The following is a 70,600-nucleotide window of genomic DNA, read 5'->3' as shown; positions in this document are numbered from 1 at the left end:
TTTTCTAGGGAATAACAAATTTATAGTGGTTAGTCAACCATTTTAAGGAGTATTATGAAGTTTTACTAAATTAATTGACGAAACAATTTAAACGATGCCCATGTACCATTAAAGAGTATTTAATAAACATTAATAAAAATGTAGAATATGTTTAAATTTTTAAAACAACACGAAAAATCATAGGCTTCAGTATATAGAGCATTTACCGAAATATTAAATATTTTCGTAGGGGTTAACCCATAGATTTTGAGAAAAATTCAAAAAAATGAAAATGCTATGTTAATGCATAGTTGCATCCTTCACTAACATATGATGAAGGTCAAAGAGGTTTGAAACCTTTGTTGTCTCCGTTTTTCTGGGGAATAGCGATTTTATAGTGGTTTGTCAACCAATTTATGGAGTATTATGAAGTTTTACTAAATTAATTGACAAAAAATTTAAACGATACCCATAAACAATTAAAGAGAGTTTAATATACATTAATACAAAAGTAGAATATGTTTAGAAATTTTAAAACAACACTAAAGGTCTTAGGCTTCAGTATATAAATCATTTACCGAAAATTTAAATATTTTTGTAGGGGTTTGTTAACCCAAAGATTTTGAGAAAAATTCAAAAAATAAAAATTATATTTTAATGCATAGTTGCATCATTCACTAACATATGATGAAATTAAAGAGGTTTGCAACCTTTGTTGTCTCTGTTTTTCTAGGGAAAAGCGAATTTATAGTGGTTAGTCAACCAATTTAGGGAGTATTATGAAGTTTTACTAAATTAGTTGATAAAAATTTTAAACGATGCCCAAGTACCATTAAAGAGAGTTTAATATACATTAATACAAATGTAGAATGTGTTTAAAAATTTTATAACTACACTAAAAATAATTGGCTTCAGTATATAGAGCATTTACCAAAAAATTAAATATTTTCGTAGGAGTTAGTTAACCTATAGATTTTGAAAAAAATTCAAAAAATAAAAATTATATTTTAATGCATAGTTGCATCTTTTACTAACGTATGATGAAGGTCAAAGAGTTTTGGAACCTTTGTTGTCTTCGTTTTCTGGGGAATAGCGATTTTATAGTGGTTTGTCAACCAATTTATGGAGTATTATGAAGTTTAACTAAATTAATTGACAAAAAATTTAAACGATACCCATAAACAATTAAAGAGAGTTTAATATACATTAATACAAAAGTAAAATATGTTTAGAAATTTTAAAACAACACTAAAGGTCATAGGCTTCAGTATATAGATCATTTACCGAAAAATTAAATAATTTCGTAGGGGTTAACCCATAGATTTTGAGAAAAATTAAAAAAAAATGAAAATTTTATTTTAATGCATAGTTGCATCTTTCACTAACATATAATGAAGGTCAAAGTGGTTTGGAACCTTTGTTGTCTCCATTTTTCTAGGGAATAGCGATTTTATAGTGGTTAGTCAACCAATCTAGGCAGTATTATGAAGTTTTACTAAATTTTTTGACAAAAACTTTAAACGATACCCATGAAAAATTAAAGACAGTTTAATATACATTAATACAAAAGTAGAATGTGTTTAGAAATTTTTAAACAACACTAAAGGTCGTAGGCTTCAGTATATAGATCATTTCCCGAAAAATTAAATATTTTCGTAGGGGTTAACCCATAGATTTTGAGAAAAAATCAAAAAAATGAAAATTCTATTCACTAACATGTGATGATGGTCAAAGAGGTTTGGAACCTTTGTTGTCTCTGTTTTTCTAGGGAAGAGCGATTTTATAGTGGTTAGTCAACCAATTTAGGGAGTATTATGAAGTTTTACTAAATTAATTGACAAAAAATTTAAACGATGCCCAAGTACCTTTAAAGAGAGTTTAATATACATTAATACAAATGTAGAATGTGTTTAAATTTTTTATAACTACACTAAAAATAATTGGCTTCAGAATATAGAGAAATTACCGAAAAATTAAATATTTTCGTAGGAGTTAGTTAACCTATAGATTTTGAGAAAAATTCAAAAAAATAAAAATTATATTTTAATGCATAGTTGCATCTTTCACTAACGTATGATGAAGGTCAAAGAGGTTTGGAACCTTTGTTGTCTCCGTTTTTCTGGGGAATAGCGATTTTATAGTGGTTTGTCAACCAATTTGTGGAGTATTATGAAGTTTTACTAAATTTTTTTTTTTTGCTAAGAAGTTTTACTAAATTAATTGACAAAAAATTTAAACGATACCCATAAACAATTAAAGAGAGTTTAATATACATAAATACAAAAGTTGAATATGTTTAGAAATTTTAAAACAACACTAAAGGTCATAGGCTTCAGTATATAGATTATTTACCGAAAAGTTAAATATTTTCGTAGGGGTTAACCCAAAGATTTTGAGAAAAATTCAAAAAAATAAAAATTCTACTTTGATGCATAGTTGCATCCTTCACTAACATATTATGAATGTTAAAGAGGTTTGGAACCTTTGTTGTCTCTTTTTTTCTAGGGAATAGCGAATTTATAGTGGTTAGTCAACTAATTTAGGGAGTATTATGAAGTTTTACTAAATTAATTGACGAAAAAATTTAATCGATGCCCATGTACCATTAAAGAGTATTTAATAAACATTAATAAAAACTAGGGGTTGGTCCGCCCTACGGGCGGGTTCTTTATCTTCGATTGCACCTAGTTATTGTATGTGCAGTTGTATTTGTTTGTTTTTGAACAATATTATTATGTTTTAAGATATGTGGTGAATAATATTTTGAATTTGTTGATTGGATGAATTGGGAAGGGTGGTATCACCATCCTCGGTTAGTTGTTTGAGCCTGAATTTTTTTGTTTTATTTCTTTATATCGCTCAATCTCTTCTGAGATCATAAACATTTTTTTTTAATATCGTAAGTGTGTATCATGCCTTAGTATTTTTTGTTTCCATGCCTTGGTTTTTTTGTTGCCCCGCTAACATTGTACGTTTACTTGCAGAAAATATGATTTAATAAATCGATGATGACGTGTGTACTTGATCGTCTAGTCTTCGCGATCATTTGATGACAAATTCATAAAAAGCAACTTTGATTTTCAACATTTAAAGAACCACTACAAGAAAACACAAGTTTTACGAGGGCAGTTTTCCTCGTTACTTCGTCGTAAAAGCAGTGTTACGACGAATTAGCGAGGAAACGCGTTTCGTCGTTATACGTTTGTCGTAACGCATATATCCTCGCTAATTCGTCGTAAGTTAGCGAGGAAATAATTTCGTCGTAAAAGCGAAGGAGGATATTTCGTCGTAAAGACCACGTAAAGATTCCACGTAAGGACGTCGCTAAGTTTCCTCGTAAATACCACGAAAAGCTTTCCTCGTAAAACCTACGTAAATAAATACTCGTAAAATTAACGTAAATACCTTGAGAGCTTTCCACGTAAAGAAAACGTAAAAACCTTGATAGATTTCCACGTTATTTCCATGTAAATGTTTCCTCGTAAAAACCACGTTAAGCTTCCACGTAAAGAAGCCGCAAAATTAGCTACGAATTTACTTCGTTTCATTATTTTATAGAAATATAAAAAATTATAATTATAAATATAATTATAAATATAATTTAAATTATTAATAAAATTAAAATTCTAAAAAAATCAAAACCAAAATATTTTATATAGAAATAAGTTTTGAATTCATAATACAATAACCGAAATTAAAAAGAACTAAGGGTGGTCGTTAATTAATCGCCTCGTAGAATTCATCACTCCTCGCCTGAACATCCGCCTCGGCATGTGAGTCGTCGGTCGGTGACTGGCCTGGGATAGGATTTTGTTGTCGCATGGTCCTCAACAAAGTCGCCCATTCCGGATTTGTGGCCGCTACAACGTCCAAGAAGCCCTCGAGTCCACCCATACGAGATCGGAGCTGAGTAGACTCTATACGCAGCTGAGTAGACTCTCTACGCAGCTCTTCGGACTCCCTACGCAGCTGAGAGACTTCCTCATCCCGTCGCTGAACATAAGACGATGTCGCTCTCGGAACATCGTTGACGGAACCAATCCCCAACGTCCGTCCCTTTTTTTTAGGGACAACCTTAAAAACAAAAAATAAATTTTGTTAGTAAAAATTTAAAGTTAAATTAAATGAATATTTAAAAAAATTAAAATTTTAGAAAATTTACCTCCTCGTAAAGCTTATCCACTTCAGGTGTGGATAAGGTGACGGGTAATCCATCGGTGGACTGTTGGGTCAGCTGGGTCTGGCGTTCTTCAACCCGAGCAGCCAAATCGTTGTAGATTTGCTCGGACTTGCCATCTATAAATCGGCCCGCCTTGTTCTTGTGGGTCCTCTCGTAAAGTTGCATAAGAGACGGGAATTCTCCCGTCTCTTTGGCCTAAAAAAACATTTAAGAAAGTTGTTAATTAGAATATATATAAAAATATACTAAAAATTTAATATAATTAAATTTTTAATTACCATTTCCAAACGGACACCGGCGTGGGGTTTTTGGCCCGTAGTGTGAAGCATCGGCCCGTTCCCGTGCTCATCGACTGTGTTACGGGAGTTAGAGCAAGACTGGGCGATTCTAATGGAATCAGGAAGACGCCAATATCGGATGAGGCCATCCCAGACATCCGTGGTGAGCTCAGCGGGTTTGCCACGCTCATACCCCTTCACGATCCAGTCACCCTTCCAGTTGGAGACCGTGTCCAACAAGCGAACTTTCGCCTTCGCTTCAAACTTCTTTCTCACCCTCTCAGTGATCCCCAAGGCCCAATTATATTTTTGCTGTTGGAAAAAATAATTTATAATTAGTTTTTTAGAAAAAAATATATATATAAATAATAAAAAAATTTAAAGATATATATTTAATTAATAGAACTTACAGCGTAAATTTTGAACCACGTCTTTCTGACGTAGTGGGGCGTCATTTTCCAGTTCGGATGTGCCATGGAGAAGTAACCTTTTATCGTATCGGTTACGTCCGATGCAAGACATCCGTCAATCCCCCACCTGAAAAATACAAATTTAAAATATAAATTATTTTTTAAAGTTATAAAAGAATTTAAAAAGAATAAAAAAATAATGAAACATACCATAAAGTTCCGTCCGGTCGGTCGGGGTCGATGACTGGTAAACCTTCTCTGCCTGGCAGACGGAGAATGTCCTCTACGGTGTACTGCGAGTAAGGAGCACTCGGAGGCACCATCAAATCGGGATGAATCTCGCCCGCGGGCATCGGAGGTGCCGGCATCGTAGGAGGCACAGGAGGAGGAGGAGGCATCTGGGGAGGCACGTGAAGAACCGATGGTGCACTAGAAGAAGGAGATCCAATGACTCTCTGAGTGTACTGAGTCTCGGGGACAGTCTCCTGACCCGAAGAACCGGGAGCTGAAGAAGACGACGGGTCTAAACGACTACCCGGCTCACCGAACATCTCTCTGTAATGGGCAGTAAGTCTACCTTTTCGAACCTGAGAAAAAAATTTAATTTTTTAAATTTTCGTGAACATATACTTCCCAACATTATCCACCTAATCAACACTAAATAACATAAGATCCGTAAACCTATCTAAATTCCCTATACTAACCACCTAATCTATCCTAAACTAATCAAACTAGAGAGGAATTAGAGAGACTTACCATTGCTACGAATTAGGGAGGAAGTGGAGAGGAAGTAGAGAGAGGAAAGACGGAGCGAGCTCGCTCGGGATATATATAAGATTACTTGTCCTCGTAAATTCCTCGTAAACTTACGAGGAATTACAGAGGCCCGCGTTTTCAGTTACGACGAAATAGCGACGAAATACAAAGGCCCGCGTTTTCGTTAACGACGTTTTTACGACGAAAAGGGTTACGTGGAATTAACGAGTTAACCAGTTACGAGGAATTAGCGAGCCTTTATTTTCTATAAATACCCACAACTTTCCTTCTCAAACCACACACACAAACTCACAAAACACACCCTATCTCAAATCACACTCCTCACCAAAATACTTTTCAAATTAGAAATATTTGAAAAAAAAAAGAAGAAAAGAAGATATTAGAATTTATGTGGGTGAGACTTAAGTCTCGCCACATATAATTCCAGTATCTTTCTTTTTTTCTTTTTTTCTAGTTTTTATACTATGAGGAAGTAGCAAGTCCCGCTTTTCACCAATTTAGAAAATTTGGAAAAAAAAAGAAGAGAAGAAGATATTTGGAACTCATGTGGTCGAGACTTACGTAAGTCTCGCCAAATGTGATTCAAGCATCTTTCTTCTCTTCTTTTTTTTAGTATTTTTAATATTTTCGTCGTAATATCGTCGTTAGTTTACGACTCTTTTACGACGATTTTGGCTTACGTGGAATTAGCGTGCCCCGCTTTTTTAATTTCGTCGTAAAGTCCTCGTGGCCTTACGAGGTGTTTACGACGAAATCATCCTACGTGGAATTAAAGAGTGCCTTCTTCGTCATTTACTTTACGTGGTATTTACGTCAATTTACCTTACGAGGTGTTTACGACGATTCTTTCCTACGTGGAATAAACGAGTGCCTCCTTCGTCATTTACTTTACGTGGCATTTACGTCAATTTACATTACGAGGTCTTTACGACGATTCTGTCCTACGTGGAATAAACGAGGATTACGTCGTACATTCGACGTCAGGTTACGAGGAATTAACGAGCAGTACGTTTAATCCCTAAAATCCGAAACCCCAAACCCCAAAACCCATATTCCTTATCTTCTACTTCATATATTCCAAACCCCATCTTTATTTTCATTCCAAACCACAATTCCCACATTTACTTATTTATAAAACAAACTCCCACAATTTCTTATTCATAAAACAAACTCCCACATTACCTTATTCATAAAACAAACTCTCACATTACCTTATTCATAAAACAAACTACACAAAATCAAATACATCAATCGGATACATCGACATTCTCGTCATCACTAGAAATATCATCATTTTCATTAAACTCGTCTTCTACAGCTTCGTCTGTGGCATCATCGGTAAGATCTTCGTATTCGTGATTATGCGGATCAATGAGAAGGATGTCATCAACTTCTTGTTCAGGTTCCTCGACTTCATTTATCTGTTCTTCTTGCAATGGTGGTTCTTCTCCACTGATGATTCGTCCTCGAGGTGTAACTTTGATCACTGCTAACCAATTTATACCCGAATCTCTCATCCGAGGGTATGGAAGGAAGCTAACTTGGTCTGCTTGTGAAGCTAAGATGAAAGGCTCGAATTTGTTGTACCGACGTCCACCGTTGACATCAACTACACCAAATTTGTTAGACCGAACACCTCTGTTGACGACGGGGTCGAACCATTCACATTTGAAGATGACGCATTTCAGCTTCAGTATCCCTGGAAATTCGACTTCAATAATCTCCGTCAAGATCCCGTAGAAATCTGTTTCCCCTTTCACACATATTCCATAGTTACTGGTCGCCCGCTGTCTACCATACTCATATGTGTGAAAAGTGTAGCCTCGTGTGAAATACATCTGTGATGTGGTGACCTTTACAAGTGGAGATTGAATTACTTCGTGTAACCACTTAGGATAATCTGCATCGTCGTCATAATCAACCTGCAAAAATAAAGAGAACATTAAAATACAAATCATGTATGAAAAAATAGTTTGAGTTATAATACCTGATTCCGCAACCACTTAATGAAGTGCTGATCTTTCCTTTTGTCTACGTCACTTGTGGATATACCAGGAAATGTTTCTTCGACTTGAGAAACAAATAGGCTGTAAAATTAATCACATTTCATAGGAATGAATCTCTTGCAATTATATAATTAATTATATGTGTTTTGAAGTGTCCATATATGTTACCTTTCAAAATAACGCATCAATGGATCCTCGCAATTGAGTAGAATATAGGTGTGTGCACTATGAGCGTCTTGTTCACTCGACCACCAAACCTCTTTAGACTTCCCACCGAGTCGTCCAATCTGGCTAAAGATGTCTGGAACACCAGCAACTGCATATGTTGGCGCAACTCCACCATCATCATATCTTCTTGGAGCTCTTCTACGGGTACGTACTTTTGACGCAAAGTAGTACGATGTGAAGTGAGAAACTTCTTCCGTCAAACTTCCAGCAATTATAGAACCTTCAACTTTGGCGAGGTTCTTTGCTTTTCCCTTCAAATATTTCATGGCTCGCTCATACTGATACATCCATCCGTAATGTACAGGTCCACGAAGCAATGCTTCATATGGGAGGTGGACAGCTAGATGCTCCATGACGTCAAAAAATCCAGGAGGAAATATCTTCTCCAAGTTGCACAATAAGATGGGAATGTTCTCCTGAAGCTGTTCTACAACTTCTTCTTTAAGAGTGCGTGTGCTCAGATCCCTGAAAAATGCTCCAATGCCTTTTATATTCCAAAAACAATTAAACACATTGTTAGTCGTATATTATTTTGCAAACTAGACCGTTATAAAATTATTGTGATATAAAACACTACGAACCTGCAAGTGCTTCATGTACGTTTGTTGGAAGTAGCTCCGCAAATGCAAAGGGCAGTAGTCGTTGCATAAAGACATGACAATCATGACTCTTCATCCCAGAGAACTTTTGACCCTTTTCAACACATCTAGAGAGATTTGAAACATACCCATCGGGGAACTTCACTTCTGATGCCACCCAGTTGAACAACACCGACTTTTTTTCTGAAGACAGTCTGAATATCGGAACGGGAACTTGTCCATTGCTTTTAATATGTAACTCGCTTCTTGAGCAAATATCCGGCAAGTCCAACCTCGATTTTATGTTGTCTTTTGTCTTCCCTGGGACATTCAATATTGTATTCATGATGTTCTCAAAGAAATTCTTCTCTATATGCATCACATCGAGGTTGTGGCGCAGAAGAAGATCCTTCCAATATGGCAACTCCCAAAATATACTCTTCTTGTGCCAGTTGTGATGAACACCGTAAGAATCAGGCATATTACGAGGGACATGCCAATTACCACCCCAACGAACTGTTTCGTTAGCTCCGTAGTAGTCGATTTGTGCTTCAATTTGTTCTCCAGTTAGATATGGTGGAGAAGTGTCTCTCACAACCCTTTTGTGCCTAAACAAATTCTTGTTTCTTCGGTAAGGATGGCCAATGGGAAGAAATCGACGATGACAATCAAACCAACTTGTCTTCCTACCATTCTTCAGTTGAAACGCATCTGTCGTTCCATTACAATATGGACAAGCTAATCTCCCATGTGTAGTCCATCCAGACAACATCCCATATGCAGGAAAGTCACTTATGGTCCACAAAAGCATAGCTCGCATCGTAAAATTCGTCTTCGTTGAACAGTCATACGTCCTCACCCCTGTTGACCACAAATCCTTCAACTCTTTTATCAGTGGTTGTAGGAAAACATCCAGGGACCTTTTTGGATGGTTCGGACCAGGTATCAATATCGTCAAGAATAGCAACTCCCGTTGCATGCACATCTCCGGTGGCAGGTTGTATGGCGTAAGAAAGACTGGCCACAATGAATATTGTCTCCCTGACATTCCGAACGGACTAAATCCATCTGTGCATAATCCGAGATACACATTCCGGCTATTGCTAGCAAAATCCGGATGTACTTTGTTGAAATGTTTCCAGGCTCTTGCATCTGATGGATGAGTCATCTCACCATCCGTCTGAGTATGCTCGGCATGCCATCTCATCTTTGCAGCAGTCTGCTCTGATTGATACAATCTTTTCAATCTGTCTGTAATTGGTAGGTACCACATCCTTTGGTACGGTACCCTATTACGTCCCCGTCCTTGCGGCTTGAATCGTGGCTTCTTGCAGAATCGACATACTTCTAGCTTCTCATCATCTCCCCAATAGATCATGCAGTTGTCGATGCAGACATCTATCATCTCCGAAGGCAACCCAAGACTATAAACTAATTTCTGAATCTCATAATAAGAATCAGCAGACACATTGTCTTCCGGCAAATACTCTTTAAACAAGTCCGCCCATTCGTTCATGCAACTTTCAGGTAGATTGTGATCAGTTTTAATATTCATCATTCTAGCAGCCAACGACAATTTAGAGAGACCTTCTCTACAACCACTGTAAAGTGGTTGATTCGCCGCGTTTAACATTCCGTAAAACTTTTTTGCATCTATATTAGGTTCTTCATCTTCATCATGAGCTACGAATGCATCAGCTACCATATCATGAACCCTATCATAATCTACCATCTCCTCCTGATGGTAACTATGTTCATTATGCAAATGATGATTAACCGGTTCTTCCTGAAAATTGCTATTACTACTACTAGCTTCATTCTGATCATAATTATAACCTTCCCCATGTTGAAACCAGATATAGTAATTTGGCGTGAAACCTCTATTTATTAAATGCTTCCAAACATTTTCACGGTTTGCCAATTTCGAATTGTTGCATTTCCGACAAGGACAGAACATCTTACCACTTTCTTGGGCGAGCGGTGTTGAATCTGCTTGGTGCATAAATGTCTCCAGCCCCGCAAGGTATTCTTTCGTCACTCTCCCGTTAGCATCTCTATGCATATACATCCAATTCCGCAACTCGTAAATAGTCCCAGAGCCAGCCATTTTTTTTCTTTCACGTTTTTTGTTGTTGGTGTGTTTAAAATGATGTTCCAACATCCATATTTATAGAAAATTTCGAATCTGGTAGTTGTAATTTTACTATGAAATTACGACGAAAATTAATTGTATGGCCAAAAAAAAAACGTGAGCCACCTACCAAGTTGGTGGATTCAAAATTTCCTCGTTAAGTACACGTAAAATATTTCGTCGTAAAGCACTCGCGAAATTTACGTGGATTTTACGAGGAAAAACTATTTCCTCGTAAAAGCCACGTCAATTTACATCGTCTTTACGACGAATATTTTTTGTCGTTAACTTACGACGAAATAACGATGCTTTTCTTTCTCAACGTACTTTCCTCGCAAAATCAACGTTTTTTTACGAGGATTATTTTTCCTCGTTAAACTTCCTCGGTAAAGATACGTTTTCTTGTAGTGAACATGTGTTGTTCCACCTTTGACCACGTTCGTAAGAAACAAACCCATTTCACTCAGTTACATCTGAAAAGAATTAATAACCCTAAAAGCTTTTATATCAAAAGACATTCTGGAGTTGGTGCGGCATATACATCTCAGGGTATAAAACTTAGCCCTTTTTAGCAATAGACACTTAGAATAATTAATAATAAAGAAACTGTTTATCTTCTAATAATCATCACAAAGTTTAATTCATGTTTGTGCCAAACTTTGTTCTCAAAAGAGTAGAGATCATTCCAATTAGATATAGACTGTTCTTCAATGTAGCAGCGAGTATGTTTCTTCAGATTCTGCACACAATTCCCATATACATATTTTACATGTAGAAAAAGAGAAAATTATCGAAGCGTTAATAAGGAAGAAATAGAAATTAAAACAGTATACGTTGATCGTCCTGAAGCATTTGCTTTCTAATTTAGGGCTCTTGTGATTCTAAAAATCAGCTTCGTTTGATGCTGACTAAGCAAGTGCAAGCTTGCAAACGTATTCTTCAGACCATGCTTGCAAAAAGCATACAAATACAGCCGCAGGATCAACCTTTGCATTCAAACACAACATTCTCAACTAAGACGGTATATAAAAATGTTGTAAAAAAGAGAACAAAAACTTACTATTGAACATCTTTGCCATATTTGTCATTAGATGCTCACTTCGGTATGCTCAAAACCTTGTGAGCCTAGCCTAATACATTTCATTAAAAGAAGATATGAAAATAATGCGAGAGAGGAGCACGCCGTTACATCATTAGCGATCCAGTAAACAATAGACTAAACCCCAAGAAACAGTAGCATGTGAACATAAACACTTAACCATAACCTGAAAAAATTTTGCAGCTTGAAGATCTCGGGGGTTCTTACGTGAGGAGTTTTCCTTGCCTGAATTAGAATCCAAACAGGAAAAGGTAGATACGCTTTTTAATCTCAGATTTTGAAGCAATAGTTTTGATGGCAAAGAACTCAACACACATTCCATTCACAATTTACAGTCAACAATTATTAAGGTAAACGCTAAAGTGCCTAACAGCTTTTCAAATACAATTTTACCTCTCGAGCTTCGATTAGATGTAAGGCTGATATCTGAGCTTGACCTTCATCTGCTGTATAGAAAGCGAGAAGATAACTTTTGTGTAGATTCTAAGCTATAGCTTCTGCCCATCTCTTATGATCTATCCTGCCCAATAACTGTCTAAATCAATGAAATATAGATGCTCAAAGGTGCGTGAAATAAGAGACTGGATAAGATAGGGCCATATGGGTTCATGAGACTCATAATTTTCCAGTAGCGAACATTGTAGAAAACTATCTTTTAAGGTGTCATGGAAATACATATAGCAGCTTATCGGTAAATTTAATGGACACTGCATTTAACGGACTTATCTTGGTATAGATGAAGATGATGTCCAACAGAAATACATATTAACTTCATAGACTTTTGAAATCAAGGAACTCTATCATCCCATAACCATCATAAACTATTTCTACACAAATAACTAAGTATATAGAAATCAGAAAGGATACAAAAATCAGTAAACCATGGAAATTTAAGGCAGACATACTCACATACCTATTAGACTGAAGCTTACAAAAATAAACCACTTCATCCGATGCACTGAAAAATATACAAAAACCAAATAGAAGAGAGAAAAAGAAGAAGCTTGAGCACATGAGTAGAAATCTTATACAATAAATAAAATAGCTCACATATTGTGTTCAGTATTTGCAAAAGAAATAAACAATAGTAGTAATGTAAGAAGCACCTGGTAGAAAATAGAGGATTGTTTGATAGAGAAAGAGCAAGACTTCTCATTATTTTCGTGTGACCCCTTGGTAGCGTAGCTATGGTCCTACATGTGTCGCTTTCAACTCATCATACCCATGGATCTATTAAAATCAAAAACTTAAAAAGCAATAGATTTACTGATATGTGGAAAAGCGACCAAAAGAGGCATTTTTACCGGCTTTTAATGTTGGTCTTGTCCAAAAATGTGAGAAGAAATTCTGAATCTCCGTCGTCATATCTTGCGGAAACCAAAACACAAATAAAGACTGAAACTATTTTAAACATCTGATCCCAGTTATAACTTTATAAGAAAGAACCTGTGTGGAGATTACTCGATGCCAATATACGAACTGATTGTGAGGGGGTGACTTTTATCTTCGGTGAATGTGTTTATGTGTTTCCGATTTGAAACCATGTTCTGACCTCTAAAACCTCCACGATGTTCAGTGTTCATCTTCGGTAGTGTCCGTTTAGAATATCAACGAAGGTGGACTTCCATGAACCTAATAGCAACGGCGGCCGGCGAGAGGCAGTTGAGACTTGAGAGCTTGAATCGGACAAATTTTAAGAGAAATAGAGGTTGTGAAGAAGAGTGTCAAACGATTAGATTGTTCGAGGGTTTCGTGAGGGTGACCAAGTAGTGGGCTGCTTTGATTGCTTCCCATCATTAACATCTACGGCGTCATGGAAAACAAAACGTTGAGGGTTCCTCAGACGACAATCAAGGCGACACAACAACAATGAAGAAATTTTTTGAACAATTGAATTCATAACGACGTGGAGGAATGATTGGATGAGAATATTTCATCCTATGTGGCACCTCTAATTGAGCTATAAATTAGTCTCTTTTATATAGTAGGATATAGAATGTGTTTAAATTTTTTTAAAACAACACGAAAAATCATAGGCTTCAGTATATAGAGCATTTACCGAAATATTAAATATTTTTGTAGGGGTTAACTATAGATTTTGAGAAAAATTCAAAAAAATAAAATTTTATTTTAATGCATAGTTGCATCTTTCACTAATATATGATGAAGGTCAAAGAGGTTTGGAACCTCTGTTGTCTCCATTTTTCTAGGGAATTGTGATTTTATAGTTGTTAGTCAACCGATTTAGGGAGTATTATGATGTTTTACTAAATTAATTGACAAAAAATTTAAACAATACCCATGTACCATTAAAGAGAGTTTAATAAATATTAATAAAAATGTAGAATGTGTTTAAAATTTTTAAAACAACACGAAAAAATCATAGGCTTCAGTATATATAACATTTACCAAAATTTTAAATATTTTCGTAGGGGTTAACCCATAGATTTTGAGAAAAATTCAAAAAAATGAAAATTTTATTTTAATGCATATTTGCATCCTTCACTAATATATGATGAAGGTTAAAGATGTTTGGAACCTTTGTTGTCTCTGTTTTTCTAAGGAATAACGAATTTATAGTGGTGTGAAAACAATTTAGGAGAGAGAAGATTTGAAAAATTAAATTAATTGACGAAAAATTTAAACGATGCCCATGTACCATTAAAGAGTATTTAACAAACATTAATAAAAATGTAGAATGTGTTTAAATTTTTTAAAACAACACGAGAAAAAAAGATAGGCTTCAGAATAGAGGAGTTGACGGAGAAAATAAAAAGAATTTAAGTAGGGAGAAAAGAAAAAAGAAGGAAGAAAAGAAAAAATAAAAATTTAGAGCAAAGTAGCATAGTTCAGAAAAATGATGAAAATATAAATGTGAAACTTGTTTGTCTCAAAGGTTCACGGGAAGGGATAAAGAGGTAGAAAATAAAGGGACATAATAAGATTTGAGTCAAACAAAATTAGATTGAATTAGAAGTAAGAAAGAAGGAGAATAAAAAACAAGAGAGAATAATAGAAAAATAAAAGAGAAAAAGGAAAGTGAAAAGATTTTAAAACAACAAGAAAGGTTAGAGAAATAAAAAGAAGAGGAAGAAATATAAAATAATTTAAAAAGGAGATAAGAGAGATTGGAAGAGAGAAAAGGAAGGAAAGAAAATTCAAAGAGAGATTAGAAGATGAGAACATAGGAGAAGGAAGGAGGAAAAGAAAAAGTTTGAAGAGAGAGAAGAAGAAGATTGTGATTTATAGAAGAATTTAAAGAATTAAGAAGTTAGGAAAAAGATTAAAAGATTGAAAGGTAGAGTGAAAAGAGAAAAAGATTGAGAATAAAATGTAAAGAGAAAAATGAACCAGTTAGAAAAAGAGAGAAGAAACAGAGAAAGAGGAAAAGAGACAAGAGCAAGAAAAATAGAGATTCGAAAAGGGTAAAATAGAAAGAAGAAAAATAAAAGAAAAAAAGAGAAGGAAGATAGATAAGGGTAATGAGAAGAAAAAAAAGAGAAGAAAGAGAAGAATAACGTTTAAGGAAAGATTAGAAGAACGAATATAATAGAAAAGGAAAGAAGAAGGAGAAAGAGGAAAGGAACAAAAGAAGGAGATAGAGAAAAGAGAAGATGAACTAAATAAAGAGAGAAAAAAATAGAGAGAAGAGAGCGAAAACTAAGGAGACAAGAGAATTAAAATAAAATATAAAGTTTTACCAGAATTAATAAAAAAGAAAGAAAACGAAAAGATGGAGAAAGAAGAGAAAGAAGAAAAGGACAAAAGATAGAGAAGAAAGAGTAAAAAAAAAGATAAGTTAAGGATAGAAAGAAGAAAGAAAAGGAAAGGAAAAGAAGGAGAAAAAGAGCTGAAAAACACATGAGAAGAAAGAGTTTGAAAGAAAGATAGAAGATAAAGACAAAATATTAGGTTAAAGAATAAAGAAAGAAAAAGAGAGAAAAAAAAAGAGCAGAAAGAGAAATTAATGAGAAGAGAAAAACGAGATTAAATGAAGAGAGAAAGAATAGACATGAAAAAAAGTAAGAAAGAAAAAGCAAGAATATAAGGAAAGAGAAAAGAGAGAAAGAGAGAAAGAGATATTTATAGATAAAAAAAGATAAGTGTAGGAAGATAACAAAAGAGAAGAGAAAAAAGAACTAAAATGAAAGAAGAGAAAAGAAGAGGAGAAAAAGAGAAGAAAAGATGAAGAGTGGAAGAGAGAAGGGAAAAATTGGTGAAGAAGAATAATAGAGGAGAAAGAGAAAAGTGGAATCAAAAAAGGGAGGAAATAGGAAAGAGTGTTAAAAGTGTAATTTTGAAGAAAAGAATAGAGAGAGTAAAAGAAGAGAGAGTTTAAATATAAAAAAAGAGATAAGAAACAATGAGTTAAAAAGAAAGAAAAGGAGAACTAATAGAATGAATAGTGAAAGAGAAAACCCAAGAAGAGGAGAAGAAGGAAGAGAAAGAAAGGAGAAAGAGAGAGGATAAAAGAAGAAGAGAGAAAATAGATGAGAGGGAGAGCAGAGTAAGAAGAAGAGAAGAAGAAAAAGAGAGAAAAAAAGTGAATTGAAGAGAAAAATCGAGTGAAGAAAAGATGAAAAGAAAGAGGAACAAAATAGTAAAAAGGGGAAGAAGAGGAGAAGAAAGAGGAAATAAGAGAGTGAAAGAGAAATAAAGAAAAAGAGGAGAATTTAAGAGAGCAATAAAAGTTGACAAAACAAAATAGGAAAGGAGAAAGAGAAATAAACAAGTGGAAGAAAGAGGAGAGAAAAAGAGAGAAAGAAGAAGAAAATAGAGAAAGAAAAAATGGAAAAAAAAAGAAGAAAGAAAGGAAAAAAGAGAAAATGATAGTTTAGAAATTTTTGAAAGGGTTAACGAAGAAAAGAGGAGAAAAAAAGGTGAGAAATAGAAGAAGGAAAGTAGAAAATAGAGAAGGAATAAAAGAAAGAGTTTGGAATTAGAGAGGAAAGTGAGAAAGTAAGACAAAGAAAGAGAGAAAATATACATAAAAAAGAAGAGGAGAAGAAGAGATAATAAATTAGAAAAGAAGAGAAATTAGACAAAAAAAAAGAAGAAAGAAGAATAAAAATACATAAATAGAAAGAGGAAATATATAGAAAAAGGAAAAATTAAGATTTGAGAAAAATCATATATGAAAGAGAACATTAAAAATGATGATGAAAAATAAATAACGAATACGGAAACTTTGTGTCTCTTTTTTCTAAAAAACGAATTTATAGTGGTTTGTCAACCAATTTAGGGAGTATTATGAAGTTTTACTAAATTAATTGACGAAAAATTTAAACGATGCCCATGTACCATTAAAGAGTATTTAACAAACATTAATAAAAATGTAGAATGTGTTTAAATTTTTTAAAACAACACGAAAAATCATAGGCTTCAGTATATAGAGCATTTACTGAAATATTAAATATTTTCGTAGGGGTTAACCATAGATTTTGAGAAAAATTCAAAAAAATAAAAATTTTATTTTAATGCATAGTTGCATCTTTCACTAACATATGATGAAGGATAAAGATGTTTGGAACCTTTGTTGTCTCAATTTTTCAGGGAATTGCGATTTTATAGTTGTTAGTCAACCAATTTAGGGACTATTATGATGTTTTACTAAATTAATTGACAAAAAATTTAAAAAATGCATAGATACCATTAAAGAGAGTTTAATAAACATTAATAAAAATGTAAAATGTGTTTAAAATTTTTAAACCAACACGAAAATTATAGGCTTCAGTATATATAACATTTACCGAAATATTAAATATTTTCGTAGGGGTTAACCCATAGATTTTGAGAAAAATTCAAAAAAATGAAAATTCTATTTTAATGTATAGTTACATCCTTCACTAACATATGATGAACGTCAAAGAGGTCTGGAACATTTGTCGTCTCCGTTTTTCTAGAGAATTGCAATTTTATAGTGGTTAGTCAACTAATTTTGGGAGTATTATGAAGTTTTACTAAATTAATTGACAAAAAATTTAAACGATTCCCATGTACCATTAAAGAGAGATTAATATACATTAATACAAATGTAGAATGTGTTTAGAAATTTTAAAACAACACTAAAGATCATGAGATTCAATATATAGAGCATTTGCCGAAAAAATAAATATTTTCGTAAGGGTTAACCTATAGATTTGGAGAAAAATAAAATAAAATTAAAATTCTATTTTAATGCATAGTTGCATCATTCACTAACATATGATGAAGGTCAAAGAGGCTTAGAACCTTTGTTGTCTCCGTTTTTCTAGGGAATAGCGATTTTATAGTGGTTAGTCAACCAATTTAGGGAGTATTATGAAGTTTTACTAAATTAATTGACAAAAAATTTAAACTATGCCCATGTACCATTAAAGAGAGTTTAATATACATTAATACAAATGTAGAATGTGTTTAGAAATTTTAAAACAACACTAAAGATCATGGGCTTCAGTATATAGAGCATTTACCGAAAAATTAAATATTTTCGTAGGGGTTAACCTATAGATTTTGAGAAAACAAAAATGAAAATTATATTTTAATGCATAGTTGCATCCTTCACTAACATATGATGAAGGTCAAAGAGGTTTGAAACCTCTGCTGTCTCTGTTTTTCTAGGGAATACCGATTTTATAGTGGCTAGTGAACCAATTTAGGGAGTATTATGAAGTTTTACTAAACTAATTGACAAAAATTTTAAACGATGCCCATGTATCATTAAAAAGAGTTTAATATACATTATTACAAATGTAGAATGTTTTTAGAAATTTTAAAACTACAATAAAATCATAGGCTTCAGTATATAGAGCATTTACCGAAATTAAATATTTTCGTAGGGATTAACACATAGATTTTGAGAAAAATTTAAAAAAATGAAAAGTCTATTTTAATGCATAGTTGCATCCTTCACTAACCTATGATGAAGGTCAAAGAGGTTTGGAACCTTTGTTGTGTCCGTTTTTCTAGAGAATAGCGATTTTATAGTGGTTATTCAACCAATTTAGGGAATATTATGAAGTGTTACTAAATTAATTTTCAAAAAAATTTAAACTATGCCCATGTATCATGAAAGAGAGTTTAATATACATTAATACAAATGTAGAATTTGTTTAAAAATTTTAAAACAACACTAAAGATCATGGGGTTCAGTATATAGAGCATTTACTAAAAAATTAAATATTTTTGTAGGGGTTAAACCCATAGATTTTGAGAAAAATTCAAAAAAATGAAAATTATATTTTAATGCGTAGTTTCATCCCTTACTAACATATGATGAAGGACAAAGAGGTTTGGAACCTTTGTTGTCTTTGATTTTCTAGGGAATAGCAATTTTATAGTGGTTAGTCAACCAATTTAGGAAGTATTATGATGTTTTACTAAATTAATTGACAAAAAATTTAAACGATGACCATGTATCATTAAAGAGAGTTTAATATACATTAATACAAATGTAGAATGTGTTTAGAAATTTTAAAACTACAATAAAAATCATAGGTTTCAGTATATAGAGCATTTAGCGAAAAATTAAATATTTTCGTAGGAGTTAACCCATAGATATTGAGAAAATTTAAAAAAAAAATGAAAATTCTATTTTAATGCATACTTGCATCCTTCACTAACATGTTATGAATGTCAAAAAGGTTTGGGACCTTTGTTGTCTCCGTTTATCTAGGGAATAGCGATTTTATAGAGGTTAGTCAACCAATTTAGGGAGTATTATGAAGTTTTACTAAATTAATTGACAATAAATTTAAACGATGGCCCATGTACCATGAAAGAGAGATTAATATACATTAATACAAATGTAGAATGTGTTTAGAAATTTTAAAACAACACTAAAGATCATAGGCTTCAGTATATAGATCATTTACAGAAAAATTAAATATTTTCGTAAAGGTTAACCCATAGATTTTGAGAAAAATTCAAAAATATGAAAATTCTATTTTAATGATAGTTACATCCTTCACTAACATATGATGAACGTTAAAGACATTTGGAACCTTTGTCGTCTCCTGTTTTCTAGAGAATAGCGATTTTATAGTGGTTAGTGAACTGATTTAGGGAGTATTATGAAGTTATACTAAATTAGTTGACAAAAAAATTTAAACGATGACCATGTACCATTAAAGAGAGTTTAATATACATTAATACAATTATAGAATGTGTTTAGAAATTTTAAAACTACAATAAAAATCATTGGCTTTAGTATATAGAGCATTTACCAAAAAATTAAATATTTTCGTAGGGGGTTAACCCATAGATTTTGAGAAAATTTCAAAAAGAATGAAAATTTTATTTTAATGCATAGTTGCATCCTTCACTAACATATAATGAAGGTCAAAGAGGTTTGGAACATTTGTTGTCTTTGTTTTTCTAGGGAATAGTGATTTTATAGTGGTTAGTCAACCAATTTAGAGAGTATTATGAACTTTTACTAAATTAATTGACAAAAAATTTAAACGATGACCTTGTACCAATAAAGAGAGTTCAATATACTTTAATACAAATGTAGAATGTCTTTAGAAATTTTAAAACTACAATAAAAATCATAGGCTTCAGTATATAGAGCATTTACCGAAAAATTAAATATTTTCGTAGGGGTTAAACCGATAGATTTTGAGAAAAAATAAAAAAAATGAAATTTCTATTTTAATGCTTAGTTTCATCCTTCAGTAACATATGATGAAGGGCAAAGAGGTTTGGAACCTTTGTTGTCTCTGTTTTTCTTGGGAATAGCGATTTTATAGTGGTTAGTCAACCAATTTAGGGAGTATAATGAAGTTTTACTAAACTAATTGACAAAAAAATTTAAACGATGACCATGTACCATTAAAGAGAGTTTAATATACTTTAATACAAATGTAGAATGTGTTTAGAAATTTTAAAACTACAATAAAAATCATAGGCTTCAGTATATAGAGCATTTACCGAAAAATTAAATATTTTTGTAGGGGTTGTTAACCCATAGATTTTGAGAAAATTAAAAAAAAAATGAAAACTCTATTTTAATGCATACTTGCATCCTTCACTAACATGTGATGAAGGTCAAAAAGGTTTGAGACCTTTGTTGTCTCTGTTTTTTTAGGGAACATCGATTTTATAGTGGTTAGTCAACCAATTTAGAAAGTATTATGAAGTTTTACTAAATTAATTGACAAAAAATTTAAACGATACTCATGAACAATTAAAGAGAGTTTAATATACATTAATAAAAAAGTAGAATGTGTTTAGAAATTTTAAAACAAAACTAAAGATCATAGGCTTTAGTATATAGATCATTTACCGAAAAATTAAATATTTTCGTAGGGGTTAACCAATAGATTTTGAGAAAAATTCAAAAAAAATCAAAATTCTATTTTAATGCATAGTTACATCCTTCACTAACATATGATGAACGTCAATGAGGTTTGGATTCTTTGTCGTCTCCGGTTTTCTAGAGAATAGCGATTTTATAGTGGTTACTCAACTGATTTAGGGAGTATTATGAAGTTATACTAAATTAGTTGACAAAAAAAATTTAAACGATGCCCATGTACCATGTAAGAGAGATTAGTATACATTAATACAAATGTAGAATGTGTTTAGAAATTTTAAAACAACACTAAAGATCATGAGCTTCAGTATATAGAGCATTTGCCGAAAAAATAAATATTTTCGTAGGGGTTAACCTATAGATTTAGAGAAAAAAAAAAAATGAAAATTTTATTTTAATGCATAGTTGCATCCTTCACTAACATATGATGAAGATCAAAGAGGTTTGTAACCTTTTTTTTTCTCTGTTTTTTTAGGGAATAGAGATTTTATAGTGGCTAGTGAACAAATTTAGGGAGTATTAAGTTTTACTAAACTAATTGACAAAAAAAAATTAAAAGATTCCCATGTACCATTAAAGAGAGTTTAATATACATTAATACAAAAGTAGAATGTGTTTAGAAATTTTAAAACTACAATACAAAACATAGGCTTCAGTATATAGAGCATTTACCGAAAAATTAACTATTTTCGTAAGGACCCATAGATTTTGAGAAAAATTCAAAAAATATGAAAATTTTATTTTAATTTATAGTTACATCCTTCACTAACATGTGATGAAGGTCAAAGAGGTTTGAAACCTTTTTTGTCTCCGTTTTTCTAGGGAATAACGATTTTATAGTTGTTAGTCAACCAATTTAGGGAGTGTTATGCAGTTTTACCAAATTAATTGACAAAATATTTAAACGATGCCCATGTATCATTAAAGAGAGTTTAATATATACTAATACAAATGTAGAATGTGTTTAAACAATTTAAAACTACACTAAAAATCATAGACTTCAGTATATAGAGCATTTACCGAAAAATTAAATATTTTCGTAGGTGTTATCCCATTGATTTTGAGAAAAATTCAAAAAAATGAAAATTCTACTTTAATGCATAGTTACATCCTTCACTAACATATGATGAACGTCAAAGAGGTTTGGAACCTTTGTCGTCTCTGTTTTTCTAGAGAATTGCGATTTTATAGTGGTTAGTCAACTAATTAAGGAGTATTATGAAGTTTTACTAAATTAGTTGACAAAAAATTTAAACGACGCCCATGTACCATGAAAGAGAGATTAATATACATTAATACAAATGTAGAATGTGTTTAGAAATTTTAAAACAACACTAAAGATCACGGGCTTCAGTTTATAAAGCATTTACCAAAAAATTAAATATTTTTGTAGGGGCTAGCTGTTAACCCATAGATTTTGAGAAAAATAAAAAAATGAAAATTCTATTTTAATTCATAGTTGCATCATTCTCTAACATATGATGAAGGTCAAAGAGGTTTGGAACCTTTTTTGTCTCCCTTTTTCTAGGGAATAGAGATTTTATAGTTGCTAATGAACCAATTTAGGGAGTATTATGAAGGTTTACTAAATTAATTGACAAAAAATTTAAACGATGACCAAGTACCATTAAATAAGGTTTAATATACATTAATAAATATGTAGAATGTGTTTAGAAATTTTAAAACTACAATAAAAATCATAGGCTTCAGTATATAGAGCATTTACCAAAAAATTAAATATTTTTCGTAGGGGTTAACCCATAGATTTTGAGAAAATTTCAAAAAAAAATGAAAATTCTATTTTAATGCATACTTGCATCCTTCACTAACATGTGATGAAGGTCAAAGAGGTTTGAGACCTTTGTTGTCTCCGTTTATCTAGGGAATAACGATTTTGTAGAGGTTAGTCAGCCAATTTAGGGAGTATTATGAAGTTTTACTAAATTAATTGACAATAAATTTAAATGATGGCCCATGTACCATGAATGAGAGATTAATATACATTAATACAAATGTAGAATGTGTTTAGAAATTTTAAAACAACACTAAAGATCATAGGCTTCAGTATATAGATCTTTTACAGAAAAATAAATATTTTCGTAAGGGTTAACCCATAGATTTTGAGAAAAATTCAAAAAAATGAAAATTCTATTTTAATGCATAGTTACATCCTTCACTAACATATGATGAACGTTAAAGACGTTTGGAACCTTTGTCGTCTCCGGTTTTCTAGAGAATAGCGATTTTATAGTTGTTAGTCAACTGATTTAGAAAGTATTATGAAGTTTTACTAAATTAATTGACAAAAAATTTAAACGATGCCCATAAACAATTAAAGAGATTTTAATATTCATTTTAGAAATTTTAAAACTACACTAAAAATCATAGGCTTCAGTATATAGAGCATTTACCGAAAATTAAATATTTCATCGGGGTGAACCCATAGATTTTGAGAAAAATTCAAAAAAAATGAAAATTCTATTTTAATTTATAGTTACATCCTTCACTAACATGTGATGAAGGTCAAAGAGGTTTGAAACATTTGTTGTCTTCGTTTTTCTAGGGAATAGCGATTTTATAGTTGTTAGTCGACTAATTTAGGGAGTATTATGTAGTTTTACTAAATTAATTGACAAAAAGTTTAAACAATGCCCATGTACCGTTAAAGAGAGTTTAATATATACTAATACAAATGTAGAATGTGTTTAAAAATTTTAAAACTACACTAAAAATCATAGGCTTCAGTATATAGAGCATTTACCGAAAAATTAAATATTTTCGCAGGGGGTTATCCTATTGATTTTGAGAAAAATTCAAAAAAATGAAAATTCGATTTTAATGCATAGTTACATCCTTCACTAACATATGATGAACGTCAAAGAGGTCTGGAACCTTTGTCGTCTCCGTTTTTCTAGAGAATTGCAATTTTATAGTGGTTAGTAAACTAATTTTGGGAGTATTATGAAGTTTTACTAAATTAATTGACAAAAAATTTAAACGATTCCCATGTACCATTAAAGAGAGATTAATATACATAAATACAAATGTAGAATGTGTTTAGAAATTCTAAAACAACACTAGCCGAAAAAATAAATATTTTCGTAGGGGTTAACCTATAGATTTGGAGAAAAATAAAAAAAAATTAAAATTCTATTTTAATGCATAGTTGCATCTTTCACTAACATATTATGAAGGTCAAAGAGGCTTAGAACCTTTGTTGTCTCCGTTTTTCTAGGGAATAGCGATTTTAAAGTGGTTAGTCAACCAATTTGGGAAGTATTATGAAGTTTTACTAAATTAATTGACAAAAATTTAAACTATGCCCATGTACCATTAAAGAGAGTTTAATATACATTAATACAAATGTAGAATGTGTTTAGAAATTTTAAAACAACACTAAAGATCATGGGCTTCAGTATATAGAGCATTTACCGAAAAATTAAATATTTTCGTAGGGGTTAACCCATAGATTTTGAGAAAAATTCAAAAAATATGAAAATTTTATTTTAATTTATAGTTACATCCTTCACTAACATGTGATGAAGGTCAAAGAGGTTTGAAACCTTTTTTGTCTCCGTTTTTCTAGGGAATAACGATTTTATAGTTGTTAGTCAACCAATTTAGGGAGTGTTATGCAGTTTTACCAAATTAATTGACAAAATATTTAAACGATGCCCATGTATCATTAAAGAGAGTTTAATATATACTAATACAAATGTAGAATGTGTTTAAACAATTTAAAACTACACTAAAAATCATAGACTTCAGTATATAGAGCATTTACCGAAAAATTAAATATTTTCGTAGGTGTTATCCCATTGATTTTGAGAAAAATTCAAAAAAATGAAAATTCTACTTTAATGCATAGTTACATCCTTCACTAACATATGATGAACGTCAAAGAGGTTTGGAACCTTTGTCGTCTCTGTTTTTCTAGAGAATTGCGATTTTATAGTGGTTAGTCAACTAATTTAAGGAGTATTATGAAGTTTTACTAAATTAGTTGACAAAAAATTTAAACGACGCCCATGTACCATGAAAGAGAGATTAATATACATTAATACAAATGTAGAATGTGTTTAGAAATTTTAAAACAACACTAAAGATCACGGGCTTCAGTTTATAAAGCATTTACCGAAAAATTAAATATTTTTGTAGGGGCTAGCTGTTAACCCATAGATTTTGAGAAAAATAAAAAAAATGAAAATTCTATTTTAATTCATAGTTGCATCATTCTCTAACTTATGATGAAGGTCAAAGAGGTTTGGAACCTTTTTTGTCTCCCTTTTTCTAGGGAATAGAGATTTTATAGTTGCTAATGAACCAATTTAGGGAGTATTATGAAGGTTTACTAAATTAATTGACAAAAAATTTAAACGATGACCAAGTACCATTAAATAAGGTTTAATATACATTAATAAATATGTAGAATGTGTTTAGAAATTTTAAAACTACAATAAAAATCATAGGCTTCAGTATATAGAGCATTTACCAAAAAATTAAATATTTTTCGTAGGGGTTAACCCATAGATTTTGAGAAAATTTCAAAAAAAAATGAAAATTCTATTTTAATGCATACTTGCATCCTTCACTAACATGTGATGAAGGTCAAAGAGGTTTGAGACCTTTGTTGTCTCCGTTTATCTAGGGAATAACGATTTTGTAGAGGTTAGTCAGCCAATTTAGGGAGTATTATGAAGTTTTACTAAATTAATTGACAATAAATTTAAATGATGGCCCATGTACCATGAACGAGAGATTAATATACATTAATACAAATGTAGAATGTGTTTAGAAATTTTAAAACAACACTAAAGATCATAGGCTTCAGTATATAGATCTTTTACAGAAAAATTAAATATTTTCGTAAGGGTTAACCCATAGATTTTGAGAAAAATTCAAAAAAATGAAAATTCTATTTTAATGCATAGTTACATCCTTCACTAACATATGATGAACGTTAAAGACGTTTGGAACCTTTGTCGTCTCCGGTTTTCTAGAGAATAGCGATTTTATAGTTGTTAGTCAACTGATTTAGAGAGTATTATGAAGTTTTACTAAATTAATTGACAAAAAATTTAAACGATGCCCATAAACAATTAAAGAGATTTTAATATTCATTTTAGAAATTTTAAAACTACACTAAAAATCATAGGCTTCAGTATATAGAGCATTTACCGAAAATTAAATATTTTCATCGGGGTGAACCCATAGATTTTGAGAAAAATTCAAAAAAAATGAAAATTCTATTTTAATTTATAGTTACATCCTTCACTAACATGTGATGAAGGTCAAAGAGGTTTGAAACATTTGTTGTCTTCGTTTTTCTAGGGAATAGCGATTTTATAGTTGTTAGTCGACCAATTTAGGGAGTATTATGTAGTTTTACTAAATTAATTGACAAAAAGTTTAAACAATGCCCATGTACCGTTAAAGAGAGTTTAATATATACTAATACAAATGTAGAATGTGTTTAAAAATTTTAAAACTACACTAAAAATCATAGGCTTCAGTATATAGAGCATTTACCGAAAAATTAAATATTTTCGCAGGGGGTTATCCTATTGATTTTGAGAAAAATTCAAAAAAAATGAAAATTCGATTTTAATGCATAGTTACATCCTTCACTAACATATGATGAACGTCAAAGAGGTCTGGAACCTTTGTCGTCTCCGTTTTTCTAGAGAATTGCAATTTTATAGTGGTTAGTAAACTAATTTTGGGAGTATTATGAAGTTTTACTAAATTAATTGACAAAAATTTAAACGATTCCCATGTACCATTAAAGAGAGATTAATATACATAAATACAAATGTAGAATGTGTTTAGAAATTTTAAAACAACACTAGCCGAAAAAATAAATATTTTCGTAGGGGTTAACCTATAGATTTGGAGAAAAATAAAAAAAAATTAAAATTCTATTTTAATGCATAGTTGCATCTTTCACTAACATATTATGAAGGTCAAAGAGGCTTAGAACCTTTGTTGTCTCCGTTTTTCTAGGGAATAGCGATTTTAAAGTGGTTAGTCAACCAATTTGGGAAGTATTATGAAGTTTTACTAAATTAATTGACAAAAATTTAAACTATGCCCATGTACCATTAAAGAGAGTTTAATATACATTAATACAAATGTAGAATGTGTTTAGAAATTTTAAAACAACACTAAAGATCATGGGCTTCAGTATATAGAGCATTTACCGAAAAATTAAATATTTTCGTAGGGGTTAACCTATAGATTTTGAGAAAACAAAAATGAAAATTATATTTTAATCCATAGTTGCATCCTTCACTAACATATGATGAATGTCAAAGAGGTTTGAAACCTCTGCTGTCTCTGCTTTTCTAGGGAATAGCGATTTTATAGTGGCTAGTGAACCAATTTAGGGAGTATTATGAAGTTTTACTAAACTAATTGACAAAAAATTTAAACGATGCCCATGTATCATTAAAGAGACTTTAATATACATTATTACAAATGTAGAATGTTTTTAGAAATTTTAAAACTACAATAAAATCATAGGCTTCAGGATATAGAGCATTTACCGAAATTAAATATTTTCGTAGGGATTAACACATAGATTTTGAGAAAAATTTAAAAAAATTAAAAGTCTATTTTAATGCATAGTTGCATTCTTCACTAACCTATGATGAAGGTCAAAGAGGTTTGGAACCTTTGTTGTGTCCGTTTTTCTAGAGAATAGCGATTTTATAGTGGTTATTCAACCAATTTAGGGAATATTATGAAGTTTTACTAAATTAATTTTTTTAAAAATTTAAAATATGCCCATGTATCATGAAAGAGAGTTTAATATACATTAATACAAATGTAGAATTTGTTTAGAAATTTTAAAACAACACTAAAGATCATGGGGTTCAGTATATAGAGCATTTACCAAAAAATTAAATATTTTTGTAGGGGTTAAACCCGTAGATTTTGAGAAAAATTCAAAAAAATGAAAATTATATTTTAGTGCATAGTTTCATCCTTTACTAACATATGATGAAAGAGAAAGAGGTTTGGAACCTTTGTTGTCTTTGATTTTCTAGGGAATAGCGATTTTATAGTGGTTAGTCAACCAATTTAGGAAGTATTATAAAGTTTTACTAAATTAATTGACAAAAAATTTAAACGATGACCATGTATCATTAAAGAGAGTTTAATATACATTAATACAAATGTAGAATGTGTTTAAAATTTTAAAACTACAATAAAAATCATAGGTTTCAGTATATAGAGCATTTACCGAAAAATTAAATATTTTCGTAGGAGTTAACCCATAGATATTGAGAAAATTTCAAAAAAAAATGAAAATTCTATTTTAATGCATACTTGCATCCTTCAATAACATGTGATGAATGTCAAAAAGGTTTGGGACCTTTGTTGTCTCCGTTTATCTAGGGAATATCGATTTTATAGAGGTTAGTCAACCAATTTAGGGAGTATTATGAAGTTTTACTAAATTAATTGACAATAAATTTAAACGATAGCCCATGTACCATGAAAGAGAGATTAATATACATTAATACAAATGTAGAATGTGTTTAGAAATTTTAAAACAACACTAAAGATCATAGGCTTCAGTATATAGATCATTTACCGAAAAATTAAATATTTTCGTAAGGGTTAACCCATAGATTTTGAAAAAAATTCAAAAATATGAAAATTCTATTTTATTGCATAGTTACATCCTTCACTGACATATGATGAACGTTAAAGACATTTGGAACCTTTGTCGTCTCCGGTTTTCTAGAGAATAGCGATTTTATAGTGGTTAGTGAACTGATTTAGGGAGTATTATGAAGTTATACTAAATTAGTTGACAAACAAAATTTAAACGATGACCATGTACCATTAAAGATAGTTTAATATACATTAATACAATTATAGAATGTGTTTAGAAATTTTAAAACTACAATAAAAATCATAGGCTTTAGTATATAGAGCATTTACCGAAAAATTAAATATTTCGTAGGGGGTTAACCCATAGATTTTGAGAAAATTTCAAAAAAAATGAAAATTTTATTTTAATGCATAGTTGCATCCTTCACTAACATATAATGAAGGTCAAAGAGGTTTGGAACATTTGTTGTCTTTGTTTTTCTAGGGAATAGTGATTTTATAGTGGTTAGTCAACCAATTTAGAGAGTATTATGAACTTTTACTAAATTAATTGACAAAAAATTTAAACGATGACCTTGTACCATTAAAGAGAGTTTAATATACTTTAATACAAATTTAGAATGTGTTTAGAAATTTTAAAACTACAATAAAAATCATAGGCTTCAGTATATAGAGCATTTACCGAAAAATTAAATATTTTCGTACCCATAGATTTTGAGAAAAAATAAAAAAAATGAAATTTCTATTTTAATGCTTAGTTTCATCCTTCAGTAACATATGATGAAGGACAAAGAGGTTTGGAACCTTTGTTGTCTCTGTTTTTCTAGGGAATAGCGATTTTATAGTGGTTAGTCAACCAATTTAGGGAGTATAATGAAGTTTTACTAAATTAATTGACAAAAAAATTTAAACGATGACCATGTACCATTAAAGATAGTTTAATATACTTTAATACAAATGTAAAATGTGTTTAGAAATTTTAAAACTACAATAAAAATCATAGGCTTCAGTATATAGAGCATTTACCGAAAAATTAAATATTTTCGTAGGGGTTGTTAGCCCATAGATTTTGAGAAAATTTTTAAAAAAATGAAAACTCTATTTTAATGCATACTTGCATCCTTCACTAACATGTGATGAAGGTCAAAAAGGTTTGGGACCTTTGTTGTCTCCGTTTTTCTAGAGAACAGCGATTTTATAGTGGTTAGTCAACCAATTTAGAGAGTATTATGAAGTTTTACTAAATTAATTGACAAAAAATTTAAACGATGCCCATGAACAATTAAAGAGAGTTTAATATACATTAATAAAAAAGTAGAATGTGTTTAGAAATTTTAAAACAAAACTAAAGATCATAGGCTTTAATATATAGATCATTTACCGAAAAATTAAATATTTTCGTAGGGGCAAACCAATAGATTTTGAGAAAAATTCAAAAAAAAATGAAAATTCTATCTTAATGCATAGTTACATCCTTCACTAACATATGATGAACGTCAAAGAGGTTTGGAACCTTTGCCGTCTCCGGTTTTCTAGAGAATAGCGATTTTATAGTGGTTACTCAACTGATTTAGGGAGTATTATGAAGTTATACTAAATTAGTTGACAAAACAAATTTAAACGATGCCCATGTACCATGAAAGAGAGATTAATATACATTAATACAAATGTAGAATGTGTTTAGAAATTTTAAAACAACACTAAAGATCATGAGCTTCAGTATATAGAGCATTTGCCGAAAAAATAAATATTTTCGTAGGGGTGAACCCATAGATTTGGAGAAAAATAAAAAAAATGAAAATTTTATTTTAATGCATGGTTGCATCCTTCACTAACATATGATGAAGATCAAAGAGGTTTGTAACCTTTTTTCTCCGTTTTTTTAGGGAATGGAGATTTTATAGTGGCTAGTGAACCAATTTAGGGAGTATTATGAAGTTTTACTAAACTAATTAACCAAAAAAAAATAAAAGATTCCAATGTACCATTAAAGAGAGTTTAATATACATTAATACAAATGTAGAATGTGTTTAGAAATTTTAAAACTACAATACAAAACATAGGCTTCAGTATATAGAGCATTTACCGAAAAATTAACTATTTTCGTAGGGACCCATAAATTTTGAGAAAAATTCAAAAAAATGGAAATTTTATTTTAATTTATAGTTACATCCTTCACTAACATGTGATGAAGGTCAAAGAGGTTTGAAACCTTTTTTGTCTCCATTATTCTAGGGAATAACGATTTTATAGTTGTTAGTCAACCAATTTAGGGAGTATTATGCAGTTTTACTAAATTAATTGACAAAATATTTAAACGATGTCCATGTACCATTAAAGAGAGTTTAATATATACTAATACAAATGTAGAATGTATTTAAACAATTTAAAACTACACTAAAAATCATAGGCTTCAGTATATAGAGCATTTGCCGAAAAATTAAATATTTTCGTAAGTGTTATCCCATTGATTTTGAGAAAAATTCAAAAAAAATGAAAATTCTACTTTAATGCATAGTTACATCCTTCACTAACATATGATGAACGTCAAAGAGGTTTGGAACCTTTGTCGTCTCTGTTTTTCTAGAGAATTGCGATTTTATAGTGGTTAGTCAACTAATTTAGGGAGTATTATGAAGTTTTACTAAATTAGTTGACAAAAAATTTAAACGATGCCCATGTACCATGAAAGAGAGATTAATATACATTAATACAAATGTAGAATGTGTTTAGAAATTTTAAAACAACACTAAAGATCACGGGCTTCAGTTTATAGAGCATTTACCGAAAAATTAAATATTTTTGTAGGGGCTGTTAACCCATAGATTTTGAGAAAAGTAAAAAAAATGAAAATTCTATTTTAATTCATAGTTGCATCCTTCTCGAACATATGATGAAGGTCAAAGAGGTTTGGAACCTTTTTTGTCTCTGTTTTTCTAGGGAATAGAGATTTTATAGTGGCTAATGAACCAATTTAGGGAGTATTATGAAGTTTTACTAAATTAATTGACAAAAAATTTAAAAGATGTCCATGTACCATTAAAGAGAGTTTAACATACATTAATACAAATGTAGAATGTGTTTAGAAATTTTAAAACTACAATAAAATTCATAGGCTTCAGTATATATAGCATTTACCGAAAAATTAAATATTTTCGTAGGGGTGTTAACCCATAGATTTTGAGAAAAATTCAAAAAAATGAAAATTTTATTTTAATGCATAGTTGCATCCTTCACTAACATATGATGAAGGTCAAAGAGGTTTGGGACCTTTATTGTCTCCGTTTTTCTAGGGAATAGTGATTTTATAGTGGTTGGTCAACCAATTTAGGGAGTATTATGAAGGTTTACTAAATTAATTGATAAAAAATTTAAACGATGACCATGTACCATTAAATAGGGTTTAATATACATTAATACATATGTAGAATGTGTTTAGAAATTTTAAAACAACATTAAAGATCATAGGCTTCAGTATATAGAGCATTTACCGAAAAATTAAACATATTCGTAGGGATTAACCCATAGATTTTGAGAAAAATTCAAAAAAAAGTAAATTTTATTTTAATGCATAGTTGCATCCTTCACTAACATGTGATGAATGTCAGAGAGGTTTGGAACCTTTGTTGTCTCCAATTTTTCTAGAGAATAGCAATTTATTGTGGTATTCAACCAATTTACGGAGTATTATAAAATTTTACTAAATTAATTGACAACACTTTTAAACGATGCCCATGTACCATGAAAGGGAGTTTAATATACATAAATACAAATGTATAACGTTATTAGAAATTTTAAAACAACACGAAAAATCATAGGCTTCAGTATATAGAGGATTTACCTAAAAATTAAATATTTTCGTAGGGTTTAAAAAATAAAAAAAAAATGAAAATTCTATTTTAATGCATAGTTGCATCCTTCACTAACATATGATGAAGGTCAAAGAGGTTTAGAACCTTTGTTGTCTCCGTGTTTCTAGGGAGTAGCAATTTTATAGTGGTTAGTCAACCAATTTAGGGGGTATTATGAAGTTTTACTAAACGAATTGACAAAAAATTTAAACGATGCCCATGTACCACTAAAGAGAGTTTAATATACATTATTACAAATGTAGAATGTGTTTAGAAATTTTAAAACTACAATAAAAATCATAGGCTTTAGTATATAGAGCATTTACCGAAAAAGTAAATATTTTCGTAGGGGTTAACACATAGATTTTAAGAAAAATTCAAAAAATGGAATATTATATTTTAATTCATACTTATATTCTTCACTAACATATGATAAAGGTCAAAGAGGCTTGAAACCTTTGTTGTCTCCGTTTGTCTAGGGAATAGCGATTTTATAGTGGTTAGTCAACCAATGTAGGGAGTATTATGAAGTTTTACTAAATTAATTGACAAAAAAATTAAACGATGCCCATGTACCATTAATGAGAGTTTAATATACATTAATACAAATGTAGAATGTGTTTAAAAATTTTATAACTACACTAAAATCATAGGCTTCAGTATATAGGGCATTTACCGAAAAATTAAATATTTTCGTAGGGGTTAACCCATTGATTTTGAGAAAAAATAAAAAAAAAAGAAAATTTTCGTAGGGGTTAACCCTTTGTTGTCTCCGTTTTTCTAGAGAATAACAATTTATTGTGGTAGTCAACCAATTTAGGGAGTATTATGAAGTTTTACTAAATTAATTGACAAAACATTTAAACGATGCCCATGTACCATGAAAGATATTTTAATATACATTAATACAAATGTAAAATGTATTTAAATTTTTTAAAACAACACGAAAAATCATAGGCTTCAGTATATAGAGGATCTACCAAAAAATTAAATATTTTCGTTGGGATTAACCCATAGAGTTTGAGAAAAATACAAAAAAATGAAAATTCTATTTTAATGCATAATTGCAACATTCACTAACATATGATGAAGGTCAAAGAGGTTTGGAACCTTTGTTGTCTCCGTTTTTCTATAGAATAGCGATTTTATAGTGGTTATTCAACCAATTTAGGGAGTATTATGAAGTTTTACTAAATTAATTGACAAAAAATTTAAACTATGCCCATGTACCATGAAAGAGAGTTTAATATACATTAATACAAATGTAGAATTTGTTTAGATATTTTAAAACAACATTAAAGATCATGGGCTTCAGTATATAAAGCATTTACCAAAAAATTAAATATTTTTGTATGGATTAGTTATCCCATCGATTTTGAGAAAAATAAAAAAAAAATGAAAATTCTATTTTAATGCATAGTTGCATTCTTCACTAACATATGATGAAGGTCAAAGAGGTTTGAAACCTTTGTTGTATCTATTTATCTAGGGAATATCGATTTTATAGTGGCTAGTGAACTAATTTAGGGAGTATTATGAAGTTTTACTAAACTAATTGACAAAAAATTTAAACGATGCCCATGTACCATTAAAGAAAGTTTAATATACATTATTACAAATGTAGAAGGGAAATTGCCACAAATACCACATTCATAGTACCACTTTTCATGTTTACACTAACCACTTTTACACTCTCTTTTAATGAAGGATAAAATACAATTATACCCTTAGGGTTAACTAATCTAGACTTAGGGTTTAGAGTTGAGGGGTGGGGTAGGGTTTTTGGAATGTGAAATTTATAATTCTAAAAAATATATAAATACTTAAAAAATATATAAAAAATTTTAAAAAATAGTTTCAAACATAATTTTAGTTTTTCAAAAAGAAATTTGAAAAAAAAATAAAAAAAATTCGAAAAAATTCAAAATTTTTTTTTTTATAAAAAAGTTCGAATTTGAAAAAGTATAATTCGAAAACATAAAAAAAATTATTTTTTTATTTTTTTTTTATTTTTTTTTTATTTTTTTTTATTTTTTTATTTTTTTATTTAAATAATAATTTATTATATATATAAATAATAAGGGCATAAGAGTCTTTTGCCACTTAATGAAGAAGGTATTTTTGAAAATGTTTCATTAGTGGTGGTAAAAATGAAAAGTGGTACCATGAAAGTGGTAAACATGTAATTTCCCCAATGTAGAATGTGTTTAGAAATTTTAAAACGACAATAACATATGAGGAAAGTCAAAGAGGTTTGGAACCTTTTTTGTCTCCGTTTTTCTAGAGAATAGCGATTTTATATTGGTTAGTCAACCAATTTAGAGAATATTATTGAAGTTTTTTAAAATTAATTTACAAAAAAATTAAACGATGATTATGTACCATTAAAAAGAGTTTAATATACATTAATACAGATGTAGAATATGTTTAAAGATAAAGCCTGACAAATTCATATAAATTTTGCCTTCTTTGAGGTAAGATCAATCGGAGAGAGGTAGTATAATATAAGCACTTCAGGCGCATAGGCAAGGAGATATAATGAAGCGTTATAAGTAAACCAACCATAAAGTTTGGGGACTAAACACAAACTCATAGATTTTTGTTTACCAAAGGGTGGTAGCTAGAGAGCATTCAACCAAGTCTGGGAAGCTTATGTACAGACCATAAAAGCAAAACAGGTTAAGTGGCTACATGACCATATCAAAAGCTTTCGTTGTTTTTGTTTTCAGTGTGTACCACTCGATGGATTGCTGCTGTCTTGGGATGACGAGAACAAGCTGCTAAGCAGCCACGGGATTGAGAATTCAACCCCATCATCACCATCATCATCGCTGTCCTCTTCCTCCTCCTCCTCAGGGTGGTGACTTCCATCGCTATTCTCACTTCCTTCTTGGATGCTTGAAAAAGAAGAAGACTCACTTCCACCACCGTCACCATTTGGTTGTGTTCTTGCAGTCTCCGTCTTTGTCTCGTCCGAAGGTAACTCGTACCTACAAACCGGACAGGAACTATGAAGCTCGAGCCACGGGAGCAAGCATTCGCCGTGAAACTTGTGCTCACAAGGCATCTCTTTGGCTTCCACCCCAATCTCAAATTCATCCAAACAAACCGAACACTGCAGAGTAGGCTCCAGGATTTTGACGCTAGCCAAAGCCTCAACAGCTTCTTTTTGAGCAGGAGGTGTTCCGTATCTGTTGGGATCGTTATCTGTTAAACGCTGAAGCAGGGCTTCGAAGCCAGGACCGATGAAATACTCACTCAAAGAAGCACCAGAGACCACGATCAAGCTTCCTCTCTCTCTGTCACCATCACCATCACCATCAAGTAATGGCATAACGGAAACGGAACGTCTTGCCCTTCTCCTCCTGAGAATCTCTTGGAGCTGAGAATCCACATCGTTTCCAGATTCGGTTTGAGCATCTTCATCAACACTTTGGTTGCTTGTGCGGAGGGAAGATTCATTGATGACTTGCATCAAGATGGGAGCCAAGAGAGAATTGGTAATTGGAGAGTGTTCTTGTTCTTGTTCCTCGGCCATCTCTTCAACAAAGCCACTAGCGCAAAAGGGGCATTTGGTCTCAGCTTCCATTAGTGGATCCACAGTTCGAGAGCACATGTGGCACCAGTATGCAACTGCAGCTTCTTCTTCTTCCATGGTTTGATTGATTGATTCCTCCTGTTCATAATAGCCAAAACAAACACTCTCAGCCTTCAACCAAAATAGTGAATCTCGTTACAAGACGAATCTAACATCAATCGTCAGCTTTAGATATTTTCATGAACGAAGAAGGAGCAGCATCAAACCCTAGAACAAGTCTCCATGAAAAAAAACCATTTTTCAACGAAGAGATGAAGAATCTGCGTGGCAATGAGTCCAATAAAGCATAAAACTATGGAACAAATCAGGCGAGAGAGAGAGAGCGATAAATGACAGAAAGTAAGCACCTAAGAACCCTTGGAATCTTCTTCGTCAAGAGCAGATGGAATCTCTGATTTTTAAAGCTAATAAAACCCAAAGAAAGGGTTTAGGTTTTTGTGGGATTATATAGATAGAGAGAGAGGAAAGGAGGAGAAGGCCGATAGGTTCCAGATCCTTCTTCTTGGATTTCTCCCTGTGTGGGGGTCTTTAATAAGCTGACTGATTAAATCAGAGTGGACTTTCCAATTAATTTAAGAAACAATTACACTCAGGGTCACTTTCCATCTTTTTATATCATAATAAGACACTTATTGCTACACACACACTTTCTTCCAACAACCTATTGATTCCTAACTAAAATACACTAACTGTAACTCTAAACTTTATTGACCTAACTAGAAAATAAGCGGGAATTAACCTCGGCCACACATCTCCCCTCCTATCCAACAGACAAAATTAATTTTAGTACACTTTGACAAGATTTATATTTGTCTTATTTTATAACCATTAGATCTACTATTGTAGCTTTAATATGAATGGTCCAGATTAATCCTATTTTTTAACACATCATCATCTTCATCATCTGTCTTTTTTTGTCCTGATAAATCCAAAAAACCAACCTTCGACCATTATCTCTCTAGATTAATCGGCGGTGAATGGAGTTTCGGTGACTTCCGTTGGAATTTCGCGATAGACAGGGAAATAATGTTACGAATTGTTCTCGTTTTCCCGACATGCCCTTGCTTGAATTACAAAACAATGTCGTCAACGAGTTCTTCACCGTCACAGTCACGGCTGCGGCACCTCCGGTGGTATATCATGTACATGTTAATATTGTATTTAGGTATACACGTGGACATTGTTATCAAGTGTACACGTGAGTATTGTTCTCACAAAGATCCAGTCCATTCATCCAACCCAAAATACTACTACGTACAACTATCTAATATAAAGCAATCAAATTTTTGAAGTCATAAAAATACACATTTATGGCTATATTGCAATCCACGAGTTCTCGATCTCTAGTGTCCATATGTACACTCTTTCTCTATTGTCCATATGTACACACTCTTTCAAATGTCCATATGTACATATTCCCTTGTGTACACTTATTTCATTCACTATACATGTGGTTGGTTTAAACAATATACATCTAATGAAATATGTGATCCAGTTTATAATAATGTTTTAAATGGTTCTCAATGTAGAAAGTATTCAAAAAATAAAAACAAAAATGAATTTGCAATGGAGTAGATTGGTATTGCTATATTATCGGAAAGTATACATTTTTGTGTACATGTGAATATCATTACTTTGGTGTACACATGGATATTGTTCATATGTATCGGCTCCTACACCAACAAACACAACATATACATGTCAACCTATCAACAAGAATATTCATATCTACATTACTTATTATTTACAAATACACGCGTGTACATATGTACAAAATCATGGTTGATCATATGTACACACTTGTTGGTGTACATCCGACCACAGTTTTGTCAAAACACCAAAACTAGCAACAAGCTTCGACCTTTTCCTCCATTCACCGCACCCTCTTCAGTTTGCGCCATCTCTGTAAAACAAACAGACACCAGAAAGAAAACTTAGAGAACTTGGAAATCTAGAATCGCACCCCTAAATCGAAACTCTAATCTACAAATCAAAACCCTAATTGAAGTTTTTCATAAATCTATAACCGCGCCCCCAAATCGAAACCCTAACACCTCACGCCAGGCTCTTACCAAACTCGAAAAATTGAAACCCAGAAATCAAAACTTTAATCCCCAATCCGAAATCCAAATCAATGAAACTGCGAGGAAGGAAAGTATATAACCTTTAGCCTTGTCCTTTGAAGCTCTCCGCTTTCGAGACGACGTCGTCTTCTCCGTCCGAAAATCTTGTTCGCCTGCTTCTCCGTTCTTACACGCGTTCTTCATTCGTCGGCTTCTCAGTTCTCCAATCCTGTTGGTCGTCGTCGGAAAAACGGTCTGGAAAATGTAAAATTAGGTTATCAGACTCGGGAAAAGTTGAAACATATAGAGTTATTTACTTTATCACGGGGCCAATCTCAGATAATTAAGCAAAACACACTACGTCTATGGAATCCACCAATCAGCTTCTCTTATTTTTAAATTTTAAACTCCCGAACCAGAGAAATCAGAAGAATATGTTATATTACAGATATGTCCACGTCTAGTTTGTCTTTTTTGAGGACAAAGATGACTTTAACCAACAAAAAGTGTCCTGGTAGCAACAACTGCTCTTTCTTGTAATAAAAAGTCATAAAGTGTCTATATATGAAAATAACTCTTAATTTAATCTAATTAGATCAGCTGACTGATTTGATTAGATGACTTTTCATATAAAGACTAGATTTCCACCCGTACAACCGTGCGGGTATATATTTTCACATTTATATATGTAGACATTTGTTTTACATAATTATTATATATTTTTAATGTTACTCACATATTTAAATGTTTGTATAATTATGCCAAATATAATAATTTTATAGTTTTCATGCTGTAAATTAAACTCATCACATATATATATATATATATATATGTTGCTTATTATATATTTGTCTTATTGAATTTGCGTTTGATTACTAAACTAAAATTTTTAATGCATGAAACAACATATATGAAAACAATTTTGTATTTAATTTATTTATAATCATGATCCGTGATTAAAACTGCTAGATTTTTTTAGTAATTTCTAATGTTTATTAACTTTATATAATAAATTACTGTATATTAAAAAGTTTAAGATAAGTTAAATTTTTATACATGTATTATATAGTTTACTAATATTAACCCGTTCTTCCAACATATTATATTTTTAGCATAAATATTTTATATTTATGAAAATAAAATATGTTAACTTATCAATTTAAAATAATTTTATCATATTTTGTTCAGTATAACATTTTTATTTTAAAATGATAGATATTATTATAAAATTGATAAAATAGGATATAATTTTATTCTTTTAGTAACATTTCATTACTAATTACAAAATTAGTTGAAAATATTTATATTCAATTTATGACAATTAAGATCTTATTATAATCTTTTTCATGAGATTTGTTAGAATTTTAATTTTTTTTAAAAAAAAATAAAAGATATTATGATTAAAGTAGTTAAAAATATTATGTATATTAGCATTAGTGATATACATTTATTATAAAATTTAAATGATGATCCAAATAAAAATATCACTCATCAAAAAATCATGATTTTTATTTTATTAGAAAACAAATTTGAAAAAATTAAAATAAATATAAATATTTATTTCTAACAAAATCTTTAAAAAATATTAGTAAATGTATTTGTGAAATTAATTAATTTTATTTTATTTAAATTTTCGTTTATAAACCAAAACTATATTCAATTTTAATTTCTAATTATATTTTATGATAATTTAAATTAAAACTAACTAATTTTTGAAAGTAAATTTAAGAAAGATTCTAAGAAGATTTTAAAAAGATTTTGTTAGAACATTTTAAATATATTCATTTGTATTTCAAATAAAAAGATAAATATATTAAAAGATATAATAATGAACTTATGTAAAATATGATATTTTCTAGGAATGGTCCAAACTTAAAAAATTACACATGAAAAGAAGTCATGACTTCTGTTTTAATATATAAGATGACTGCAATAAACTCATGTGTATTTTGGGTTTATTTTTTATTGGCTTCAATCCGCCCGACTTTCTCGTGGGCTTTATTTTTTTGATATAGTTATTGTAGATGGGCTTACACGTTTATTTATTTATCAAGAGCATTACACTTTGCCAACGTTGCGAACTCGGATGGACACAAGAAGACTTCAGTGTTCTTTTATTTTCAGATGTTCCAATAAGTTTTAGAGTTTGTTGTAGAAACTCGAACAATGGGTGGTTCTAGTTTCAAGTCGGAGAGCAAACTCCAGTTATGAAAACTCGACACAAGTTTCCAAAACCATGTCTAAACCTGATCATCTCCCAACATTCTTTCATACCATCTCTGCAACATGCAACCACAATCTTCTTCTTCATGCTCATGTGCGACCCACCAGACTGATGCTGGTTTATCAATATTTTTGGAATCTCAAGATCATCTACTTTACGATTCATATCAAACACACATGGACGAGACATCTCAATGTCAGAATCATCATACTCTCTATCCATTGCAACCAAAACAAATGTATCTCCATTTACACAAAAGAAAAAACCCGGAGAATCAATATGATGCATCAAAGTACACTTTCTGACTCTAATTCTAACCACAGACACCCCCACCCCCAAAAATAAATATTTCCATACAAAATAAATAATGAAAAAAGCAGGTAGGAACTATGCTTACTTGTCGTCTACATGTAGAGTCTCATCTTCTGGGAGGTGGTATATAATCTTCTTATCCTTTATAAATAACATGGAGATTATCTCATGTCTTCGAATCCTCTAACCTCAGCTAATGCGAAGCAGGCACTTCTTTGTTTAGATGCTAAAACAGCACCACCGTTCTTGAATGGAGTTTGCTCATAGTGATGATGAAGATATCACCTGTTGCTTCAACCCTTTCTCTTCCTACAAAGAAATAAAAGTCTTATTATATTGTGATATACGAGACAAGTAAAGGCCACATAAACAAACATGGAAAAATGTTGAAATTAATGGAGAGACTAACATCAATTGCATGCAATGATCTGGATCCGGGGGACTTAATCCGGGAGGCTTCTGCAGCAGATGGTGATCCATTGTACTCAGCTGAATAATGATTCACCTACAGAAGGATGAAAAACTTGGATTGACTGAGTGACTTCTTCAATTCTATCAGCTGAAACTTCCCATTATTAATTACTATGTAGACTGTGTTATGTTAGTATCCTAAGTTATCTATCATTCACTACTAAGCGCTCTTGTTCTTTGCATCGACCATAGAAGGACAAGAAGAATCATATTATCGCTTAATTGATCCCAGACTCGGTACAAAGCATTGCATCCACTAGAGCTAAAACCGTTGAGAACAATAATCAGGATACTCTTTCTACATGGATTGCTTGATAAAAGTAATCAGGCATCAAAGCGGTAAGATTGACTAGATAGATAAACAAGAGTCACCTACCTGTGTTACCTTTGGTGAATTCATATTGGATTGGGCCTCTGCGTCTTCAAAAAGAGAGGTGTAGTAGGCAGGGTCGTAGATAGAACCACCCAAGATCTCTTCAGCCGCACCTGAACACTGCCTGTCTATTATAGCAGGAGTCGGTGGATTCAAGAAGCTGTTCCGCAAATCAGAATCCGTTTCACGAGGAAGCGAAGAAGAAGTGTCGACAATAGAAGCTCCCAGCCTGTAAATCTGAAACCACAAGAGAGAGGAAGAGAGCCTCACAAAGAAGCCAATCATCTCCATGGCCATGGTCAGCCTCACTGAGAATATGTACAAGGTTCCATACGTCTCCACCGATATGCTCCTGCAATAAAATCGAATGTTATTATTGTCAATTTCAAAGGCAATGTCAAGATTGATTCGAAAGAGGGATTACCAAATCTCTTCGGTGAAGAGGATGAACCAGGAGATATCGAGGAGAAGAGCGCAGAAGAGGAGAACGGCGTAGGTGCGGCCGAGGCTTTGGCTGTTGCTTTCGATTGCCACAAGCGCGAACAACGCAATCGCTAAGTTGATCAGTAAGACGCCGTTGTATAATGCTCCTAGTGATCCGATTAGGGCGCAACCAATCTGGAAAAAAACAATCACGAATCGATGAACCCTAGACTCTCGATTTTGAATCAACCAAGAAGAGAGAGAGGGAGGGGTGACCTGGATGTAAATGAGGAAGACGGCGAGAGATTGGAGCTTAACGTAGTCGCGAAGCCAAGGCTGTATTCGATCTCGCAGAGAACCACAAAGCATCATCAATCTCGTCCCTTCATAAAAATAAATATCTACCAAGCTTCTGATATCGTAATGTTCCGGCGAGACAACCGCAGATCAACGGAGAGGGAGAGAGGAGAATCGACGGTGGAGGATTTTCGCGAGAGCTTTGTGTTGGCGGGATCACATCGAATCGAAGAAGATCAAAACAGGTGAAAGTATCTTCTCCCAGCCAGGAGATTAAAATTTTCTTCAAAAGTGAAAAATAAAAATAAAAATCAAAGACACACTGGATTAACGCTGTTTCTTCCTTCCCCCACTCCTTTTTTCTCCTTTCTCACTTTGTTTATTATAAACTCTCCTGATTCAATATCACTTTTTTTAATTACCAACATGGGATCATTGTTCAGATAATAAAAATACTGTATGCTATGCTGTTAGAAAAAAACAATAAAGAAGTCAAATCGGCTTTCACAATGATGAAAAAGCGCACTTGTATGTAGTATAAGCCATGATCAAAGGCATGAGCCGCGTGAGAGTTCAGTCAGCAAGGGTCCGCTGACATATAACTACCTTTTAATTAAAAGAAATTGAGTACACAAACAAACCTTCGTTAATATAGATAACATACAAACTCCATAGAGCTAGACAAATGATTATTTCTAAATGAAGATCAGAGACTTTGCTCGCATGGCAATACTCATTTTAGCATAGTTACTTGTCTCATTTTCTCATCTGTGTGAAGGGCTCCGATGGCATTCCTGCTCTCCCATGTTGCCACCAAAGCCTCTGAGAACCACCTACCTGTATTGTCATTGAGTTTTGTTTTGTGTTTTGCTTCAAATAGAAATATTCTTTGTACCAAATGGAGTTAAAAAGGTCTAATCCTAGCAGCCACAAAAAAAATTGGTATTCGGTTTACATAACATGGAGAAGCATGTCATCGCTCGTTGCCAAAAAAGATATGGCGAAGACAGGAATTTTAGTCCATGCAGAACACTAGGAACTCCCTCAAGTGCCGACATTAGGAGCACGAGTCGACAATGGTTGTCCATACGAGTATCTCCACTGACCACAAGCCTCGCATTTCTCCAGCTTCACCTCGTTTTCAAGCGTGCAGAACTTGCAATACCATAAGTTGTGCTTCATCTCTCTTTCCTTTGGCTTTGCCGCAGTGCATAGCTCGCATATTGGAGCCAACATCTGCTCCAGAATAAACAAGACAGTAAATGAATTCAACGAAATAGATAGCAGGAAGCTTCAATTTTCAATTCGAAAAAAAAAAACAAACAATCTCAGAGGAAATAATATTATTTACAAGACTCACTCACCGGGTTCAATAAGGTGCATTCTGCACACTCCCACATTGCAGGTTCTTCTCTGCCTTGGTTTGCATTGTAACTGGTGGATGGTGAAGTTTCTGATGATTTCATAACACCAGATATTGGTTCATCTTTGGAGGACGACGAAGGACCTTGATCACCAGCTGGGTTGCAACTTCTTTTACTACATCTACTACTTTCAGAAGCTTCTTCCTCTGTTAAATCAATGACATCTGATCCCCAGGAAGATGGAGGGCATGATGAACTGGTAGCATTTGAGCAGCTACTGCTTCTTTTTGCTGACCTTACCGAAACAACAGGTTCCGCACATGCGTCACTATAATTCTCTTGGTCTTCTAAAGCCTCTGCGGACTGGGAACCACACCAGATGTCATCAAGTAAACGCCTTTCAGCAGCCATTGCAGCAGCCTGGATTGGGGTAAGATCTGACATAATGCTGCTATCACCACCAAGGCGTTGAGGTCCTGAGGGTAACAAATTACCCGCACGCACTCTCTTTTCAGCTGCTTTAGCTGCTGTTACGCGAAGAGAAGAGAGGGGAGGCTGACGAGAAAAGCCACCCAAGCGCTTGCCAGGAACATCAAAGCCCTGGCCTGTCCCTGTGATACCCTTTGACATCAACTCCTCACATTCCTGAGACAAAACAAACACATGGACAAAATTAGTAACAAGTAGCCAAAATCTAACTGTCATTTTCTTTTCAAAAAGGCATATGACTATCCCCTACATAAGAATAACAATTCCACCAAATTGATTATATCTAAAATAAAGCACAGTGGTAGGAGATTGCAGCTAGCATGAGCTTAGAACAATGATACTAGCATTCAACAAAGAGACCATCTTACGTTTACAAAAAAAAAAACATCAAACATGAGATTAAGCAAAGGAAAGGACCTTTCGAAGTTCATCCCAAAGCTTATAAAAACTAGCATTGTGAGGACCATGAGCATTGTGGCAAAGCTCGTGGAGCATAGTGTCAAGGATCTCGTGGTAGGATAAGAAATCTCCATCGTGGTTTACCCTCCGAAGCCTCAATTTGACATGAACGCCTCTATTAACATTCACTCCCAATAGCCTTGGATTCGTTGGGCTGCAAGCAATTTCGAAATCAGATGATTAAAAGAGGAAAGAGAGCCCCTTTTTTAATTAAAAAAAATTACCAGAATTCGGAGAGAAGCTTGACACGCCATTTGCGTCGAGTCATAATAGGTTGAACCTGATTCGCCACTTTCTCCAGAATCTTCCTCGCTTCTTCTTCCTTCGGTTTCTTCTTCAACGCCTTTATCTCCCACACCTTGTTCAATTCCCCCAAATTCATCCCCACAAATTCTTCTGGGGACAAAACCTAAGATTCGATTAAAAATTCTAAACTTGTCGGAATCGGAGGAGACCCAGAAGCAGTAAATTCAAATGCGGCTCTTCTGTATATCTCTATTTCTCGTCTCTCTCTCGAATTTTCACGAGTAGAAGAAGAAAAGAGTCTTTGTTGGCGCGGGATCACATCGAATCGAATCGAACAAGAGCAAAACAATAACATTTATATTTTCGCAGAAAATTAAATATCTCTTTAGCCCAAAATTAAATTAAATTATAACCAAGGGGACACACTGTAATAAATGTTTCCTGGAATAATGCCTCTCTCTCTCTCTCTACTCCTTCCCCCTCTTTTATTTTTCCCTTGCTCAGTTTGTTTACACAACTCCCCCAATTCAAAATCATTTTATCATTTTTGCAACATGTGATATATTCTTATATGTATATCAGTTCTAGATTAAATAAGAATAGATATCTATGTTATCATGTTATAAAAACAATAAACAAGCTAAAATCGGTTTTCACAATGATGAAAAAGCGCACTCGTATGTAGGCTATTAGCCGATGACCAAAGGCATGAGCCACGTGGGAGTTTAGTCTGCAAGGGTCCGCTCACATAACTAAGAAATTGAGTACACAAACAAACGTTTTCATTAATGTAGATGAACATACAAACTCGATATAATAGCTACCAGATTAGATCTAAAGTGAATCAGAGACTTTGCTCGCATGCCATACTCATTTTAACATATATATCTTTCGTCTCATTTTCTCATCTGTGTGAAGAGTTCCGATGGCTTTCCTCCTGCTCCTCCCGTGTTCCCACCAAACCCTGAGAACCCACCACCACCGCCTTGCCCTTGGCCAGCGAAACCCCCAAAACCACCACCTGTTGAAAAGACATACAATGGTCCACAGATGTAATAAGAGCATGATTGTGTATGTTTAAGATGTTATATGTATATACCTCCTGATGCTCCAGCAAAACCTCCACTATTAGGAGGAGCAAAGCTTCCAAACCCTCCCGAGCCTGAACCAACTCCACCAAATCCACCACCACCCGATCCTGAACCAAGTCCACCAAATCCACCACCAGCTCCTCCTCCTGGAGCAGCACCGCCGAAACCACCACTACCTGAGGCTAAGCCAGCGAATCCACCAGTTGGACTAGAAGAAGCACCTGCGAATCCCCTACCAGCCGAAGCCATGGCGGCAAATCCACCAGTGGCACTAGACCCAGCAGCAGCAAAACCACCAGATGCTGGTGCAACTGGGAGGCCGCTTCCTGGGTTAGAGCCACCAAATCCGGTAGGAGAACCAAACGTAGCTCCTGGGAGACCAGCACCAATCTGCCTCGACTGCCCAAATGAACCCAGTACCGATCCTAGTGCTTGCTGTCCTACGCCAACCTGCGACGGTTGGCCAAATCCGCCCTGAGTGGGAGTTTGAGAAGGCGTTGTAGAAAACCCGCCAAATCCTGTCGGTTGAGATGGTTGAGGATTTTGAAAACTGAATGATGCAGGTCGGAATAGCTCGCCACTGGGGACTGTCATATTGAACGGATTACTTGTTGCTGTTGTAGCATTACCAAAGGAACCACCAAATGGATTTGATTTGGGAGCAGCCGGGTTTGGAGTTGACCCAAGCCCAAAACCTCCAAAACCACTCATACTAAGTTCAGCCGCAGGGCTAGCCTCTGGAGCTTCTTCGTCCATTTCATCTTCCTGTGTATCTACAGTGTCTTTTTTCTCACCCAATGGACTTGCTGAAGTTGAAAAGGATGTAGGGAAAGAGACAGGTGTTGGCGATGGCTGTTGCGGCTGAGAACTACCAGGCCAACTGAATGAAGGAGGCGCCATACTTACAGGACTAGACTGTGTTGCGGATGAAAATCCAGAAAGGAACCCAGATGTACTGACAGGGGCTGTTACTGTAGTCTCTGAGGTCGAAATTTCACTTTTCACCGGCAGCAGCTCAGTCTGTGATGTTGCTGCCTTTGCTACAGGCTCTGCAGTACTTCCCGTACTTAGAATTGAGGAACTTTGAGTCTCTAGTTTTTTAGGTTCTGAGACTGGCTCTGCAGTGGACACAGCAGACGACGGGGTAGAAACTTGAGGAAACTTAAACGCGCCAGGAGCGGTAGAAGTAATAGGGGGAGTTAAAGATGAAGAGGTTGATGAAAACAAACGATTGCTGTCTGTTGGGGAACTGGTTGCTGAGACCAGACTAGTTGACACTTGTGATGCTGTCGAAGATGGTGGAACAACCGAAGATTGGCCTGTTGAAGATGAGACAATTTCAGGGGATGATGGAGAAGAAGCTGGTAACTTAAAAGAGAAACCAGCTGTAGGGCCAGGTGATGGAGAAGGTGTTGACGTAGCTGCTTGATTGAGATCTAAACTGGCACTGGTCAACGATTTACCAAATGGAACACTGATCCCCGTAGCTGAAACTGTAGATGTCGGTGCGCCTGAAAGTGTTTGTGGGACTGATGCCAAGCTGATGGGAATAGATGTTGGAGCTGAAACTGACGATAACAATGTCATTGACCAAATATTACAGTTATGATAGTTGAATATTATGTTAATCAAACGAAATAGACAGAAGACAAAGAATTTATACCTGAATCTTTCGTAGAGGTTGGCAATGAACGTGATGACGGTGTAGGTAAGGTGGAAACGGAATCAAGTGACGTGCTAGACAAAGGTGAAGAAGAAGCTGATACCGTTGCAGCAGGAAAAGTTAATCTATTACCAGGCATACTGCTATTGGTATTGAAACTAAACTGTGATTGCACAGGTGCACCAGTAGGCCGCTGCACACTTCCAGCAGATCTATCAGGAAACATATTTGCCTTGCCTTCAGGAAGTTTAAATCCTCCAGCCTTCTTTTCTGTCTGTTCAAATACAGTCGGTGTCTTTGTATCCTTACTCTGCGACGGAGCAGATTCCTCAGCATAAGAAGCTATACTGTTCGACTTACTTCCAGACCAATTGAAGCTTGGCTTTGATGCAGATGCTGAAGAGTGGTTAAAGGGACTGTTAGATTGTGGCATAGCTCGCGTTGATTTGAACGGGGTTGATTGAGCTTCAGATGTGTTTTGTTGGAATGATTTCATTATTCCTGCACATAGTGATAACATAGTCAAAGATAACGCATGCAAATGAAACACAAGAACATTGTTCAAGATCAAATTAATGCACTACACATTAAATCTAAGCTCACCCTTATTGGAGGAGACTACAGGTGATGCATGATCCTTCAGGCGAAGCAGTGATTGCTCTTGTGTATCAACCTTAGGCCGTAATCTCTCACTCGACACAATCTGTTGGTTCGTACCCGACTTCTGTTGCTCCTGCAGAAGCATCCTTTTAACAGTTGTTTTCGGAGGCTCAAAAGCAGCCCAGTTCTGCAAAACAGGTCATAAAGTAGAGCAAACCGTGAGGTACACCGTAATAGAAAGTGCATATATTTATTTCATCTAGTACTGAATCAAAGGTTTCTCCCACAATTACCCTGTCTAATGATTCTCTCCTCCTCCTGGCAGTTTCAGGGTCGGAACTTTTCGTACCAGATGACTGGCGTTGTTTTGACTGTGCATTTATACTTGCAGGAATCGAAGAGAGTAATAGGTTTTTAGCTGACGATGCATTGTTGGCTTTTACAGCATCTGGCGAGTTGAATGAAGCATCATAAGGGATCCCGATTGTCTCAAACAACTCCTGCTTCACATTCTTTTTGACAGGTGAATCAATTTTCAAAAAGGTCATTTGTTTTGAGAGACAGTCAGAGAGTTGCTCAGCAGCTGCCAATTGGGAACTCATTGTGTTATGAAGGCTATGAAGGGATTGCACACGTCTGCAGAAATAATCAACCCAATTTTTCAGTGGTGGAAAGGGGAGATTATGGTCAACTTCAACAATTTATTGCGAAGTTCTTTTTATAAGATTTCACAACCACAAAATATACCTTGAAGGAGCAGACCTATTTGGCACACCTCTTCGGGACAGAGGAAGTCCTCCATCATCTTGGTAGCGATCCAGTTCAAGCCGATTAAAGTATCTCTCTAGTTCAATCAGTTGATGAGTCAAATCCTGAATGAGGAAAGTAGAAGATAAATAACAAAACGAGCTTAAAGCAGTAATAGCCAGTTGAGTGAGATATAGCAACTCATAAACAACCTTGTTTAGTTTCACAATATGCTGCCGTTTGGCTTCAAGCTCAGGATTCAGCCTCCGGCGGTTCCAAAGTTGCCAATACTGGTCATCAGAAGTTTGCTTATACATGCCTTCCATGTATGTCTTTTTTGCCAAAACTGAAATCCCCAAATGAAGGAATAATAAGACACAAAATAACAACCTGATGATTTGCAGCCTAGATTGCAGTGGAAGATATGAAACAGTATTAAATATATCCAATGATCAAAGAACAAGAAAACTGTAGCATAGGAACTTCGAGAGCAAATATGAAAAATGCAGAACCCAAATTCATAACGCAAGCTTATACTAATATCATCCTAGAACTTCACGCTATTTCACACCATCACATCCAAATATCAGATGTGAGAATACTGTACTTATCAGTTATCACCACGTATCCCAGTAAAAGGATACATACCTATATAAAAGTAGGTTAATCTATCCGGGTTTTTACCCATCTTCTCAACATCTCGATTTAAGTTCAGATTTGAAGAAAACAAAACAAATCTACCTGCTAACAATACTTTCTAGGTATTACTGGTTGCGCTTAGAAGAAAACAAAACAAATCTACCTGCTAACAATACTTTCGTGCTACATACTGGGATGATAAAATAAATAGATCACCTTGAATTGTTTTGTCCAGAAGATGTTGGATCTCTCCTTGCTGTTCGTGAGTTATGCTCTGGAGACCACCAAAATAAATTAGTTAATAATAAACAGAGAAAGGACCAGGATCAATGACAGTATTTGTATACTTGATGAGGCTGGTTTGGTCAAATATCAAACGAGGAGCAAGTTAAGACGAAGCAATAACCAAATACATGAGCTTTTAAATGCACCTTGCACGTTTGGCACTTGCCAGCAAGAATTTCAAGTCCTTGCTCCAATTCTTCAATATGACCTGTAAGTAATGAGGTGCAAGAATCCTTGAAACCACCTGGTCCTTCAATGGACTGTAAAAGGGTATCCATTTCTCTGGCCATCTCATTTATCTGGCACAAGAAAGAAATAAAGAGGTACGTCAATGATATAACTTCAGTAAGATAAATACTAGAGCACAGCATGAATGTGAAAGCATAAGAGTTCGGAATACTCTTTCCTAACATACATAATAACATGAATAAGATCTTACAGAAAAGAATAGTGAGAAAAGTTTACATTACTGGGTTGCTTTGACATGGCATGCTCAAGTCTCAGAGGTCCAGCATTGAGCGGAGTTTTGTGCTGCTGATGATTAGAGGACTTTTCGAAGGAAGATTTCACTTGTAGTGACAGGTGAGAGGCACGGATAGACGGTAGGGGATCGATTTTTTCTACCCCTTCACCAGCGTCCTGACTTTGGCCTAGCGGAGGAGTTCGAATGCTCAACGCTGATGCTCTAGTAGTCTCAATAGCTTGTACAGGCTTCTCTCTGATGCACGTAGGAGGATTCACATAACCAGTTTCGGTCTGTTCAGGTTGCTTTTGCTGAGTATCTTTCACTGATGGAAACAGACCGGAGCCAAAACTTGGAGGGGAGACGCCTTTCCCACTTGACCATAGCTGCGCTGGTGTATTTTGTGGTGGCGTAACACTAGCGTTCTGCGGGCCGGAAAATGCAAATAAGCCTGGTGTACTCTTTGACCCAAAACTGGTCTGAAAATTCATAGACTTAGACTGCTCCGATATATCTTTCTGAGGTTTATCAGGAACAGGGAAGATATGACCGAATCCTGCAAAATTTTTGGTTTCAAATCCTACGGACGAAGGAGGTTGTACAAAACTTGTTCCGAACTGCCGAGGAATCATGCTTTGTTGACCATCTGCGGCTTGTAATAATTTTCCAGCATAGGGTTCTTGTTTCACGTTGTTGTCCCCAGACACTGAACTTTTTACAGACTCAGTTTCCTTCTTAGAAATTTCTTCCTTTGGGAACCTTTGTTCGGTAGGCAACAGAGAAACTGAATTCTCTAAGTTAAGGTGTTTCTGTTCATTTTGTACCGAAAAATTAAATTTTCGTTGTTGTTCAGACTCTTCCGAAGATTGTCCAGGAAGATCATCTCCAACTGAAGGGGCATAAGCATCTTCTATATCAGAAGAAGAAGCCAAATCAACATCAGATGAATCTGGGAGTCCTGAAACACTGTAGAGTAACACAGTTTTAATGTCTCCTGTAATGTTATCATGGACAATGAGAAACTTATAACCATATGAGAGATAAAGCCTACCTAGCAACATTATACATGACCAGCTTTCCTTCCAAAGTGAGGCATGCGAGAACACAAAATGGAGGGAGTTCTTTCAGTTCATCACCTCCGGAACGGACATTAACGGTCCCCTCAACAGAAACCATATCGACACAGAGTCCCATGATCATGTTGTCGTCTCCATTTTCTGGAAAAAAAGAATGACATTCTTATATCAAACGCGTAATACGAAAAAGCACAAATACAATACAGCGATCTAGACTGCATACCTTGGAGCCCAATCCTTGGCAAAAAGGTCTCTCGGTCAATATCAACAACGGAAACTGCACTTTCATCATCACCAGGTGACCAATTAAGCAAAACAATATGCTCATCTATGCTCTTCCTGTTTGCTGTGATTGCCAGTTTGCTGTATGAAAATAAAGAGAAGTTAGCAATAATATACAATCTTCAACCCTTGAAAATAGTGGTAAGTTACTTTGTCCATGTTTCTTATTGTGATAAGAGGAAATTTCAGGAATAACTAGACTAACTTTATTACGTTACCGGACGAAAATGGTAAATTATCACAAGAACTTGTATAGTATTGAGTAAATGAGCTCAAATCTACTTATAGAAAATGGTAGAAGCGTGTATCAAGTATCACAGTTAGTTCAATTTGAAAAAACACTATCATTCGCGAACCTTCTTGGTAATTTACAGCTTTCCAATTTGGTTACGTATGGAAAAAAAAAAAAAATTCTTAAGACCATATGTTCCATCTTGAGTGCGAAAGATTTAACATATGGTTTGCAGAGGGCAGGAAAATTCCAATAATTATGAGAAGGTAAAGGAAAACAAAATAAAAAGAGAGGCAAAGTTAGCATAAAATACCATTGGTCTACGTAGCTAAAGAGTAAATGAGGTCCAACACCAACCGGAACAAGATCATCCATTGAACATGGAAACAAATCAGAGAATGATAAAGCAACCAGATTAGACGAACCCTGAAAAGAAGAAGCTCAAAAAATCACAAACCAGATAAGTATATATGTAGTTTCATTCCATCTCAAGTAATTGGTTACTCACATCAGTAATCTTCCCGTCTGGACTCCTGATAACCTGAACGAGGTAATTTTCTTCCATGCCATCAATCAGCTGAAAGCATCCGAGCAGAATACAGTTCTGGCGTACCCATTTGATAGAATCAACTGTTACAGAGAATTGTTGGTAAACAGCCAGTCATTGAGAGGGTTTGAATTCAGAGCCATCTATGAAACCTTTTCAATGGTAGTGTGCATAGAATGAGGGAAATTTCAACACAATCACAAGAACAATAAGGACGTAACCAAGATTTAGATGGGAGATACCAATAAACAAGAACTTCCAAGTTCCAACAGGATCATATTGTATGCATAGGAGTAGAGTACGACTCAGTCGATACTCATATACCATACAACAACTATGCCAATTGAACAAAAACGGAAAATACTGATAGGAAATAAGAAGACCAAAACGTGCAACATACCTTTCACAACACAGTCTTCATCAGAGTCACCAATCCATGAGTCAAATGATAGTGCTATGCAACGCTTCTCGTTAAACTTTGACGACAAAATACGCAGGCTATTATCTTGAGCCACAGCAATATAACTCCCTTTCGAACTCCATTCAACTAAGAAAAAAACAAAGTATAAACTCCATAATTACCAATAACATGGTTTATTGTGTTTCTAAAGGAGTAGCTAAAGAAACTAAACAAACCTGCGTCAACACCATCCATAACATGTTTAGGGGGTGCACTATCAGTTCCATGAAAGAGCTTCCCATTGCTAGAAAGAACAAGATAAGAATGTTTATCTTTCCTTGTCCACCGAAAATCCTTAACAAAGCCTGACTCGTCAGGTGAATAAGAAAAAGAAGGCTTTGCATCCTGCACCAAAAGACAAATAAAGTGAGTAAACTACCAATCAACATAGATTCTAAATCCTAGCAAATGGTCATAGACAAAACTATCCAAGTTGTGCCATACAGAACGGGCATAATATTAGTCAAAAAGGGGTTCTAACTAGCATTAGCATGTGGAATGAAGTAGAAGTTAGATTAAGCAAAAATCAAATGAATAAGAGATGATCTTATAACACAGGAAACCAGGATTACAGGCAAACACTATGCCACAAAGACTAAAAGGCAAATACCTTCTAGCTGTGTGCTACAAATACTAAAGAGTTACAGACAACGAAACTATGGTTTCAAAAGCCATTCCCAAGAGAAAAAAAACAGGCATAACATTAATTAAAAAAGGACTTTAACTAAGCATGAACAAGAGAGTGATCATCTAACACCTTAAACCACACAAAGACTAAAGGCTTCAGAGCCATATTACCTTGTTAAGAAGTGAATCCACAGAGAAGAAGTGAATCTCAGCATCGACAGAGGCCGCGAGAATCGAATCATCAGCTGAGAGAGACAGTATACGAACGTCCCCAACAGGAACATCCACAAGAGCTATCTCCTGGATACAAACCCTACTTCCTTTCCCGTCACTGTTCTTGGAAGCAGCAATCACTTCCTTAGTCCTTCCCACGAGAAACCCTAATTTTCACACAAAAACAGTCACACACACAACGGAGCAACAAAAGCTGTAACATCGTCGCGGATTTGTGAACACTAACCGGAGGAATGTGCGATGAAAACTAAGCCGCGGCGTTCGGAGATGGCGAGAGGCTGCGACGGAGGGTTTTCGAGATCGTACTGAGCGTCTTCTTCCTTGATAGAGAGAGGTTCGCCGATTCTGTCGAAGTAGTAATCTGTAGTTCCGACGCGATCTCCTTCCACCTCTTCTATTATCTCAAATTTTCCCATCTTCTTTCCAAAAGCTCCTCAAGCTGTTTGAAACCAGGGCGAGAGTGAGAATCTGACTACCGCCGGTGATTATTGGTGGTCCGGTGAGTCGATGATAGTTTCAGCAGGGTTTGTTTACTTATATTGGGCCGGGTCGCGTTAGGTCAACGGGCCTCACCTGACAGTTAGCAAAACGTTGTCGTTTTTAATCATCTGTGTGAAATTAATCCGACGGGCTGGTTCTTTCCCACTAAACTCGAACAAAAAATGCCAAAATAATCTCCAAGCCCAAAGAAGTCTCATTTTAACAAGTGCCTCTGTGTTCCAAAAAAAACAAGTAGCTCATTTTAATTACTAACTTTTCAATCAAAACACAAATAAATCACATATTTTCATTGACCAAGTCATTTTAGACTTATGATCCTACTTATTTTGATATTATACAAACTTAGCTTCTGTCAGCTAAGAAATCAAGTTCTCGACAAAGGGCATAGTTTGTGTCATAGTTTATGATTTTACGTGCAAAATTTTGTTGATTTTATACATTTTTGGAGTTCTTTATGTGAGGCTGCTTATTCATGCGTACAAATTATTTTATTTTATAAATTATATTTTATTTAGGGAATAAAAATTGAATAAAATAAAAATAACTATTAAATATAAATTATATAAAAACTACTATTAAGAACATTTATATTTTCAAACTCAATAAAAACAAATTTCTATGAGTATAAATATACAACTTTTTATATGATGTCTAACATATATGAAAGTTCAAATAACACAAATAATATTTGATTATCTTATATAAAATACATAATCTTCAAATGTCACCAATATTGTTTGTACAAACAACACAAATAATATTAGAAGTCCTTTTTCAACTTTTATTTCGATTTAATTTTACTTTGCAATTGTAAAATGAAACCATTGGTTTGACATCAAAACATTTTAAAATTTATATAACATGAAACCAAACAAATAATAATATTTTTGGGTTTATCACCAAAGAAAAAACGAAAAACTTCACTTTGTTTACAGAACAAAACCAAATAAATATGGATTTAGAATGGTATTTATATTTTCGGCGACTAAAAATAATAAAAAAACAACGTAAAACTGAATTGATATTCAAATCAGACAGAACTAATGTTTTTTTATCTTAAAAAAAAAATTAAGAATCTCTTTCCGCACAAGGCGGACTACTACCTAGTCTTAGTGGTAAAATCGATCACCCGTACACATTTTTCAGTGTCTTGTAACATTCATATTTCCCGTGATCAATTCATTGTTCTGTAAAACATAATCAAAACTCACGTGTATAAGATCTCAGATAGAGAATGATCTTCAAACGCAATGAATTTAAGAGAAATATGAGTTTTGTATCTATATTATTAAAACTAAAGTACACATTCAGATTGTTTGGAAACTTGAATAGTAGTGTTAATGAAATTTGTTTGGAATTATGGATAGCAGTTCAAAAAAAAAGTTTGTTTGGAAACAAGATAAATATAATATTGTTTGGAAACATGGATAACAATGCATTAAGAAAAAAATAATAGGCTTATATGTTAATAATAAAAATTGGAAGTCCATTATATTATGATAAACTATCTATTTGAGCAAACTTTAAAATATATGTAAATTGACTAATCTAATTATCTACAAGCATTTTTTTGTCTAAAATAATCATAAAATAAAATTTAAACTTTATATACATATTTCAAATCAAAATAATCATTTAAAGTTGATTTATATCAAAAATTGATTTAAAATATACATATATGTCAAAAAATAATATTTTTGGGTTTATCACCAAAGAAAAAACGAAAAACTTCACTTTGTTTACAGAACAAAACCAAATAAATATGGATTTAGAATGGTATTTATATTTTCGGCGACTAAAAATAATAAAAAAACAACGTAAAACTGAATTGATATTCAAATCAGACAGAACTAATGTTTTTTTATCTTAAAAAAAAAATTAAGAATCTCTTTCCGCACAAGGCGGACTACTACCTAGTCTTAGTGGTAAAATCGATCACCCGTACACATTTTTCAGTGTCTTGTAACATTCATATTTCCCGTGATCAATTCATTGTTCTGTAAAACATAATCAAAACTCACGTGTATAAGATCTCAGATAGAGAATGATCTTCAAACGCAATGAATTTAAGAGAAATATGAGTTTTGTATCTATATTATTAAAACTAAAGTACACATTCAGATTGTTTGGAAACTTGAATAGTAGTGTTAATGAAATTTGTTTGGAATTATGGATAGCAGTTCAAAAAAAAAGTTTGTTTGGAAACAAGATAAATATAATATTGTTTGGAAACATGGATAACAATGCATTAAGAAAAAAATAATAGGCTTATATGTTAATAATAAAAATTGGAAGTCCATTATATTATGATAAACTATCTATTTGAGCAAACTTTAAAATATATGTAAATTGACTAATCTAATTATCTACAAGCATTTTTTTGTCTAAAATAATCATAAAATAAAATTTAAACTTTATATACATATTTCAAATCAAAATAATCATTTAAAGTTGATTTATATCAAAAATTGATTTAAAATATACATATATTCAAACATTTATTTTACTAAAATATTTTCCAATAACCATTATTAAAATAATGTTTTCAATATATATAATAAAAATATAATAAAAAGTCCAATTTCATATCTTATATATTAGAACAGAAGTTACAACTTTAATTCATGTGTGATTTTTTTTAAAATGGACCCTCACTAGAGATCTTTTATCATTCATTTATTACTAATAATACGGATTAATAATATATGATTCTTAATATAACATCGACTCCTAAGAACCCGGATTGGTTAACAAACTCACCTTGATTCATGTGTGTATTTTTATTTGGATCATCGTTTAAATTTTTTATTAAATGTATTTCCTTAATGCTAATATATAATCTTTTAACTACTTAAATCATAATATAATTTGATATATTTTAATTTAAAATATAAATATATATATTTAATTTTCTTAACAAATGTGTCGAAAAACATTATAACAATATCTTAATTATCAAAAATTGTATATAAATATTTTCACTAATTTTGTAATTAGTAATGAAATTAATGTTATTATACATTAATATATATACACTCTTTTATCTTTTATAAAATGAAAAAAATTATATCAAATTTTACTATTTTATAGTTATATCTATCATTTTAAAATTAAATAGTAAAATCTATCATTTTAAAATTAAACGTTGTATTTAACTAAATATTATTAAATTATTTAAACTGATAAATTAATATATTTTATTTTTACAAACATTATAAATTTATGATAGAAATATAATATGTTGGTAGAACGGGTTAACATTAGTAAATTAGATAATTCATGTATAAAATTAACTTATCTTAAACTGTGATGATTCAAAATAATCAATTAACTTACAGCATGAAAACTATCAAATTGTTATATTTAAAATAATTATAAATAAATATTTAAATATATAAGTAACTTTAAAAATATATTTTAATTATAAACATGAAAATTAATACCCGCACGGTTGTGCGGGTCCGAATCTAGTTGTACCTTTGGTTCCTCGGATACTTAACCACTACTTGTACCTTTGGTTCCTCGGATAAATAAGGAAGATGTATTGGTGGTAATTGACCAGACATTACCTCATAAGGGTAAATTAGTAATGTTTGGATTATAATATTTGTTGATTTATAAATTTATTATTTACAAAATTTTGTTTTTAGATTTGTATATCTTGAAATGTGTTTTATGTAAGAAAAAAAATAAAGTATATAGTGATTAAATTTTCATATACAATTTTCATATTGTTTTATTCAATTATTATGTGTATACAATATATGTACCTTAAACGTAGATGTTTTTATATGTTAAATGACTACATCAAATTTTTTGAAGTGTATAAAATTAAAAATAGACTTCACTGTGAATAAAAATAAAATATTTTTGTTATATTTAGATAAATTTTATATTCATTAATTTATATTTATATTAGGATCATATATTTACTTGAGATTTTTCAAAATTATCATCTTATTATTTTATTAAATTGTATCATACATTTCATTAATCCACTTTAAAATTAAATAAATTTAATAGTTTATCGTGTTTATTAATTTAGTTAGAGCTGTCAATTGGGTTATCCCACGTTGATTTATGCATATCCATTTGTGCATTTCTTGTTTGTGGACAAAGAATGACTATGTTCATTAAGAACTAAATCCACTAATGCCAATGTTAACATGGGTTGCCCATGGGGTCCATTGAAGACCATATAATAGAATCTGATACAACACAAATTTGCTAGAAAGGTTTTTTAAAATCAACATTTGGTAATTTTGGCAGGAAAACTTTTGACTTAAGATAATTTTAAAATCAACATTTGAAGTATGAGAAACATATCAATAAAATTTATTATGTATATATCATTAATTATATTATATAGTTTACATATAATTACCTCTATATTTTAATTGATCGATTTTATTCATTTTTTGGTTTGATCATTCTATATACTGCGGTTTCTTAAAAATGGCATCCATTCGGTATATTCGGTACTATCAAATCCAAACCACTTTCTCTATTTCGTTTCTGTTTGGTTTTAATTTGTTTGGTTTTACCAGATTGAATACCTCTACTTGTCATGCATCTGAGATAAGTCCCCATGAATTTCGTTTGTCCATATATTTTATAAATTGAATTAGTAGCTGTATGATGTGTTTTACTAATAAATTTTATTGAATTATAATAGATAGTAATAATTAATATTTGTTATTTATAGTATATTTATTAAAATGATTAGCATATGAAAACAATAAGACATGCTAATAACCTGTATTGGTTTTAATAGCACATCTTATTTAAAATGAATAGTTAATGCAAAATAAATATACACTAATATTATGTACTTTCATTAACAATATATTTTAATGGTAAAGTATAGAAGGAAATTTTAAAAAATTAAATCAGTAAGTTTGGTTATTATTAGTCATACTTTCCATTTGGTAATTTATAGATTTTGGACTAACATATTAAGTTTATATAAAAGTAAAACGTAACCTCTAAATTTAGGTCCAAGTTAATTGTTTTGGAAAAAAAAAGCAAAAAAATCTGTAAATATTGAACTTTGTCAAAAACAAAATCTGTAAATATTGATAATGTGGATGAAGTCATCTACAACTTTTAAACCTGTTAGTTTAAAGTTTGACCAGTGACGTTCTAAGTATCAACATTTTCGCCAGTAATGTTAAAGTTAAAAAGGGGGCAAATAGTAATTAATTTCTTCTAAAAATAGTTAATTTAGATTATTAATTTCCAGTTGGTATAATATTGACTAGTGCTACAAATATCTCTCCACCAAGATTATCATGAAAAACATTCTCTCCAAGTTTCTTTCCCTCTAAAAGCAAAAGCTCAGTGATATCAGAATCTCTTTTCTATTCAAGATCAAGGTTTGGTTCAATGGAGAGGACAAGGTCGAAACGGGTTCAGAATTTGCCTGAGACAGTCCATTCATTGATCGGTTTAAGATCTCATTTGACTTCATCTTGGGTTAAATCTGTCAGCAACATCGCCAAGAACGTCTCTTCTTCTTCTGAGATATCTTCAACGTCAAAGGAAGAGGACGATTCTGCTTTCATTGAAGAACAGAGCATTAGAAGTACTACATGCAACGCATCTCAACCGTTAAACTTCAATTGTTATTTATTTATTTAGTTCTGTTACTTATGGGTCTTGCTCTGTTTCCTCTGTTTTTTCTTTTGTTACAGATCAACTCTCTACCCTAACAGTTCAAGTAAATGATCAGAACAAACGAAGAAGACAGATTCTGAACGAGTTTTTGGACCTTAAAGGTTAGTCATCTATTAAAAAAAACTAGGATTCGTTAACGTAAGTTTTCAGTTTAAGAGTCTAGTTTCATCGGTTTCAATTTTGAATATTGGTCAGGGAACATTCGTGTGTTTTGTCGAGTCAAACCCTTAGACTCCAAAAACATGAGAGCGCCGGTTGCTTCGGATACAAGAAACGTTTTCATCAAGTTAACAGAAAGCAAGAGGAAAACCTACAACTTCGACAGAGTTTTCCAACCTGATTCATCACAAGGTATGTAGCTTTGATTTTCTTTTGAGAAATTTCCATTATGACGTTATTTTCTTTAGGACTCGTCCTTACATTTTAGGCTATAGAATAATGTTTCACCTAGATATGTCCACTCCATAACGGCCTAAGACTGATTACACACATACATGAAAGTGTTGTTTATGATAGTATTCAAATTTTGTCAGATGATGTTTTCTTAGAGATTGAACCGGTAATCAAATCGGTTATCGATGGCTACAACGCTTGCATTTTTGCATATGGACAAACTGGTACTGGAAAAACTTTTACAATGGTAAGAAGGATTAACCTAAACATCTCACTTTGATTTCATTTCTTGTTCCTCTTTAAGTTGATATATAATATTGTTTCAGGAGGGTCTTCCAGAATCACCAGGTATCGTTCCCCGAGCAATCAAGGGATTGTTCAAACAAGTCGAGGAAAGCAATCATAAGTTTGTAATCAAGTTTAGTATGCTTGAGATTTACATGGGGAATCTCAGAGACTTGCTTGTCTCTCAAGGAACTAAACCCATTGGTCCCATACCTCCAAGGTCAATAATAACATGTGCAGATAACCGTCAATGATAGATATGATTTGGACTATATTAACTCAGTGAGTTATGTTTCTCTGTTTCAGTCTTCTTATTCACACAAACCCAAAGGGAGAGATAGATATAGAGAACTTAGTGACTCGTAAAGTGAATGGCTTTGATGAAGTCTTCAAGTTATACAAATTAGGTTGTAGAAACAGAGCAACTGCCTTCACTAACTCTAACTCTGCATCCAGCAGATCACATTGGTAAGAAACTCAAAACTCGGTATTTTTTTTTCCTTAAACTTCTGTTACATTATGTTCTTTGATATTGACTTGTGAAACAGTATGATCCGTGTATCGATTACTTGTGCTGGAGCTACTGAGAGACGGCGTGTAAGAAACAAGATTTGGCTAGTTGATCTTGGAGGAAGCGAGCGCGTGTTGAAAACTAAAGCAACTGGCCGCCGTTTTGATGAAGGCAAAGCCATTAATCTCTCTTTATCTGCTCTCGGAGATGTCATCAACTCTCTTCAACGCAAGAACGTTCACATTCCTTACAGGTAAACCTATCAGTTTCTTTTTTTTTTGGAAACCCTTTAGGTCTCAATCTCTGACACATTTGAGTTTTGTCTTGTTCTGTGATTCAGGAACAGCAAGCTCACACAAGTTCTGAAAGACTCTCTCGGTACCTAAAATCTTCCAAAAAGTGTTTGGATTGGGTGTTTCAATTTTTCTAGATTTAGAAATTGTTCGGATATTTACAAAATTAGGTTCGGTTTCGGTTCGGTTATTTCATTTTTTAGTTTGGTTTGGATAAAAGGTTGGGAACCGGGTACTCAAAAAAAAAAAAACTATTTAGAATCTAATACTGTTCCAGTATTTCTGATAATTTTGGATAATTTGGATAAACAATATTTAGGTAATTCATTTTTTAGATAAGTCCGATTTATTAACAAGATTTTAAGATACTTGGTTATTTTAAAAACTAATCATAGCTAATATTATTTAATATATAAACTATTGTTTAGATATATCGGTACCTATTTGTTGCTCGGTGTTTTGGTTCGGTTTTCGATTCTCGGTTAATCTGACCAGGTCTATTCTTGATCTTAACTCAAATGTTGTGTTCTGTTATTGAAGAGTGGTTCGTGATTTTTCAGGGCAAGACTCTAAGACACTGATGCTTGTTCATATCGGCCGGAAAGAAGATGATCTGTGTGAAACCATATGCTCTTTAGATTTCGCAACGAGGGCAAAGAACGTTCATTTAGGTCAGGAGGAATCAAAGGTAATGGAATTCAATAACTTGCATAACACGTTAACTTACTTTAGAGTGTGTTACACTTTCTGATGGGTTAACTATTCATTTGACGCGTAGGAAGCACAAGAGAAAAAGGAGACTGTGATGATGAATCTGCAGAAGATGATGGAAACGATCGAGAAAGATCGCGAGATAACGTTAAAAGAGATCAGATATCTAAACGAGACATTAGAGAAACTCTCTGGTAAGCCTCATGTTACTGAAGAAGCAGAAGAAGTGGATGAGATAAGAGAAGAGATTCAAGTTACTCCAAAATTAAGGAGAAACAAATCAAGACGTGCTTCAGATGTTTTTTGTAGCTTCATGAGACCAACAGCTAGCAGCAACCGAAGATTATCAGGTGCAGATTTTAGCCCAATCTCCAATAGTCCAGGTTCCAAGTCAAGAAGGAACTCAATGGCCCATGTCCGATCTGAATCTGTGTGTCTTCCTATGATGAAGAACGTATATGATTCTCTGTGTGACTCATCAGAGAGGAGTGTTTCAAAGTCCACTTGCGCTATGAGTCAGAATAGAGCGGACGATGCAGCAACAGTTTATAGTCAGGACATATCTGAATGCGATATCAAGTTGGTTGTGTCTGAGCACAAGACAGAAGTGCAACAGACGGTGCAAGGATCTGCGAGAAAAGCTTGTTCCAAGATCGGTATCTTTGAGAAAAATGTCAACCAGAAAACAGAGTTTTCAAGAATTAACAGTTGGCTTCGTTGGCAATCCGAAAATAGAAGTTGCGTGCATGACAAGAAACCACGCAGACTAAACAAAAACATATCTTTGGGAAGGTCATCTAACGGTGATAAAACATTGGAAGACATAGAAGAGTCCAAGGCAGGGATTAAACATCCACTGTTGCTTAAAGATGTGTTTGAGCTGGAGTATATGTGCTCTGCCGAAACAGAGGATCAGATACTGTCCAAATACCCAAACCCTAACAAGGAAGACTATGCATCTCTTCATCATCTTCCAAGTTTCCGATACGATGGACTTAGCCAACACATCGACGATGCATGGTTTGGAGTCGCTCGAAGCGCGAATAGGGAGCAAGATTCACATGCCTCAGGATTGCTATTAGAACTCAAGCAGCCCTTACCCAATTCTCAGAAAGGATTGGCGTTTGTGGAGGATGTAGCTCCACCATTACTTAGCAAGCAAGGAATCTTGGTCGAGAGAGGTAAACTATTTGGATCCATGTTTTGTGTCTTTGTTTTTTTTGTCTTTCTGAGATTCCGTGTTTGGTTGCAGGAAGAGGCGCTCATACGTTTATGGAGAAACTTGAGGCATTATGCTACCGTACACTTGTTGGAGTAGGGCTTATTGATGTGAGCTATGGTAGTGACTTCTTCAACGGGTTAACGCAGTAAAGTTATGTGTAATGATTTGAAGACATGTCTTTTTTGGGGTAATGGCAAAAGGTTTTTTTGTCTTCTTAGAGAAAAAGATTGTCTCCTTGTACTAGAGTAAGTTTATATTAAAAAAAAAAACTATTATGGAATCAATTGAAACATCAGCGGTATTCATGATGTGTAATCTAGTTGTCTTGTCCTTTTTTTTGGATGATCTATTAGATCAAACTCTCTGTTTCAGATTGATATTGTTGGAATCTAGGCATTATGATCAAGAAGTGGTGGCCACTTCTCATTTGCTATACTTATGTTTTGTTTCAACCCAAGCCTCATTGTATTCTTATGTATCTTTTTAACTTTACATCTTTAATTACATGCAGCTGCTTGCGATTCTTATGCATTTTAGTCGCAATGAGGAAGCAAAACTTTGTGGTTAATGATAATATATGAAAATAAGTAGAACTGGTGGTTTACAAATTACACACATTAAAAATTAGGAAAAGGGTTAATTAGAAAATTAATAGTACACCCCACTTGTGGAGTAGTTACTTTAACTTAAGTGTAGCTTGCAGGCAATGGCAAGCCCTTGACGATGCCACAGAGGTTAGTGTTGAGGGGGATGTTGTACTCGTCTCTTAGCGATTTCTCCGGTGAGAGAACACTCACATACAATTGTTGTCCAAGGTATCTCCTCTCCAAGTTCTCAGACCTGATGTTCCACATACCGGCGTTGTCGAATGTCAATAGGATAGCTGACCAAGACTTGGGGTAAACTTGGACTGTGTGTCTGCTAACCGCATCCAGCAAGTTGTAGTTCTTTCTCTTTTCAGGTGTCCACCTCCCTGGCTCAGATCTAAAAAAGCTCCCATATAGTATCACAAAGTTAGAGGTTTTCCTTTTTGGAAACCAGGAGGTTCAGGACCAAAGCCCGTAATCCCCTAGGTCCGAAATCACATCATGTAATATTAATTTTGTCCTATCGGTCATTCGAACCGGGAACCTTAGACACAATTGTCAGGATAGATAGATAAAGATAAGGGATCAGAAGATGCTTACGCGACTGCAAAGAAGGAGTAACCATCCAAATGGAATGATTCCATGCTCTTCTCATGGTTCTCGAAAATGATCTCTACAAAGGTACGGAAAGTGATGTTGAGCACGTTAGGCTGCACGGTCAATGCGGTGATTTGTGCTGCAGGCTCGTCCTTGATGACGTCGTACTTGAACACCTTCTCTGCCATCTGGAAGTACTCAGCCAGCTTCAAAGGAGTCTCGGTGTCAACGTGTGATACACCGTTAAAGCCATACCTAACTTTACCGTCCACAACGCTCTTAGTGTTGACAAGCTTGATGCTACGTGTGATGTTGATCTTTCCATAATGGTATGATCCCTGCGGGTTAGGCCTTGCAGCATTAGAGGTGAGGTTCCATCTGAAAGATCTGAACTGGTTCAAAGACCAAGCCCAACCAACAGGAGTCTTGGGAAGCTCTGCTGAGGCCTGGACGTTGCTTCCTGCGTACCGGATCACACCAACCGTGCTTAATTCCTTTTTCAAGAACCTAGTGGATGCAACCATGTAGTAGTCCTTAGCTTCCTGGTTAGCAGTGACAAGAACTGAAAAGCACTGGCCTACGTGGACATCGAGTGAGTCATAGTCGTTTTGAAGGACATGAGAGCCTTCCATCTCCACAAGCTTCATCTTGTGGTTCTGGATCCTGAAGTTGAGAGTAGACTTGAATCCAACATTGCATAGCCTGTACTTGTATGTCTTTCCGGGCTTCATCGTGAACAAAGGCTCGTTCTTTCCACCAACCTTTCCGGACTTTCCATTGATCAGAACACCATTAGGCAATCCAAGGGTGCGTCCACTGTCAAGGAAGTTCTTGAGAGCGGTGTGGCCACTTGTGTACCAGTCATTGATAAGGACAGTGTAATCATCCTCAGGGTCAGCGTAAGGAACGGGAATAAGGAGACGACTGTTGACACGGAGACCACCAAACCCACCAGCAAAACGGTGGAGAGAAGTGGTCGGGTAATAGAAGTAGGAACCGATCTGGTCCTTAGGTTGGAAATGGTAAGTAAAGTTCTGTCCTGCTGGGATGGGACATGAAGTCCCAGCCACACCATCTTGCCAGCAATTCTTCCTGTGCTGGATCCCACTCCTGCAACCACGTTCCACCATTAGTACTCATATTACATAGGATAGGAGTCAGTCAAAGAACAGACTTGTTTTGCCTTAAAGCTGGACAGACCGGACAAGGTATTCTCTTACAGCAACCCTAATTAGCCTTGCAGAATTGAACCGAACATAATAAAAAAAATTTTGGTTTTCGGTTCGATTCTGATTTTGAGTTTGGTATAGTTAGGATTTGAAAATACTTAACTTTCGATTTGGCACTCAGTTAGTTGGGTTTCAAAGAAAATATATCAGTTAGTTGGTTTTCAAAGAAAATAGAGTACTACATTTTTTTAAAAAAAATAACCAAATTATCCAAAATAACCAAACTAATAAAAATAACTGATTTAACCAAAAAAACAAAAAAATAGCTGAGTTTTTTTTTAACTTAAACCAAAATTAAATCGAAACCAAAAATCAGTTATTATTAATAAAATTAAAAACCAAAACCTTCCAAAACAATACAAACCGAATTCTTTTGGGTTCAATTTGGTGAGATTGTGGCCAAACCGAACTAACCGAAAACGAATAAACCGAAAAGAGAAAACCGTAGGGCTAACCCTATTAAGATCTACTATGACCATAATCTAACAAAGAATAGAGACTATATAGTTAAGTTACCAGGTCAAGAGGAAAGGCTCGTCGAGGTTGTTGAAGACATTGACGACGACGTTGTTGTTAGAGGTTGAGTTTAGGTTAGGACCAGGAAACTGACCGTTGATGAGAATCACCTTTTGGGGAACGCCGAGAGGTGAGGCTGTTCCATAAGTCACGTTCCATGTATAGAAGAAGTAAGGATCGCCTGCGTTCACTATCGCCACCGTAGAGACAAGGCAGACCAACACCGTCAATAACCTCCCCTCCATATTATTAAATATTCTGTGTTACGTATAACTAACCCTTTCCTACAAAAAATAAAAGAAAAAAAAAATACTTTTATTGATTCCCCCTCAAAAGCAAGTTTTGCTGTGGATGAATCCTCTTGTTGTTTGGGTGATTCGAAGTATTTATGCAGGGGAAACATAACTTATTTTGCAAGGTATTGTTGCCATATTTTACGCTCCATCTCTAATTCGATTTTCTATATGTGAATGTGGTGATGCAACAAACTTTTTTCTCTATCTTTTTCGTTTTGGTTTTCAAGGTACCAGAACTGTGAATCATAACAACTAAGATCGTATTCTAATATTGGAAATATCCTTAACGACGTTTTTTTGCCAAGTGTCTTTAACATGTTTTGTTACACGTCAATAAAATGTTACCTGTAAAATTTTATAGTTCTCAGTAATCACGAACACAAATATAGTAACTCGAATAAGAACACTTCTTATTAATCACTCTTGAGGAAACTATCTCAAAACCTCAAACTCATAAACTTTTAAGTTATATCACAAGTTGATATCTCTTTATATAACACTTTAGTTATCCTAAACTCATTAAGATAAACACAACACAATATTTCCTAAACTCATTAGGATAAACACAACACAATATTTCCTAAACTCATTAGGATATCTATTACTTGTAGCCTAAGTAATTTCAAGTTTATCCAACATTCTCCCCTTTAAGCTTGAAGTTTTCTTTCACTCCAATGTAGTCTCTCATTTCTTTGAATCTAATTCTTCCTAGAGCTTTTCTCAAGATATCGGCTTTCTGTTTATCACCTTGAACATACTCTACTTCAATCTGTTCATTCTCTACGCACTCTCTGAGTGATACCTCCTGTGTATGTGCTTGCTTCTCCCATGAAACACCGGATTCTTTGTTAAGGCAATGTATTATATTAATTTTGATAGATTTGTGAGGACTTAGCGCTGAAATACCAAAAACATATACTAGTTTGGAATTATTTGTGGCATTCAAATTCTGTGATCGAGTACTTTAATTCCTAGACGGTTTCTCGTGTACAAGCTTTATTTCCTTGTAGTGCAATATTGTGTTTTGTAGTCATGCATTATGGACCGCAGCTTCACCGTCTAAAATGCGTTTTACAAAAATAATATCTCGTATTCTTTTTTGAGACAAAATAAAATGAGTTACTGTAATTCGTCGAAACATTTATTTTGTACTGAAAATACAATTTTGAAGATTCCAAATATGTGATAATAAGTAAATCGTATGATTGGTTATGTGTGCATAACGGTAGCAAGCAAAAACAAAAACACATCACATAAACTGAATCAATGTTGAATCTGAGTTTAGTCAGTTCTAAGAAGATGAATAAACTCGATGGTTAGTTATTTTAAAAATGTTTTTTCATATAAATGTTCTCTCTGAGTTTAGTTAGTTCTAAGAAGATGAATCTGAGTTTAGTCAGTTCTAAGAAGATGAATAATCCCTCTACAACAACCAGCCAATAAATATTCTCCACAGCCCAACTAATTTTATTTTCATTATGTGTATGTAGATAAACAGTTTTCTAAAGTATCATTTTACTTAGATTTTTTTATTTATTTAAATGATACAATCCAATATTTTAATTTGTGCATATAAATCCTATATATATGTTAATCTAGCTTACAATATTTTTATAATTGTATTATCTAAATCATAATTATATCACATGAAAATATGTTATAAAATTAATATAATATTATAAATTTATAGTTTTATGTGATATTCAATTTTAATTTTATATCAAAAGTAGTTTAGATTAAATAGCAAGAATTTATTGAAGATGTTTTATTTTTAGATAATTACAAAAAATCATATAACTACAGACCATCATTGCTACAGCCAAAGGTTTTGTTTTGTTTGGTCTGCATCATTTGATCAACCTAATTATTGTTGCCAAGTATAACATCTTAGTTTGTGGTATATGTAAAAATTTAAGAGAATTGATTTGTCGTCATTAAAAGTGCACTTATCTTTTAGCTCACACATTCGTTTAAAACTCCATGATTAAGTGTACTTGATTTAGAGTAGTGAAATGATAGGTGACCTATCGGGAAGTGATTTGCACATCGTGTGTGTGTGAGGTCAAAGTTCGAAAACGATCATGTGGTGATTGTATGATCAGTATACATGACTTTCGAACTTCCAAAAGTTTAACGCACTGCTCGTGGCACGAAATTGACCCACGAATCGAGTGAACGGACGTGAGGTCATTAGCCATGGTCGGAATGTTATGTTACAGCAGGGTCCTAGTTTTACAAAACCACAAACTAAAGAAAAGATAAACCATTTTAATATATTGAAATGATGTAATAGATCTATATATAATTTTTTTTTTGGCATCAATAGATATATATATATATATGGATGAAAAGAATACAAACGCCAGACTCTAATCCTCCATCTCTATTTAAAAGATTCTAAATTACCACTCATCTAACGAAGGACTGAAGTAAGCCTCACAAAATGAAAGGCCGCAATGCCCTTGACCAGCTTGAGCTCAAACCCGGGTCTGTTTTGTTGGTACCACCCATTCCATTGGATCATTTGATCTCTAATTCGTTGTTTGGTTATTCTCACATTAAAAACCAAAATTTGTTTTTTTGACCAAATTTGCATAACTATTTCAGACAGGCCTAATTGAATTATATCCAAAATATGTCATCATAAACACAAACAAATTGATCCATATGAGAAACAAAGTTTAGTCATATGAGACATCATTATGCCCTGTACGAGAACGGACTTAGAAATATTCTCTAAAATTAGCAAAAATCTCAAAAAGAATTCGGGAAGAAACAAATTCAAGAAAAGGTAAACTCAAAATAGTGGAGTCGTAGAGGTCAAAACTGAACATTCCTAATATGGACGACAGGAAAAGCGTAATGAGAGGACCTAAAGAAACTAGAAAAAACAAGGAAACTGTATTCGATTAAACTATAAAAACTTCATTAAACAATTGAAAGAAAAACGAAATTCAACCCCTCAACAAAATTAAAAAAAAACTTATTCGTTTAGTTCAAAAACAAAAAAAATCACAAACTTTATTCATTAACAAAGTTTATTATTAATGAAGGTAGGGGTTAAAATATTGGCCGTGTGCCTATGCGTCGCGACGGTGACAGTCGTGATGGTCCAAGCGGAGGATCCTTACTTTCACCACGTGTGGAACGTAACGTATGGATCCGCATCTCCTCTCGGTGTTCCACAACAAGTCATTCTCATTAACGGTCAATTCCCTGGTCCTAACCTCAACTCAACTTCTAACAACAACGTCATCGTTAATGTCTTCAACAACCTGGACGAGCCTTTCCTCATTACTTGGTACGTTTATTCATAATAGACCGTCATCTTTACCTGCCCCTTACTATATATTACCACTAGATAGGGATGGATGTACACTTGGATAATTCGCTTTGATTATTTCGCTATTAGGAAATTTAAAAATTTAATGAGTTTACCTGTATATCAGATGAATAGTCAAACCGTAAAATATCGAGTGTTAGATGAATAATCAAATATGATTTTTCTCAAAAATCATCATAAATAAAGTAAATCAGTGACCGTTTGGTGTTACATTTAATGCTTTGAAAGCTATCAATATAATTATACAACAATAAAATCTACAACTAAAGGACTTATTGGGGTTTCTAGAAAAAGTTTTTTTTTTTCAAAAAAGCAATGCGTGGATCCCACTAAACCATAAAAACCAGTCCCCAAAATCATGAAATAAGAACTGATTGTGGTAAATTTTTTGCACTGTTCGCAGACCCCACCAACATGTGGCGACCTGCAATTGATGCGCTTTTTAATTTTTTTTTAATTAGACAAATATTTATTTTCTTTTAAAAACCCTCAAGTCGATTTCAGAGATAATGCTGCTCTTATATTTCTAACAGAAACTGAAGCTACAAAACATCTATCAATCAAGTTCTAATTATGACATTTCCAATCTCTGTATTTGATTATAAATTTTATTATACATGAATCAAGTTCTAAAATAAAATTGATATTTCTTCTATATTTACACGGAAAATTCATTTTCTATATATTTAAAATATCAATTTTAGTATATAGAAATTCATTGAAAAAATATTCCTATATTG

The 70,600-nt window shown here is 33.3% G+C and overlaps 7 protein-coding genes and 1 long non-coding RNA gene across 12 annotated transcripts in view; 2 read left to right on the top strand and 6 right to left on the bottom strand.

Annotated features, from left to right (window-relative positions):
- Positions 1-34,965: 34,965 nt before the first annotated feature.
- LOC125577226 (E3 ubiquitin-protein ligase SIRP1-like) lies at positions 34,966-36,544 on the bottom strand. 2 transcript variants are annotated; one of them, XM_048738407.1, is made up of 2 exons: positions 36,381-36,544; positions 34,966-36,111 (listed from the first exon to the last, which is right to left on the bottom strand). In XM_048738407.1, the coding sequence occupies exon 2, from the start codon at positions 36,088-36,090 to the stop codon at positions 35,161-35,163; it is 930 nt and encodes a 309-aa protein (XP_048594364.1). In that variant the 5' UTR covers positions 36,091-36,111; positions 36,381-36,544; the 3' UTR covers positions 34,966-35,160. The 2 variants fall into 2 exon arrangements, with proteins under 2 accessions (XP_048594364.1, XP_048594363.1); XM_048738406.1 differs by lacking the exon at positions 36,381-36,544 and adding an exon at positions 36,240-36,365.
- Positions 36,545-36,609: 65 nt separating this feature from the next.
- LOC125577227 lies at positions 36,610-38,677 on the bottom strand. Its single transcript, XR_007315581.1, has 2 exons — positions 38,198-38,677; positions 36,610-37,936 (listed from the first exon to the last, which is right to left on the bottom strand). It is a non-coding gene; the product is annotated as an uncharacterized LOC125577227 (long non-coding RNA).
- A 1,837-nt stretch (positions 38,678-40,514) lies between these two features.
- On the bottom strand, positions 40,515-42,630 carry BNAA08G29280D. Of its 2 annotated transcripts, none has more exons than XM_048738408.1 (5): positions 42,176-42,630; positions 41,901-42,094; positions 41,480-41,828; positions 41,042-41,137; positions 40,515-40,941 (listed from the first exon to the last, which is right to left on the bottom strand). In XM_048738408.1, the coding sequence occupies exons 1-5, from the start codon at positions 42,269-42,271 to the stop codon at positions 40,894-40,896; spliced, it is 783 nt and encodes a 260-aa protein (XP_048594365.1). In that variant the 5' UTR covers positions 42,272-42,630; the 3' UTR covers positions 40,515-40,893. The 2 variants fall into 2 exon arrangements, with proteins under 2 accessions (XP_048594365.1, XP_048594366.1); XM_048738409.1 differs by having other exon boundaries at positions 41,489-41,828; positions 42,176-42,612.
- A 443-nt stretch (positions 42,631-43,073) lies between these two features.
- LOC106429059 lies at positions 43,074-45,287 on the bottom strand. The gene is made up of 4 exons (XM_013869802.2): positions 44,733-45,287; positions 44,467-44,662; positions 43,561-44,205; positions 43,074-43,432 (listed from the first exon to the last, which is right to left on the bottom strand). Exons 1-4 carry the CDS (start codon positions 44,888-44,890, stop codon positions 43,241-43,243), a joined length of 1,191 nt encoding a protein of 396 aa, XP_013725256.2. The 5' UTR covers positions 44,891-45,287; the 3' UTR covers positions 43,074-43,240.
- A 129-nt stretch (positions 45,288-45,416) lies between these two features.
- Positions 45,417-54,180, bottom strand: LOC106360365 (nuclear pore complex protein NUP214-like). Of its 3 annotated transcripts, XM_048738404.1 has the most exons (19): positions 53,927-54,175; positions 53,638-53,846; positions 53,016-53,184; positions 52,780-52,926; positions 52,341-52,462; positions 52,146-52,258; positions 51,542-51,681; positions 51,294-51,459; positions 50,245-51,208; positions 49,926-50,078; positions 49,711-49,768; positions 49,068-49,201; positions 48,856-48,980; positions 48,402-48,744; positions 48,112-48,295; positions 47,509-48,009; positions 45,985-47,413; positions 45,854-45,948; positions 45,417-45,775 (listed from the first exon to the last, which is right to left on the bottom strand). In XM_048738404.1, exons 1-19 carry the CDS (start codon positions 54,114-54,116, stop codon positions 45,651-45,653), a joined length of 5,367 nt encoding a protein of 1,788 aa, XP_048594361.1. In that variant the 5' UTR covers positions 54,117-54,175; the 3' UTR covers positions 45,417-45,650. The 3 variants fall into 3 exon arrangements, with proteins under 3 accessions (XP_048594361.1, XP_048594360.1, XP_048594359.1); XM_048738403.1 differs by having other exon boundaries at positions 45,854-47,407; positions 53,927-54,180; XM_048738402.1 differs by having other exon boundaries at positions 45,854-47,413.
- A 4,908-nt stretch (positions 54,181-59,088) lies between these two features.
- LOC111213564 (kinesin-like protein KIN-14T) lies at positions 59,089-63,574 on the top strand. The gene is made up of 11 exons (XM_022715359.2): positions 59,089-59,785; positions 59,895-59,978; positions 60,073-60,228; positions 60,411-60,517; positions 60,597-60,775; positions 60,862-61,023; positions 61,104-61,319; positions 61,407-61,444; positions 61,920-62,047; positions 62,138-63,251; positions 63,323-63,574. Exons 1-11 carry the CDS (start codon positions 59,587-59,589, stop codon positions 63,439-63,441), a joined length of 2,502 nt encoding a protein of 833 aa, XP_022571080.2. The 5' UTR covers positions 59,089-59,586; the 3' UTR covers positions 63,442-63,574.
- Positions 63,575-63,854: 280 nt separating this feature from the next.
- Positions 63,855-66,742, bottom strand: LOC111213563 (L-ascorbate oxidase homolog). The gene is made up of 3 exons (XM_048738401.1): positions 66,222-66,742; positions 64,480-65,586; positions 63,855-64,276 (listed from the first exon to the last, which is right to left on the bottom strand). Exons 1-3 carry the CDS (start codon positions 66,464-66,466, stop codon positions 63,979-63,981), a joined length of 1,650 nt encoding a protein of 549 aa, XP_048594358.1. The 5' UTR covers positions 66,467-66,742; the 3' UTR covers positions 63,855-63,978.
- A 2,667-nt stretch (positions 66,743-69,409) lies between these two features.
- LOC106359434 (L-ascorbate oxidase homolog) overlaps positions 69,410-70,600 on the top strand; it is a 2,983-nt gene continuing 1,792 nt past the window's right edge. Inside the window, exon 1 of the mRNA XM_048738400.1 lies at positions 69,410-69,818. Coding sequence (XP_048594357.1) covers positions 69,565-69,818 — 254 coding nt within the window. The 5' untranslated portion in view covers positions 69,410-69,564. The remainder of the gene's footprint in view (positions 69,819-70,600) is intronic.

This window comes from Brassica napus, chromosome A8, assembly GCF_020379485.1.
Source record: "Brassica napus cultivar Da-Ae chromosome A8, Da-Ae, whole genome shotgun sequence".
NCBI lineage: Eukaryota > Viridiplantae > Streptophyta > Magnoliopsida > Brassicales > Brassicaceae > Brassica > Brassica napus.
This window is presented reverse-complemented; position numbering and strand designations above follow the sequence as displayed.

Excerpts from the sequence above, each read along its gene's own strand:
- BNAA08G29280D (XM_048738408.1), bottom strand. The coding sequence starts at position 42,271 with ATGATGCTTTGTGGTTCTCTGCGAGATCGAATACAGCCTTGGCTTCGC. Across the intron at positions 41,829-41,900 it reads CTCTTCACCGAAGAGATTTG|GAGCATATCGGTGGAGACGT; the intron begins GTAATCCCTCTT and ends ATTTTATTGCAG. Across the intron at positions 40,942-41,041 it reads GATCATTGCATGCAATTGAT|GAAGAGAAAGGGTTGAAGCA; the intron begins GTTAGTCTCTCC and ends ATTTCTTTGTAG.
- LOC106429059 (XM_013869802.2), bottom strand. The coding sequence starts at position 44,890 with ATGAATTTGGGGGAATTGAACAAGGTGTGGGAGATAAAGGCGTTGAAG. Across the intron at positions 44,663-44,732 it reads AAGCTTCTCTCCGAATTCTG|CCCAACGAATCCAAGGCTAT; the intron begins GTAATTTTTTTT and ends AATTGCTTGCAG. Across the intron at positions 44,206-44,466 it reads TTTGGGATGAACTTCGAAAG|GAATGTGAGGAGTTGATGTC; the intron begins GTCCTTTCCTTT and ends GTTTTGTCTCAG.
- LOC106360365 (XM_048738402.1), bottom strand. The coding sequence starts at position 54,116 with ATGGGAAAATTTGAGATAATAGAAGAGGTGGAAGGAGATCGCGTCGGA. Across the intron at positions 50,079-50,244 it reads TGTCAAAGCAACCCAGTAAT|ATAAATGAGATGGCCAGAGA; the intron begins GTAAACTTTTCT and ends TTCTTGTGCCAG. Across the intron at positions 49,202-49,710 it reads TCTGGACAAAACAATTCAAG|TTTTGGCAAAAAAGACATAC; the intron begins GTGATCTATTTA and ends TGGGGATTTCAG.
- LOC111213564 (XM_022715359.2), top strand. The coding sequence starts at position 59,587 with ATGGAGAGGACAAGGTCGAAACGGGTTCAGAATTTGCCTGAGACAGTC. Across the intron at positions 59,786-59,894 it reads TGAAGAACAGAGCATTAGAA|ATCAACTCTCTACCCTAACA; the intron begins GTACTACATGCA and ends CTTTTGTTACAG. Across the intron at positions 62,048-62,137 it reads TAGGTCAGGAGGAATCAAAG|GAAGCACAAGAGAAAAAGGA; the intron begins GTAATGGAATTC and ends TTTGACGCGTAG.
- LOC111213563 (XM_048738401.1), bottom strand. The coding sequence starts at position 66,466 with ATGGAGGGGAGGTTATTGACGGTGTTGGTCTGCCTTGTCTCTACGGTG. Across the intron at positions 65,587-66,221 it reads GAGCCTTTCCTCTTGACCTG|GAGTGGGATCCAGCACAGGA; the intron begins GTAACTTAACTA and ends ACGTGGTTGCAG. Across the intron at positions 64,277-64,479 it reads TACTCCTTCTTTGCAGTCGC|ATCTGAGCCAGGGAGGTGGA; the intron begins GTAAGCATCTTC and ends GAGCTTTTTTAG.